Raw genomic sequence first — 72089 nt, forward strand, 5'->3', positions numbered from 1 at the left:
TAGGCTCTGTTGCTTTGTTTTTTAGATGTTTCAGGAAACACCATACACTTCTCCAGTGTGGTTGTTGGCAATTTACATCTCGCCCATCAGCATAACAAGGCTCCCAGTTCTCCATGGCCTGTCCTGCCTTTCTGGATTTTACACTTTTTTCAGATGGCCCTTTTGACCGGGGGGCAGTGAGACTTCATTGTAGTGCAGATTTCCTTTGCAAGCTTGCTTGGTTGGCCAAAAAGGGCGTATGCGTTTTTTCCTGAATATATTCAGGAAAAAACGCATACGCCCTTTTTGGCCAAGTGTATCATTGTGGACGTTCTGCCTCTTTTCCTATGCTTTACATGCAATTCCAGTCTACCTCCTGAAATCGGTTTCCTGCAATTCTGCTCCTCTTTCAAGTCCTCTTGGCAGCCTTACTTCAATATATTTTTGGACGATAGCTGTCATTTATAACTCTGCATGTTTGTGAATTACAGTGCCCCTGAGCTCCTTTCTTCAACTCAATTTCTTGTGAGCTGGCCGCAACACTGCAGGATGGCTTCAGGCCCCAGTGCGGTTCTGGCATGGCAAGCTGAGCCTTTGGCTAATTCCTCTTCCTGGTGGGAAATGAGAGTTAAATTTGCCCGTCCAGACACCTCCAGCTAGTCTCTCATTGGTTCTCCTTATTCCTGTTCATTTTCCGCAGAAATTGCAAACTGGGCCAAAGAGGAATTTAAAGGCACTGACTCTCCAAGTGGGGAGAGTGTTAGTAAAGCGTCTGCAATGTTGCACCCGAGTACCAGGGGACGAAAACTGAGACACATTTGAACACGTTTCCCGATCACACGGTGGATCATACTCTGGGTTCCACATGCATGCTTTAGCTGAAGGAAGAATCCCTTAAACCTGCAGAGTTCAGACCCATGGAATGGGTACCATGCAATATGACTTCAAAGGGTCTGCATTTGCTCACTGAACCTCACCAAACCTATCACTGCTGTGTTTATGCCGCTGTACACACGCTTGATTCTCTTTCGGAGACATATAAATCCATAGGTTTTAAGATTCTTACTAGTCAGTTATATTCTTAGGTGTTTAATATGAGGTGTTGAGTCCACTTCGTTGACCAAGGAGTAGCTCTTGTCTATTATATATTTGGCTTATGGAACGATATCTGTGCTAATTTCAATCTCTGGTTTTATGGAGCACCCCAACTCACCTTTCCCCTTAAGCAAGCATAGGTTGGTTCCCTACATTTGAGACACTGTTCTGTTTTGTAATTCAGTTCCTGTGTAGCCAAGTTTACATTCTGTGTATTAGTGATATCTTATGATGTTTCTTTTTCTGTGTGACTTATTTCACTTAGAATCATCGTACCTGAATCCACTCATTATGCTGCTATGGGCCTGATGACATAGATTTCATTGCTGAGTGATATTGCATTGTACGTAAGTACCACAACTTCTTTATCCATTTTTCGCTTTCTGTGATATTGAACTTGTACCGTAAACGAGGTTCTTGTAAACAGAGCCGTCCCAAACTTTGGGGTGGCTGTGTCTTTGTGATTTTAATTTCCCTAAGCTATAGGACCATAAGTGGAAGTGCCGTAGGCTCTGTTGCTTTGTTTTGTAGATGTCTCAGGAAACACCATACACTTCTCCAGAGTGGCTGTTGGCAATTTTCATCCGGCCCTTCAGCATGACAAGGCTCCCAGTTCTCCATGGCCTGTCCTGCCTTTCTGGATTTTACACATTTTTCAAATGGCCCTTTTGACCGGGGGGCAGTGAGACTTCATTGTGGTGCAGATTTCCTTTGCAAGCTTGCTTGCTTGGCCAAAAAGTGCGTATGCGATTTTTCCTGAATATATTGTGGACGTTCTGCCTCTTTTCCTATGCTTTACATGCAATTCCAGTCTACCTCCTGAAATCGGTTTCCTGCAATTCTGCCCCGCTTTCAAGTCCTCTTGGCAGCCTTACTTCAATATATTTTTGGACGATAGCTGTCATTTATAACTCTGCAGGTTTGTGAATGACAGTGCCCCTGAGCTCCTTTCTTCAACTCGCTTTCTTGTGAGCTGGCCGCAACATCGCAGGTTTGCTTCAGGCCCTAGTGTGGTTACGGCATGGCACACTGAGCCTTTGGTTAATTCCTCTACCTGGTGGGAAATGAGAGTTAAATTTGCCCGTCCAGACACCTCCAGCTAGTCTCTCATGGGTTCTCCCTATTCCTGTTCATTTTCCGCAGAAATTGCAAACTGGGCCAAACAGGAGGTTAAAGGCACTGACTCTCCAAGTGGGGAGAGTGTTAGTAAAGCGTCTGGAATGTTGCACCCGAGTACCAGGGGACAAAAACTGAGACACATTTGAACACGTTTCTCGATCACACGGTGGATCATACTCTGGGTTCCACATGCATGTTTTATCTGAAGGTAGAATCCCTTAAACCTGGAGAGTTGAGACCCATGGAATGGGTACCATGCAATATGACTTCAAAGGGTCTGCATTTGCTCACCGAACCTCACCAATCCTATCACTGCTGCGTTTATGCCGCTGTACACACGCTTGGTTCTCTTTCGGAGACATATAAATCCATAGGTTTTAAGATTCTTACTAGTCAGGTATATTCTTAGGCGTTTAATATGGGGTGTTGAGTCCACTTCGTTGAGCAAGGAGTAGCTCTTGTCTATTACATATTTGGCTTATGGAACTGTATCTGTGCTAATTTCAATCTCTGGTTTTATGCAGCACCCCAACTCACCTTTCCCCTTAAGCAAGCATAAGTTGGTTTTCTACATTTGAGACCCTGTTCTGTTTTTTAATTCAGTTCCTGTGTAGCCAAGCTTACATTCCGTGTAGTAGTGATATCTTATGATGTTTCTTTTTCTGTGTGACTTATTTCACTTAGAATCATCGTACCTGAATCCACTCACTATGCTGCGACGGGCCTGATGACATAGATTTCATTGCTGAGTGATATTGCATTGTACGTAAGTACCTCAACTTCTTTATCCATTTTACGCTTTCTGTGATATTGAACTTGTACCGTAAACGAGGTTCTTGTAAACAGAGCCGTCCCAAACTTTGGGGTGGCTGTGTCGTTTTGATTTTAATTTCCCTAAGCTATAGGACCATAAGTGGAAGTGCCCTAGGCTCTGTTGCTTTGTTTTTTAGATGTTTCAGGAAACACCATACACTTCTCCAGAGTGGCTGTTGGCAATGTACATCCCGCCCATCAGCATAACAAGGCTCCCAGATCTCCATGGCCTGTCCTGCCTTTCTGGATTTTACACTTTTTTCAGATGGCCCTTTTGACCGGGGGGCAGTGAGACTTCATTGTAGTGCAGATTTCCTTTGTAAGCTTGCTTGGTTGGCCAAAAAGGGCGTATGCGTTATTTCCTGAATATATTCAGGAAAAAACGCATACGCCCTTTTTGGCCAAGTGCATCATTGTGGACGTTCTGCCTCTTTTCCTATGCTTTACATGCAATTCCTGTCTACCTCCTGAAATCGGTTTCCTGCAATTCTGCCACGCATTCAAGTCCTCTTGGCAGCCTTACTTCAATATATTTTTGGACGATAGGTGTCATTTATAACTCTGCAAGTTTGTGAATTACAGTGCCCCTGAGCTCCTTTCTTCAACTCGCTTTCTTGTGAGCTGGCCCCGACACCGCAGGATTGCTTCAGACCCTAGTGTGGTTCTGGAACGGCACACTGAGCCTTTGGTTAATTCCTCTTCCTGGTGGGAAATGAGTGTTAAATTTGCCCGTCCAGACACCTCCAGCTAGTCCCTCATGTGTTCTCCCTATTCCTGTTCATTTTCCGCAGAAATTGCAAACTGGGCCAAACAGGACATTAAAGGTACTGACTCTCCAAGTGGGGAGAGTGTTAGTAAAGCATCTGAAATGTTGCACCCGAGTACCAGGGGACGAAAACTGAGACACATTTGAACACGTTTCCCGATCACATGGTGGATCATACTCTGGGTTCCACATGCATGTTTTAGCTGAAGGAAGAATCCCTTAAACCTGGAGAGTTGAGACCCATGGAATAGGCACCATGCAATATGACTTCAAAGGGTCTGCATTTGCTCACCGAACCTCACCAATCCTATCACTGCTGCGTTTATGTCGCTGTACACACGCTTGATTCTCTTTCAGAGACATATAAATCCATAGGTTTTAAGATTCTTACTAGTCAGGTGTATTCTTAGGCGTTTAATATGGGGTGTTGAGTCCACTTCGTTGAGCAAGGAGTAGCTCTTGTCTATTACATATTTCGCTTATGGAACGGTATCTGTGCTAATTTAAATCTCTGGTTTTATGCAGCACCCAAATTCACCTTTCCCCTTAAGCAAGCATAAGTTGGTTTTCTACATTTGAGACCTTGTTCTGTTTTGTAATTCAGTTCCTGTGTAGCCAAGTTTACATTCCGTGTATTAGTGATATCTTATGATGTTTCTTTTTCTGTGTGACTTATTTCACTTAGAATCATCGAACCTGAATCCACTCATTATGCTGCTTCGGGCCTGATGACATACATTTCATTGCTGAGTGATATTGCATTGTACGTAAGTACCACAACTTCTTTATCCATTTTTCGCTTTCTGTGATATTGAACTTGTACCATAAACGAGGTTCTTGTAAACAGAGCCCTCCCAAACTTTGGGGTGGCTGTGTCTTTTTGATTTTAATTTCCCTAAGCTATAGGACCATAAGTGGAAGTGCCCTAGGCTCTGTTGCTTTGTTTTGTAGATGTTTCGGGAAACACCGTACACTTCTCCAGAGTGGCTGTTGGCAATTTTCATCCTGTGTTCAGCATGACAAGGCTCCCAGTTCTCCACGGCCTGTCCTGCCTTTCTGGATTTTACACTTTTTTCAGATGGCCCTTTTGACCGGGGGGCAGTGAGACTTCATTGTAGTGCAGATTTCCTTTGCAAGCTTGCTTGGTTGGCCAAAAAGTGCGTATGCGTTTTTTTCTGAATATATTCAGGAAAAAATGCATACGCTCTTTTTGGCCAAGGGCATCATTGTGGACGTTCTGCCTCTTTTCCTATGCTTTACATGCAATTCCAGTCTACCTCCTGAAATCAGTTTCCTGAAATTCTGCCCCACCTTCAAGTCCTCTTGGCAGCCTTACTTCAATATATTTTTGGACGATAACTGTCATTTATAACTCTGCAGGTTTGTGAATTACAGTGCCCCTGAGCTCCTTTCTTCAACTCGCTTTCTTGTGAGCTGGCCGCAACACCGCAGGATTGCTTCAGGCCCTAGTGTGTTTCCGGCACGGCATGCTGAGCCTTTGGTTAAATCCTCTTCCTTGTGGGAAATGAGAGTTAAATTTGCCCGTCCAGACACCTCCAGCTATTCTCTCATTGGTTCTCTCTATTCCTGTTCATTTTCCGCAGAAATTGCAAACTGGGCCAAACAGCAGTTTAAAGGCACTGACTCTGCAAGTGTGGAGAGTGTTAGTAAAGCTTCTGAAAGGTTGCACCCGAGTACCAGGGGTCGAACACTAAGACACATTTGAACACGTTTCCCGATCACACGGTGGATCATACTCTGGGTTCCACATGCATGTTTTAGCTGAAGGAAGAATCACTTAAACCTGCAGAGTTCAGACCCATGGAATGGGTACCATGCAATATGACTTCAAAGGGTCTGCATTTGCTCACCGAACCTCACCAATCCTATCACTGCTGCGTTTATGCTGCTGTACACACACTTGATTCTCTTTCGGAGACATACAAATCCATAGGTTTTAAGATTTTTACTAGTCAGGTGTATTCTTAGGCATTTAATATGGGGTGTTGAGTCCACTTCGTTGAGCAAGGAGTAGCTCTTCTCTATTACACATTTGGCTTATGGAACGGTATCTGTGCTAATTTCAATCTCTGGTTTTATGCAGCACCCCAACTCACCTTTCCCATTAAGCAAGCATAAGTTGGTTTTCTACATTTGAGACACATTTATGTTTTGTAATTCAGTTCCTGTGTAGCCAAGTTTACATTCCGTGTGGTAGTGATATCTTATGATGTTTCTTTTTCTGTGTGACTTATTTCACTTAGAATCATCGTACCTGAATCCACTCATTATGCTGCTATGTGCCTGATGACATAGATTTCAATGCTGAGTGATATTGCATGGTACGCAAGTACCACAACTTCTTTATCCATTTTTCGCATTCTGTGATATTGAACTTGTACCGTAAACGAGGTTCTTGTAAACAGAGCCATCCCAAACTTTGGGGTGGCTGTGTCTTTTTTATTTTAATTTCCCTAAGCTATAGGACCATAAGTGGAAGTGCCCTAGGCTCTGTTGCTTTGTTTTGTAGATGTTTCAGGAAACACCATACACTTCTCCAGAGTGGCTGTTGGCAATTTACATCCCGCCCATCAGCAGAAAAAGGCTCTCAGTTCTCCATGGCCTGTCCTACCTTTCTGGATTTTACACTTTTTTCAGATGGCCCTTTCGACTGGGGAGCAGTGAGACTTAATTGTAGTGCAGATTTCCTTTGGAAGCTTGCTTGGTTGGAAAAAAGGGCGTATGCGTTTTTTCCTGAATATATTCAGGAAAAAACGCATACGCCCTTTTAGGCCAAGTGCATCATTGTGGACGTTCTGCCTCTTTTCCTATGCTTTACATGCAATTCCAGTCTACCTCCTGAAATCGGTTTCCTGCAATTCTGCCCCGCTTTCAAGTCCTCTAGGCAGCCTTACTTCAATATATTTTTGGATGATAGCTGTCATTTATAACTCTGCAGGTTTGTGAATGACAGTGCCCCTGAGCTCATTTCTTCAACTCGCGCTCTTGTGAGCTGGCCGCAACACTGCAGGATTGCTTCAGGCCCTAGCGTGGTTCCGCCACGGAACGCTGAGCCTTTGGTTAATTCCTCTTCCTGGTGGGAAATGAGAGTTAAATTTGCCCGTCCAGACACCTCCAGCTAGTCTCTCATGGGTTCTCCCTATTCCTGTTCATTTTCCGCAGAAATTGCAAACTGGGCCAAACAGGAGTTTAAAGGCACTGACTCTCCAAGTGGGGAGAGTGTTAGTAAAGCATCTGGAATTTTGCACCCGAGTACCAGGGGACAAAAACTGAGACACATTTGAACACGTTTCCTGATCACACGGTGGATCATACTCTGGGATCCACATGCATGTTTTAGCTGAAGGAAGAATCCCTTAAACCTGGAGAGTTGAGACCCATGGAATGGGTACCATGCAATATGACTTCAAAGGGTCTGCATTTGCTCACCGAACCTTACCAATCCTATCACTGCAGTGTTTATGCCACTGTACACACGCTTGATTCTCTTTCAGAGACATATAAATCCATAGGTTTTAAGATTCCTACTAGTCAGGTATATTCTTAGGCGTTTAATATGGGGTGTTGAGTCCACTTCGTTGAGCAAGGAGTAGTTCTTGTCTATTACATATTTGGCTTATGGAACAGTATCTGTGCTAATTTCAATCTCTGGTTTTATGCAGCACACCAACTCACATTTCCCCTTAAGCAAGCGTAAGTTGGTTTTCTACATTTGAGACCCTGTTCTGTTTTGTAATTCAGTTCCTGTGTAGCCAAGTTTACATTCCGTGTAGTAGTGATATATTATGATGTTTATTTTTCTGTGTGACTTATTTCACTTAGAATCATCGTACCTGAATCCACTCATTATGCTGCTACAGGCCTGATGACATAGATTTCATTGCTGAGTGATATTGCATTGTACGTAAGTACCACAACTTCTTTATCCATTTTTCGCTGTGTGCGATATTGAACTTGTACCGTAAATGAGGTTCTTGTAAACAGAGCCGTCCCAAATTTTGGGGTGGCTGTGTCTTTTTGATTTTAAATTCCCTAAGCTATAGGACCATAAGTGGAAGTGCCCTAGGCTCTGTTGCTTTGTTTTTTGGATGTTTCAGGAAACACCATACACTTCTCCAGAGTGGCTGTTGGCAATTTACATCCCGCCCATCAGCATAACAAGGCTCCCAGTTCTCTATGGCCTGTCCTGCCTTTGTGGATTTTACACTTTTTTCAGATGGCCCTTTTGACCGGGGGGCAGTGAGACTTCATTGTAGTGCAGATTTCCTTTGCAAGCTTGCTTGGTTGGCCAAAAAGGGCGTATGCGTTTTTTCCTGAATATATTCAGGAAAAAACGCATACGCCCTTTTTGGCCAAGTGCATCATTGTGGACGTTCTGCCTCTTTTCCTATGCTTTACATGCAATTCCAGTCTACCTCCTGAAATCGGTTTCCTGCAATTCTGCCCCACTTTCAATTCCTCTTGGCAGCCTTACTTCAATATATTTTTGGACGATAGCTGTCATTTATAACTCTGCAGGTTTGTGAATTACAGGGCCCCTGAGCTCCTTTCTTGAACTCGCTTTCTTGTGAGCTGGCCGCAACACCGCAGGATTGCTTCAGGCCCTAGTGTGGTTCTGGCATGGCATGCTGAGCCTTTGGTTAATTCCTCTTCCTGGTGGGAAATGAGAGTTAAATTTGCCCGTCCAGACACCTCCAGCTAGTCTCTCATGGGTTCTCCCTATTCCTGTTCATTTTCCGCAGAAATTGCAAACTGGGCCAAACAGGAGGTTAAAGGCACTGACTCTCCAAGGGGGAGAGATTTAGTAAAGCGTCTGGAATGTTGCATCCAAGTACCAGGGGCCGAAAACTGAGACACATTTGAACACATTTCCCGATCACACGGTGGATCATACTCTGGGTTCCACATGCATGTTTTAGCTGAAGGAAGAATCCCTTAAACCTGGAGAGTTGAGACCCATGGAATGGGTACCATGCAATATGACTTCAAAGGGTCTGCATTTGCTCACCGAACCTCTCCAATCCTATCACTGCTGCGTTTATGCCACTGTACACACGCTTGATTCTCTTTCAGAGACATATAAATCCATAGGTTTTAAGATTCTTACTAGTCAGGTATATTCTTAGGCGTTTAATATGGGGTGTTCAGTCCACTTCATTGAGCAAGGAGTAGTTCTTGTCTATTACATATTTGGCTTATGGAACGGTATCTGTGCTAATTTCAATCTCTCATTTTATGCAGCACACAAACTCACCTTTCCCCTTAAGCAAGCATAAGTTGGTTTTCTACATTTGACACACTGTTCTGTTTTGTAATTCAGTTCCTCTGTAGCCAAGTTTACATTCCGTGTTGTAGTGATATCTTATGATGTTTCTTTTTCTGTGTGACTTATTTCACTTAGAATCATCGTACCTGAATCCACTCATTATGCTGCGACGGGCCTGATGACATAGATTTCATTGCTGAGTGATATTGCATTGTACGTAAGTACCACAACTTCTTTATCCATTTTTCTCTTTCTGCGATATTGAACTTGTACCGTAAACGAGGTTCTTGTAAACAGAGCCGTCCCAAACTTTGGGGTGGCTGTGTCTTTTTGATTTTAAATTCCCTAAGCTATAGGACCATAAGTGGACGTGCCCTAGGCTCTGTTGCTTTGTTTTTTGGATGTTTCAGAAAACACCATACACTTCTCCAGAGTGGCTGTTGGCAATTTACATCCCGCCCATCAGCATAACAAGGCTCTCAGTTCTCTATTGCCTGTCCTACCTTTCTGGATTTTACACTTTTTTCAGATGGCCCTTTTGACCGGGGTGCAGTGAGACTTCATTGTAGTGCAGATTTCCTTTGCAAGCTTGCTTGGTTGGCCAAAAAGTGCGTATGCGTTTTTTCCTGAATATATTCAGGAAAAAACGCATACGCCCTTTTTGGCCAAGTGCATCATTGTGGACGTTCTGCCTCTTTTCCTATGCTTTACATGCAATTCCAGTCTACCTCCTGAAATCGGTTTCCTGCAATTCTGGCCCGCTTTCAAGTCCTCTTGGCAGCCTTACTTCAATATATTTTTGGACGATAGCTGTCATTTATAACTCTGCAGGTTTTTGAATTACAGTGCCCCTGAGCTCCTTTCTTCAACTCGCTTTCTTGTGAGCTGGCCGCAACACCGCAGGATTGCTTCAGGCCCTAGTGTGGTTCCGGCATGGCAAGCTGAGCCTTTGGTTAATTCCTCTTCCTGGTGGGAAATGAGAGTTAAATTTGCCCGTCCAGACACCTCCACCTAGTCTCTCATTGGTTCTCCCTATTTCTGTTCATTTTCCACAGAAATTGCAAACTGGGCCAAACAGGAGGTTAAAGGCACTGACTCTCCAAGTGGGGAGAGTGTTAGTAAAGCGTCTGGAATGTTGCTCCCCAGTACCCAGGGACGAAAACTGAGACACATTTGAACACGTTTCCCGAACACATGGTGGATCATACTCTGGGTTCCACATGCATGTTTTAGCTGAAATAAGAATCCCTTAAACTTGGAGAGTTGAAACCCATGGAATGGGTACCATGCAATATGACTTCAAAGGGTCTGCATTTGCTCACCGAACCTCACCAATCCTATCACTGCTGCGTTTATGCTGCTGTACACACGATTGATTCTCTTTCAGAGACATATAAATACATAGGTTTTAAGATTCTTACTAGTCAGGTATATTCTTAGGCGTTTAATATGGGGTGTTGAGTCCACTTCGTTGAGCAAGGAGTAGCTCTTGTCTATTCCATATTTGGCTTATGGAACGGTATCTGTGCTACTTTCAATCTCTGGTTTTATGCAGCACCCCAACTCACCTTTCCCCTTAAGCAAGCATAAGTTGGTTTTCTGCATTTGAGACCCCGTTCTGTTTTGTAATTCAGTTCCTGTGTAGCCAAGTTTACATTCCGTGTATTAGTGATATCTTATGATGTTTCTTTTTCTGTGTGACTTATTTCACTTAGGATCATCGTACCTGAATCCACTCATTATGCTGCTACAGGCCTGATGACATAGATTTCATTGCTGAGTGATATTGCATTGTACGTAAGGACCACAACTTCTTTATCCATTTTTCGCTTTCTGTTATATTGAACTTGTACCGTAAACGAGGTTCTTGTAAACAAAGCCGTCCCAAACTTTGGGGTGGCTGTGTCTTTTTGATTTTAAATTCCCTAAACTATAGGACCATAAGTGGAAGTGCCCTAGGCTCTGTTGCTTTGTATTTTAGATGTTTCAGGAAACACCATACACTTCTCCAGAGTGGCTGTTGGCAATTTACATCCCGCCCATCAGCAGAAAAAGGCTCTCAGTTCTCCATGGCCTGTCCTACCTTTCTGGATTTTACACTTTTTTCAGATGGCCCTTTTGACCGGGGGGCAGTGAGACTTCATTGTAGTGCAGATTTCCTTTGCAAGCTTGCTTGGTTGGCCAAAAAGTGCGTATGCGTTTTTTCCTGAATATATTCAGGAAAAAATGCATACGCCCTTTTTGGCCAAGTGCATCATTGTGGACGTTCTGCCTCTTTTCCTATGCTTTACATGCAATTCCAGTCTACCTCCTGAAATTGGTTTCCTGCAATTCTGCCCCGCATTCAAGTCCTCTTGGCAGCCTTACTTCAATATATTTTTGGACGATAGCTGTCATTTATAACTCTGCAGGTTTGTGAATAACAGTGACCCTGAGCTCCTTTCTTCAACTCGCGTTCTTGTGAGCTGGCCGCAACACTGCAGGATTGCTTCAGGCCCTAGCGTGGTTCCGACACGACATGCCGAGCCTTTGGTTAATACCTCTACCTGGTGGGAAATGAGAGTTAAATTTGCCCGTCCAGACACCTCCAGCTAGTCTCTCATTGGTTCTCCCTATTCCTGTTCATTTTCCGCAGAAATTGCAAACTGGGCCAAACCGGAGTTTAAAGGCACTGACTCTCCAAGTGGGGAGAGTGTTAGTAAAGCATCTAGAATTTTGCACCCGAGTACCAGGGGAGAAAAACTGAGACACATTTGAACACGTTTCCTGATCACACGGTGGATCATACTCTGGGATCCACATGCATGTTTTAGCTGAAGGAAGAATCCCTTAAACCTGGAGATTTGAGACCCATGGAATGGTTAATATGCAATATGATTTCAAAGGGTCTGCATTTGCTCACCGAACCTCACCAATCCTATCACTGCTGCGTTTATGCCACTGTACACACGCTTGATTCTCTTTCGGAGACATATAAATCCATAGGTTTTAAGATTCCTACTAGTCAGGTATATTTTTAGGCGTTTAATATGGGGTGTTGAGTCCACTTCGTTGAGTAAGGAGTAGTTCTTGTCTATTACATATTTGGCTTATGGAACAGTATCTGTGCTAATTTCAATCTCTGGTTTTATGCAGCACACCAACTCACCTTTCCCCTTAAGCAAGCGTAAGTTGGTTTTCTACATTTGAGACCCTGTTCTGTTTTGTAATTCAGTTCCTGTTTAGCCAAGTTTACATTCCGTGTAGTAGTGATATATTATGAAGTTTATTTTTCTGTGTGACTTATTTCACTTAGAATCATCGTACCTGAATCCACTCATTATGCTGCTACAGGCCTGATGACGTAGATTTCATTGCTGAGTGATATTGCATTGTACGTAAGTACCACAACTTCTTTATCCATTTTTCGCTTTGTGCGATATTGAACTTGTACCGTAAACGAGGTTCTTGTAAACAGAGCCGTCCCAAACTTTGGGGTGGCTGTGTCTTTTTGATTTTAAATTCCCTAAGCTATAGGACCATAAGTGGAAGTGCCCTAGGCTCTGTTGCTTTGTTTTTTGGATGTTTCAGGAAACACCATACACTTCTCCAGAGTGGCTGTTGGCAATTTACATCCCGCCCATCAGCATAACAAGGCTCCCAGTTCTCTATGGCCTGTCCTGCCTTTGTGGATTTTACACTTTTTTCAGATGGCCCTTTTGACCGGGGGGCAGTGAGACTTCATTGTAGTGCAGATTTCCTTTGCAAGCTTGCTTGGTTGGCCAAAAAGGGCGTATGCGTTTTTTCCTGAATATATTCAGGAAAAAACACATACGCCCTTTTTGGCCAAGTGCATCATTGTGGACGTTCTCCCTCTTTTCCTATGCTTTACATGCAATTCCAGTCTACCTCCTGAAATCGGTTTCCTGCAATTCTGCCCCGCTTTCAAGTCCTCTTGGCAGCCTTACTTCAATATATTTTTGGACGATAGCTGTCATTTATAACTCTGCAGGTTTGTGAATTACAGGGCCCCTGAGCTCCTTTCTTGAACTCGCTTTCTTGTGAGCTGGCCGCAACACCGCAGGATTGCTTCAGGCCCTAGTGTGGTTCTGGCATGGCATGCTGAGCCTTTGGTTAATTCCTCTTCCTGGTGGGAAATGAGAGTTAAATTTGCCCGTCCAGACACCTCCAGCTAGTCTCTCATTGGTTCTCCCTATTCCTGTTCATTTTCCGCAGAAATTGCAAACTGGGCCAAACAGGAGGTTAAAGGCACTGACTCTCCAAGGGTGAGAGAGTTAGTAAAGCGTCTGGAATGTTGCATCCAAGTACCAGGGGCCGAAAACTGAGACACATTTGAACACATTTCCCGATCACACGGTGGATCATACTCTGGGTTCCACATGCATGTTTTAGCTGAAGGAAGAATCCCTTAAACCTGGAGAGTTGAGACCCATGGAATGGGTACCATGCAATATGACTTCAAAGGGTCTGCATTTGCTCACCGAACCTCACCAATCCTATCACTGCTGCGTTTATGCCGCTGTACACACGATTGATTCTCTTTCAGAGACATATAAATACATAGGTTTTAAGATTCTTACTAGTCAGGTATATTCTTAGGCGTTTAATATGGGGTGTTGAGTCCACTTCGTTGAGCAAGGAGTAGCTCTTGTCTATTCCATATTTGGCTTATGGAACGGTATCTGTGCTACTTTCAATCTCTGGTTTTATGCAGCACCCCAACTCCCCTTTCCCCTTAAGCAAGCATAAGTTGGTTTTCTGCATTTGAGACCCCGTTCTGTTTTGTAATTCAGTTCCTGTGTAGCCAAGTTTACATTCCGTGTATTAGTGATATCTTATGATGTTTCTTTTTCTGTGTGACTTATTTCACTTAGGATCATCGTACCTGAATCCACTCATTATGCTGCTACAGGCCTGATGACATAGATTTCATTGCTGAGTGATATTGCATTGTACGTAAGGACCACAACTTCTTTATCCATTTTTCGCTTTCTGTGATATTGAACTTGTACCGTAAACGAGGTTCTTGTAAACAGAGCCGTCCCAAACTCTGGGGTGGCTGTGTCTTTTTGATTTTAATTTCCCTAAGCTATAGGACCATAAGTGGAAGTGCCCTAGGCTCTGTTGCTTTGTTTTTTGGATGTTTCAGGAAACACCATACACTTCTCCAGAGTGGCTGTTGGCAATTTACATCCCGCCCATCAGCATAACAAGGCTCCCAGTTCTCTATGGCCTGTCCTGCCTTTGTGGATTTTACACTTTTTTCAGATGGCCCTTTTGACCAGGGGGCAGTGAGACTTCATTGTAGTGCAGATTTCCTTTGCAAGCTTGCTTGGTTGGCCAAAAAGGGCGTATGCGTTTTTTCCTGAATATATTCAGGAAAAAACGCATACGCCCTTTTTGGCCAAGTGCATCATTGTGGACGTTCTGCCTCTTTTCCTATGCTTTACATGCAATTCCAGTCTACCTCCTGAAATCGGTTTCCTGCAATTCTGCCCCGCTTTCAAGTCCTCTTGGCAGCCTTACTTCAATATATTTTTGGACGATAGCTGTCATTTATAACTCTGCAGGTTTGTGAATTACAGGGCCCCTGAGCTCCTTTCTTCAACTCGCTTCCTTGTGAGCTGGCCGCAACACCGCAGGATTGCTTCAGGCCCTAGTGTGGTTCTGGCATGGCATGCTGAGTCTTTGGTTAATTCCTCTTCCTGGTGGGAAATGAGAGTTAAATTTGCCCGTCCAGACACCTCCAGCTAGTCTCTCATTGGTTCTCCCTATTCCTGTTCATTTTCCGCAGAAATTGCAAACTGGGCCAAACAGGAGGTTAAAGGCACTGACTCTCCAAGGGTGAGAGAGTTAGTAAAGCGTCTGGAATGTTGCATCCAAGTACCAGGGGCCGAAAACTGAGATACATTTGAACACATTTCCCGATCACACGGTGGATCATACTCTGGGTTCCACATGCATGTTTTAGCTGAAGGAAGAATCCCTTAAACCTGGAAAGTTGAGACCCATGGAATGGGTACCATGCAATATGACTTCAAAGGGTCTGCATTTGCTCACCGAACCTCACCAATCCTATCACTGCTGAGTTTATGCCGCGGTACACACGCTTGATTCTCTTTCGGAGACATATAAATCCATAGGTTTTAAGATTCTTACTAGTCAGGTATATTCTTAGGCGTTTAATATGGGGTGTTGAGTCCACTTCGTTGAGCAAGGAGTAGCTCTTGTCTATTACATATTTGGCTTATGGAACGGTATCTCTGCTAATTTCAATCTCTGGTTTTATGCAGCACCCCAACTCACCTTTCCCCTTAAAGAAGCATAAGTTGGTTTTCTACATTTGAGACCCTGTTCTGTTTTGTAATTCAGTTCCTCTGTAGCCAAGTTTACATTCCGTGTAGTAGTGATGTCTTATGATCTTTCTTTTTCTGTATGACTTATTTCACTTAGAATCATCGTACCTGAATCCACTCATTATGCTGCTACGGGCCTGATGACATAGAGTTCATTGCTGAGGGATATTGCATTGTACGTACGTACCACAACTTCTTTATCCATTTTTCACTTTCTCTGATATTGAACTTGTACCATAAACGAGGTTCATGTAAACAGCGCCATCCCAAAATTTGGGGTGCCTGTGTCTTTTTGATTTTAATTTCCCTAAGCTATAGGACCATAAGTGGAAGTGCCCTAGGCTCTGTTGCTTTGGTTTTTAGATGTTTCAGGAAACACCATACACTTCTCCAGAGTGGCTGTTGGCAATTTACATCCCCCCAATCAGCATAACAAGGCTCCCAGTTCTCCATGGCCTGTCCTGCCTTTCTGGATTTTACCCTTTTTTCAGATTACCCTTTGACTGGGGGGCAGTGAGACTTCATTTTAGTGCAGATTTCCTTTGCAAGCTTGCTTGGTTGGCCAAAAAGGGCGTATGCGTTTTTTCCTGAATATATTCAGTATAAAATGCATACGCCCTTTTTGGCCAAGTGCATCATTGTGGACGTTCTGCCTCTTTTCCTATGCTTTACATGCAATTCCAGTCTACCTCATGAAATCGGTTTCCTGCAATCTGCCCCACATTCAGGTCCTCTTGGCTGCCTTACTTCAATATATTTTTGGATGATTGCTGTCATTTATAACTCTGCAGGTTTTTGAATTACAGTGCCCCTGAGCTCCTTTCTTCAACTCGCTTTCTTGTGAGCTGGCCGCAACACCGCAGGATTGCTTCAGGCCCTAGTGTGGTCCGGCACGGCATGCTGAGCTTTTGGTTAATTCCTCTTTCTGGTGGGAAATGAGAGTTAAATTTGCTCGTCCAGACAGCTCCAGCTAGTCTCTCATTGGTTGTCCCTATTCCTGTTCATTTTCCGCAGAAATTGCAAACTGGGCCAAACAGTAGTTTAAAGGCACTGACTCTCCAAGTGGGGAGAGTTTTAGTAAAGCGTCTGGAATGTTATACCCGAATACCAGGGGACGAAAACTGAGACACATTTGAACACGTTTCCCAATCACACGGTGGATCATACTCTGGGTTCCACATGCATGTTTTAGCTGAAGGAAGAATCCCTTAAACCTGGAGAGTTGAGACCCATGGAATGGGTACCATGCAATATGACTTCAAAGGGTCTGCATTTGCTCACTGAACCTCACCAATCCTATCACTGCTGCATTTATGCCGCTGTACACATGCTTGATTCTCTTTCGGAGACATATAAATCCATAGGTTTTAAGATTCTTTCTAGTCAGGTATATTCTTAGGCCTTTAATATGGGGTGTTGAGTCCACTTCGTTGAGCGAGGAGTAGCTCTTGTCTATTACATATGTGGCTTATGGAACGGTATCTGTGCTACTTTCAATCTCTGGTTTTATGCAGCACCCCAACTCACCTTTCCCCTTAAACAAGCATAAGGTGGTTTTCTACATTTGAGACCATGTTCTGTTCTGTAATTCAGTTCCTGTTTAGCCAAGTTTACATTCCGTGTAGTAGTGATATCTTATGATGTTTCTTTTTCTGTGTGACTTATTTCACTTAGAATCATCGTACCTGAATCTACTCATTATGCTGCTACGGGCCTGATGACATAGATTTCATTGCTGAGTGATATTGCATTGTACGTAAGTACCACATCTTCTTTATCCATTTTTCGCTTTCTGTGATATTGAACTTGTACCGTAAACGAGGTTCTTGTAAACAGAGCCGTCCCAAACTTTGGGGTGGCTGTGTCTTTTTGATTTTAATTTCCCTAAGCTATAGGACCATAAGTGGAAGTGCCCTAGGCTCTGTTGCTATGTTTTTTAGATGTTTCAGTAAACACCATACACTTCTCCAGAGTGGCTGTTGTCAATTTACATCCCGCCCATCAGCATAACAAGGCTCCCAGTCCTCCATGGCCTGTCCTGCCTTTCTGGATTTTACACTTTTTTCAGATGGCCCTTTTGACCAGGGGGCAGTGAGACTTCATAGTAGTGCAGATTTCCTTTGCAAGCTTGCTTGGTTGGCCAAAAAGGGCGTATGCGTTTTTTCCTGAATATATTCAGGAAAAAACGCATATGCACTTTTTGGCCAAGTGCATCATTGTGGACGTTCTGCCTCTTTTCCTATGCTTTACATGCAATTCCAGTCTACCTCCTGAAATCGGTTTCTTGTAATTCTGCCCCGCTTTCAAGTCCTCTTGGCAGCCTTACTTCAATATATTTTTGGACGATAGCTGTCATTTATAACTCTGCGTGTTTGTGAATTACAGGGCCCCTGAGCTCTTTTCTTGAACTCGCTTGCTTGTGAGCTGGCCGAAACACCGCAGGATTGCTTCAGGCCATAGTGTGGTTACGGCACGGCACGCTGAGCCTTGGGTTAATTCCACTTCCTGGTGGGAAATTAGAGTTAAATTTGCCCGTCCAGACACCTCCAGCTAGTCTCTCATTGGTTTTCCCTATTCCTGTTCATCTTCCGCAGAAATTGCAAACTGGGCCAAACAGGAGTTTAAAGGCACTGACTCTCCAAGTGGGGAGAGTGTTACTAAAGCGTCTGGAATGTTGCACCCGAGTACCAGGGGATGAAAACTGAGACACATTTGAACACGTTTCCCGATCACACGGTGGATCATACTCAGGGTTCCACATGCATGTTTTAGCTGAAGGAAGAATCCCTTAAACCTGGAGAGTTGAGACCCATGGAATGGGTACCATGCAATATGACTTCAAAGGGTCTGCATTTGCTCACCGAACCTCACCAATCCTATCACTGCTGCGTTTATGCTGCTGTACACACGCTTGATTCTCTTTTGGAGACATATAAATCCATAGGTTTTAAGATTGTTACTAGTCAGGTATATTCTTAGGCGTTTAATATGGGTGTTGAGTCCACTTCGTTGAGCAAGGAGTAGCTCTTGTCTGTTACATATTTGGCTTATGGAACGGTATCAGTGCTACTTTCAATCTCTGGTTTTATGCAGCACCCCAACTCACCTTTCCCCTTAAGCAAGCATAAGTTGGTTTTCTACATTTGAGACCCTGTTCTGTTTTGTAATTCAGTTCCTGTGTAGCCAAGTTTATATTCCGTGTAGTAGTGATATATTATGATGATTCTTTTTCTGTGTGACTTATTTCACTTAGAATCATCGTACCTGAATCCACTCATTATGCTGCTACGGGCCTGATGACATAGATTTCATTGCTTAGTGATATTGCATTGTACGTAAGTACCACAACTTCTTTATCCATTTTTCGCTTTCTGTGATATTGAACTTGTACCGTAAACGAGGTTCTTGTAAACAGAGCCGTCCCAAACTTTGGGGTGGCTGTGTCTTTTTTATTTTAATTTCCCTAAGCTATAGGACCATAAGTGGAAGTGCCCTAGGCTCTGTTGCTTTGTTTTTTAGATGTTTCAGGAAACACCATACACTTCTCCAGAGTGGCTGTTGGCAATTTACATCCCGCCCATCAGCATAACAAGGCTCCCAGTTCTCCATGGCCTGTCCTACTTTTCTGGATTTTACACTTTTTTCAGATCGCCCTTTGACCGGGGGGCATTGAGACTTCATTGTAGTGCAGATTTCCTTTGCAAGCTTGCTTGGTTGGCCAAAAAGGGCGTATGCGTTTTTTCCTGAATATATTCAGGAAAAAACGCATACGCCCTTTTTGGCCAAGTGCATCATTGTGGACGTTCTGCCTCTTTTCCTATGCTTTACATGCAATTCCAGGCTACCTCCTGAAATCGGTTTCCTGCAATTCTGCCCCGCTTTCAAGTCCTCTTGGCAGCCTTACTTCAATATATTTTTGGACGGTAGCTGTCATTTATAACTCTGCAGGTTTGTGAATTACAGGGCCCCTGAGCTCCTTTCTTGAACTCGCTTGCTTGTGAGCTGGCCGCAACACCGCAGGATTGCTTCAGGCCCTAGTGTGGTTACGGCACAGCACGCTGAGCCTTTGGTTAATTCCACTTCCTGGTGGGAAATTAGAGTTAAATTTGCCCATCCAGACACCTGCAGCTAGTCTCTCATGGGTTCTCCCTATTCCTGTTCATCTTCCGCAGAAATTGCAAACTGGGCCAAACAGGAGGTTAAAGGCACTGACCCTCCAAGTGGGGAGAGTGTTAGTAAAGCGTCTGGAATGTTGCACCCGAGTACCAGGGGACGAAAACTGAGACACATTTGAACACGTTTCCCGATCACATGGTGGATCATACTCTGGGTTTCACATGCATGTTTTAGCTGAAGGAAGAATCCCTTAAACCTGCAGAGTTGAGACCCATGGAATGGGTGCCATGCAATATGACTTCAAAGGGTCTGCATTTGCTCACTGAACCTCACCCATCCTATCAGTGCTGCGTTTATGCCGCTGTACACACGCTTGATTCTCTTTCGTAGACATATAAATCCATAGGTTTTAAGATTCTTACTAGTCAGGTATATTCTTAGGCGTTTAATATGGGGTGTTGAGTCCACTTCGCTGAGCAAGGAGTAGCTCTTGTCTATTACATATTTGGCTTATAGAATGGTATCTCTGCTAATTTCAATCTCTGGTTTTATGGAGCACCCCAACTCTCCTTTCCCCTTAAGGAAGCATAAGTTGGTTTTCTACATTTGAGACCCTGTTCTGTTTTGTAATTCAGTTCCTGTGTAGCCAAGTTTACATTCCGTGTAGTAGTGATATCTTATGATGTTTCTTTTTCTGTGTGACTTATTTCACTTAGAATCATCGTACCTGAATCCACTCATTATGCTGCTACGGGCCTGATGACATAGATTTCATTGCTGAGTGATATTGCATTGTACGTAAGTACCACAACTTCTTTATCCATTTTTCGCTTTCTGTGATATTGAACTTGTACCGTAAATGAGCTTGTTGTAAACAGAGCCATCCCAAACTTTGGGGTGGCTGTGTCTTTTTGATTTTAATTTCCCTAAGCTATAGGACCATAAGTGGAAGTGCCCTAGGCTCTGTTGCTTTGTTTTTTGGATGTTTCAGGAAACACCATACACTTCTCAAGAGTGGCTGTTGGCAATATTAATACCACCCTTCAGCATGACAAGGCTCCCAGTTCTCCATGGCCTGTCCTGCCTTTCTGGATTTTACACTTTTTTCAGATGGCCCTTTTGACCTGGGGGCAGTGAGACTTCATTGTAGTGCAGATTTCCTTTGCAAGCTTGCTTGGTTGGCCAAAAAGGGCGTATGCGTTTTTTCCTGAATATATTCAGGAAAAAACGCATACGCCCTTTTTGGCCAAGTGCATCATTGTGGACGTTCTGCCTCTTTTCCTATGCTTTACATGCAATTCCAGTCTACCTCCTGAAATCGGTTTCCTGCAATTCTGCCCCGCTTTCAAGTCCTCTTGGCAGCCTTACTTCAATATATTTTTGGACGATAGCTGTCATTTATAACTCTGCAGGTTTTTGAATTACAGGGCCCCTGAGCTACTTTCTTGAACTCGCTTTCCTGTGAGCTGGCCGCAAAACCGCAGGATTGCTTCAGGCCCTAGTGTGGTTCCGGCACAGCACACTGAGCTTTTGGTTAAATCCTCTTCCTGGAGGGAAATGAGAGTTAAATTTGCCCGTCCAGACAGCTCCAGCTAGTCTCTCATTGGTTCTCCCTATTCCTGTTCATTTTCCGCAGAAAATGCAAACTGGGCCAAACAGGAGTTTAAAGGCACTGACTCTCCAAGTGGGGAGAGTGTTAGTAAAGCGTCTGGAATATTGCACCCGAGTACCAGGGGACGAAAACTGAGACACATTTGAACACGTTTCCCGATCACCCGGTGGATCATACTCTGGGTTCCACATGCATGTTTTAGCTGAAGGAAGAATCCCTTAAACCTGGAGAGTTGAGACCCATGGAATGGGTACCATGCAATATGACTTCAAAGGGTGTGCATTTGCTCACGTAACCTCACCAATCCTATCACTGCTGCATTTATACTGCTGTACACACGCTTGATTCTCTTTCGGAGACATATAAATCCATAGGTTTTAAGATTCTTACTAGTCAGGTATATTCTTAGGCGTTTAATATGGGGTGTGGAGTCCACTTCGTTGAGCAAGGAGTAGCTCTTGTCTATTACATATTTGGCTTATGGAACGGTATCTGTGCTACTTTCAATCTCTGGTTTTATGCAGCATCCCAACTCACCTTCCCCCTTAAGCAAGCATAAGTTGGTTTTGCACATTTGAGACCCTGTTCTGTTTTGTAATTCAGTTCCTTTGTAGCCAAGTTCACATTCCGTGTATTAGTGATATCTTATGATGTTTCTTTTTCTGTGTGACTTATTTCACTTAGAATCATCGTACGTGAATCCACTCATTATGCTGCTACGGGCCTGATGACATAGATTTCATTGCTGAGTGATATTGCATTGTACGTAAGTACCACAACTTCTTTATCCATTTTTCGCTTTCTGTGATATTGAACTTCTACCGTAAACGAGGTTCTTGTAAACAGAGCCGTCCCAAACTTTGGGGTGGCTGTGTCTTTTTGATTTTAATTTCCCTAAGCTATAGGACCATAAGTGGAAGTGCCCTAGTCTCTGTTGTTTTGTTTTGTAGATGTTTCAGGAAACACCATACACTTCTCCAGAGTGGCTGTTGGCAATTTACATCCCGCCCATCAGCATAACAAGGCTCCCAGTTCTCCATGGCGTCTCCTGATTTCTGGATTTTACACTTTTTTCAGATGGCCCTTTTGACCGGGGGGCAGTGAGACTTCATTGTAGTGCAGATTTCCTTTGCAAGCTTGCTTGGTTGGCCAAAAAGGGCGTATGCGTTTTTTCCTGAATATATTCAGGAAAAAACGCATACGCACTTTTTGGCCAAGTGCATCATTGTGGACGTTCTGCCTCTTTTCCTATGCTTTACATGCAATTCCAGTCTACCTCCTGAAATCGGTTTCCTGCTATTCTGCCCCACATTCAAGTCCTCTTGGCTGCCTTACTTCAATATATTTTTGGACGATAGCTGTCATTTATAACTCTGCAGGTTTGTGAATTAGAGTGCCCCTGAGCTCCTTTCTTGAACTCGCTTTCTTGTGAGCTGGCCGCAACACCGCAGGATTGCTTCAGGCCCTAGTGTGGTTCTGGCACGGCACGCTGAGCCTTAGGTTAAACCCTCTTCCTGGTGAGAATTGAGAGTTAAATTTGCCCGACCAGATAGCTCCAGCTAGTCTCTCATTGGTTCTACCTATTCCTGTTCATTTTCCGCAGACATTGCATACTGCGCCTAACAGGAGGTTAAAGGCACTGACTCTCCAAGTGCGGAGAGTGTTATTAAAGCGTCTGGAATGTTGCACCCGAGTACCAGGGGACGAAAACTGTGACAGATTTGAACACGTTTCCCAATAACACGGTGGATCATACTCTGGGTTCCACATGCATGTTTTAGCTGAAGGAAGAATCCCTTAAACCTGGAGAGTTGAGACCCATGGAATGGGTACCATGCAATATGACTTCAAAGGGTCTGCATTTGCTCACCGAACCTCACCAATCCAATCACTGCTGAGTTTATGCCACTGTACACACGCTTGATTCTCTTTCGGAGACATATCAGTCCATAGGTTTTAAGATTCTTACTAGTCAGGTATATTCTTAGGTGTTTAATATGGGGTGTTGAGTCCACTTCGTTGAGCAAGGAGTAGCTCTTGTCTATTACATATTTGTCTTATGGAACGGTATCTGTGCTAATTTCAATCTCTGGTTTTATGGAGCACCCCAACTCACCTTTCCCCTTAAGCAAGCATAAGTTGGTGTTCTACATTTGAGACCCTGTTCTGTTTTTTAATTCAGTTCCTGTGTAGCCAAGTTTACATTCCGTGTAGTAGTGATATCTTATGATGTTTCTTTTTCTGTGTGACTTATTTCACTTAGAATCATCATACCTGAATCCACTCATTATGCTGCTACAGGCCTGATGACATAGATTTCATTGCTCACTGATATTGCATTGTGCGTAAGTACCACAACTTCTTTATCCATTTTTTGCTTTCTGTGATATTGAACTTTTACCGTAAATGAGGTTGTTGTAATCAGAGCCATCCCAAACTCTGGGGTGGCTGTGTCTTTTTTATTTTAATTTCCCTAAGCTATAGGAACATAAGTGGAAGTGCCCTAGGCTCTGTTGCTTTGTTTTTTGGATGTTTCAGGGAACACCATACACTTCTCCAGAGTGGCTGTTGGCAATTTACATCCCGCCCATCAGCATAACAAGGCTCCCAGTTCTCCATGGCCTGTCCTGCCTTTCTGGATTTTACACTTTTTTCAGATGGCCCTTTTGACCAGGGGGCAGTGAGACTTCATTGTAGTGCAGATTTCCTTTGCAAGCTTCCTTGGTTGGCCAAAAAGGGCGTATGCGTTTTTTCCTGAATATATTCAGGAAAAAACGCATACGCGCTTTTTGGCCAAGTGCATCATTGTGGACGTTCTGCGTCTTTTCCTATGCTTTACATGCAATTCCAGTCTACCTCCTGAAATCGGTTTCTTGCAATTCTGCCCCGCATTCAAGTCCTCTTGGCAGCCTTACTTCAATATATTTTTGGACGATAGCTGTCATTTATAACTCTGCAGGTTTGTGAATTACAGTGCCCCTGAGCTCCTTTCTTCAACTCACTATCTTGTGAGCTGGCTGCAACACCGCAGGATTGCTTCAGTCCCTAATCTGGTTCCGGCATGGCCCGCTGAGCCTTTGGTTAATTCCTCTTCCTGGTGGGAAATGAGAGTTAAATTTGCCCGTCCAGACACCTCCAGCTAGTCTCTCATTGGTTCTCCCTATTCCTGTTCATTTTCCACAGAAATTGCAAACTGGGCCAAACAGGAGGTTAAAGGCACTGACTCTCCAAGTGGGGAGAGTTAGTAAAGCATCTGGAATGTTGCACCCGAGTACCAGGGGACGAAAACTGAGACACATTTGAACACGTTTCCCGATCACACGGTGGATCATACTCTGGGTTCCACATGCATGTTTTAGCTGAAGGAAGAATCCCTTAAATCTGGAGAGTTGAGACCCATGGAATGGGTGCCATGCAATATGAATTCAAAGGGTCTGCATTTGCTCACCGAACCTCACCAATCCTATCACTGCTGCGTTTATGCCGCTGTACACACGCTTGATTCTCTTTCGGAGACATATAAATCCATAGGTTTTAAGATTCTTACTAGTCAGGTATATTCTTAGGCGTTTAATATGGGGTGTTGAGTCCACTTCGTTGAGCAAGGAGTAGCTCTTGTCTATTACATATTTGGCTTATGGAATGGTATCTGTGCTAATTTCAATCTCTGGTTTTATGCAGCACCCCAAATCACCTTTCCCCTTAAGCAAGCATAAGTTGGTTTTCTACATTTGAGACCCTGTTCTGTTTTGTAATTCAGTTCCTGTGTAGCCAAGTTTACATTCCGTGTATTAGTGATATCTTATGATGTTTCTTTTTCTGTGTGACTTATTTCACTTAGAATCATCGTACCTGAATCCACTCATTATGCTGCTACGGGCCTGATGATATAGATTTCATTGTTGAGTGATATTGCATTGTACGTAAGAACCACAACTTCTTTATCCATTTTTCACCTTCTGCGATATGGAACTTGTACCATAAACGAGGTTCTTGTTAACAGAGCCGTCCCAAACTTTCGGGTGGCTGTGTTTTTTTTTATTTTAATTTCCGTAAGCTATAGGACCATAAGTGGAAGTGCCCTAGGCTCTGTTGCATTGTTTTTTAGATGTTTCAGGAAACACCATACACTTCTCCACTGTGGCTGTTGGCAATTTACATCCCACCCATCAGCATAACAAGGCTCCCAGTTCTCCATGGTCTGTCCGGCCTTTCTGGATTTTACACTTTTTTCAGATGGCCCTTTTGACCAGGGGGCAGTGACACTTCATTGTAGTGCAGATTTCCTTTGCAAGCTTGCTTGGTTGGCCAAAAAGTGCGTATGTGTTTTTTCCTGAATATATTCAGGAACAAACTCATACGCCCTTTTTTGCCAAGTGCATCATTGTCGATGTTCTGCCTCTTTTCCTATGCTTTAAATGCAAATCCAGTCTACCTCCTGAAATCGGTTTCCTGAAATTCTGCCCCTCTTTCAAGTCCTCTTCGCAGCCTTACTTCAATATATTTTTGGACGATAGCTCTCATTTATAACTCTGCTTGTTTGTGAATTACAGGGCCCCTGAGCCCCTTTCTTCAACTTGCTTTCTTGTGAGCTGGCTGCAAACCCGCAAGACTGCTTCAGGCCCTAATCTGCTTCTGGCAGGGCATGCTGAGCCTTTGGTTAATTCCTCTTCCTCGTGGGAAATGAGTGTTAAATATGCCCATCCACACACCTGCCTCACTCTCAACCCCTTGGTGATGTTGGTCCTGTGGTTTGTGGCCACCTTTGCTGGGTTCCTCACCTTTCGATGATGTGGCCCCACTAGTGTGAGGACACTCCTGCCTGGTTCTCATCCACGTGGTTATGTTGACCACCTTGTGAGAGTCTGTTCCTGGCTGTGTTCCTCACCCACCTGTGAGGGAGACCCTCTGCTGATAGGTCACTCCTGCATGGCTGGAACACATTGCCTTGGTGAAGTCAGCCATTTGGTGGCAGTTGGAGTGTGCTGGAATCTGCTCCCCCCGGTGATGAGGGCCCTCTTGGGTCAGGCCCTAACTGCTGGGCTCACCAACTTTTCTTAGTGAGCCCAGTGATGCTTTGGCACTCCTCTTAGGATCCCATCTCCATGGGGATGTGGGCCTTCTGCTCTGAGGTCCCAACGGCTGGGTTGTTCACATTTTCATGATGTGGGCTCTCTGGTGTTAGTTCACAGAGGCCTGGATCCCATAGCGTCTGTGCTCTTGGCCACCTGCTGGGAGGTTCCAATTGCTGGATTCCTCACTTTTTTAATTTTTTGGACCCTCTGTTGTGAGGATCCTCCTGCCTGCCTCACTCCCAGCCCCTTCGTGATGTGTGTCATCTGGTTTGAGGCCACATGTGCTGGGTTCCTCACCTTTCGATGATGTGGGACCAATGGTCTTAGGAGACTCCTGCCTGGTTCACATCCCCTTGGTGATGTGGGCCCTCTGTTGAGAGTCTGATCCTGGCTGGGTTCCTCACCCATCTGTGAGGTGGGCCGTCTGCTGTGAGGTCACTCCTGCCTGGCTTGCTCATCTCGCCTTGTGGACATGAGCCTTCTGGTGGCACTTGGAGCCTGCTGGGAGCCTCCTCCCCTCGGTGATGAGGGCCCTCTGGCGTCAGGCCCTAACTGCTGGGCTCCCCACATTTTCTGATGTGCGCCAAGTGAGTGAGGACACTCTTGCCAGGTTCCCATCCCCATGGGGATATGGGCCTTCTGCTCTGAGGTCAAAACGGCTGGCTTGCTCACAGTACCATGATGTGGGCCCTCTGCTGTGAGTTCACTCCAGCAAGGATCCCTTATCATCGGTGCTCTGAGCCGCCTGCTGGGAGGTTCCAACTGCTGGATTCCTCAACTTTTTATTCTATGTGCCCTCTGTTGTGAGGCTCCTCCTGCCTGCCTCACTGCCAGCCCCTTGGTGATGACTGTCCTATGGCTTGAGGCCACATGTGCTGCGTTCCTCACCTTTCGATGATGTGGCCCCACTCGTGTGAGGACACTCCTGCCTGGTTCCCATCCCCTTGGTGAGGTGGGCCCTCTGGCGAGAGTCTAATCCTGGCTGGGTTCCTCAACGTTCTGTGAGGTAGGCCCTCTGCTGTGAGGTCACTCCTGCCTGGCTGGCACACGTCACCTTGGAGACGTGAGCCCTCTGGTGGCAGTTGGAGCGTGCAGGGTGCCTCCTCCTCTCGGTGATGACGGCCCTCTGGCGTCAGGCTCTAAATGGTGGGCTCCCCACATTATCTGATGTGCGCCCAGTGGTGCGAGGACACTCCAGCCAGGTTCCCATTCCCATGGGGATGTGGGCCTTCTGTGCTGTGGTCCCAATGCCAGGGTTGCTCACAGTTTTATGATGTGGGCCCTCTGCTGTGAGTTCACTGTGGCCTGGATCCCATAGCCTCGGTGTTCTGGGCCGCATGCTGGAAGGTCTAAATGCTGGAATCCTCACGTTTTTTATATTATGTGCCCTGTGTTGTGAGGCTACTCCTGCCTGCCTCACTCCAAGGCCCTTGGTGATGTGGGTCCTCTGGTTTGAGGACACATGTGCTGGGTTCCTCACCTTAAGATGATGAGGCCCCACTGGTGTGAGGATAATCCTGACTGGTTCCCATCCCCTTTGTGATGTGGGCCCTCTGGTGAGAGTCTGATCCTGGCTGGGTTCCTCACCCATCTGTGAGGTGGGCCCTCTACTATCAGGTAACTCTTGCCTGGCTTGCTCACCTCGCCTTGTTGACATGAGCCCTCTGGTGGCACTTGGACCCTGCTGGGAGCCTCCTCACCTCTGTGATGAGGGCCCTCTGACGTCAGGCCCTAACTGCTGGGCTCCCCAACTTTTCTTAGTGAGCCCAGTGATGCTCGGGCACTCCTCTTAGGTTCCCATCTCCATGGGGATGTGGGCCTTCTGCTCTGAGGTTCCAACGGCTGGGTTGATCACAATTTCATGATGTGGGCTCTCTGGTGTTAGTTCACTGTGGCCTGGATCCCATAGCCTCTGTGCTCTTGGCCGCCTGCTGGGAGGTTCCAACTTCTCGATTCCTCAGCTTTTGTATTCTATGGGTCCTGTGTTGTGATGCTCCTCCTGCCTGCCTCACTCGCAACCCCTTCGTGATGTGGGTCTTCTGGTTTGAGGCCACATGTGCTGGGTTCCGCAACTTTCAATGATGTGGCCCCACTGGTGTGAGGACACTCCTGCCTGGTTCCCATCCCCTTGGTGATGTGGGCCTTCTGGTGACAGTCTTATCCTGGCTGGGTTCCTCACTCTTCTGTGAGGTAGGCCCTCTGCTGTGAGGTCAATCCTGCCTGACTTGCACACATCACCTTGGCGACGTGGGTGCTCTGTTGGCACATGGAACCTGCTGGGAGCCTCCTGCCCTCGGTGATGATGGCCCTCTAGTATCAGACCCTAACTGCTGGGTTCCCCACGTTTTCTGATGTGAGCCCAGTGATGCCAGGACACTCCTGTCAGGTTCCCATCCCCATGGGGATGTGGGCTTTCTGCTCTGAGGTCCCAACGCCTGGGTTGCTCACAGTTTCATGATGTGGGCTCTCTGGTGTTAGTTCACTCCTGCCTGCATCCCATAGCTTCTGTGCTCTCGGCCACCTGCTGGGAGGTTCCAACTGCTGGATTCCTCACCTTTTTTATTCTTTGGGCCCTCTGTTTTTAGGCTACTTCCTACCTGCCTCACTCCCATCCCCTTTGTGATGTATGTCCTCTGATATGAGGCCACATGTGCTGGGTTCCTCACCTTTCGATGATGTGGCCTCACTGGTGGGAGGACAGTCCTGACTGGTTCCCATCCCCTTGGTGTTGTGGGCCCTCTGGTGAGAGTCTCATCCTGCCTCGGTTCCTCACCCTTCTGTGAGATAGGCCCTCTGCTGTGAGGTCACTACTGCCTGGCTGGCACATGCCACCTTGTAGACGTGGGCACTCTGTTGACAGCTGGAACCTGCTGGGAGTCTCCTCTCCTCAGTTATGAGGGTCCGCTGGCGTCAGGTCCTAACTGCTGGGCTCCTAACATTTTCTGATATGTGCTAAGTGGTGCAAAGCCACTCCTGCCAGGTTCCCATCCCAATGGGGATGTGGGCCTTCTGTTCTGAGGTCCCAACGGCTGGGCTGCTCACAGGTTCATGATGTGGGCCCTCTGCTGTGAGGTCATTCGTGCCTGGTTGGCACACATCGCCTTGGCGACGTCAGCCTTCTAGTGGCAGTTGGAGCCTGCTGGGAGCCTCCTTCCCTTGGTGATGAGGGTCCTCTGGCGTCAGGCCCTAACTGCTGGTCGCCCAGAATTTTCTGATACGTTCTCAGTGGTGCGAGGACACTCCTACCAGATTTCCATCCCCATGGGGATGTGGGTCTCCTGCTCTGAGGTCCCAATGGCTGGGTTGCTCAGTTTCATGACATGGGCCCTCTTCTGTGAGTTCACTGTGGCCTGGATCCCATAGCCTCGGTGCTCTGGGCCACCTGCTGGGAGGTTCCAACTGCTGGATTCCTCACTTTTTTATTCTATGTGCCCAGTGTTGTGAGGCTACTCCTGCCTGCCTCACTCCGAGGCCCTTGGTGATGTGGGTCCTCTGGTTTGAGGACACATGTGCTGAGTACCTCACCTTTCAATGATGTGGCCCCACTGGTGTGAAGACACTCCTGACTGGTTCCCATCCCCTTGGTGATGTGGGCCCTCTGGTGAGAGTCTGATGTTGGCTGGGTTTCTCACCCTTCTGTGAGGTGGGACCTCTGCTGTGAGGTAACTCCTGCCTGGCTTGCTCACGTTGCCTTGGCAATGTGAGCCCACAGGTGGCAGTTGCAGCCTGCTGGGAATCTCCTCCCCTCAGTTATGAGAGCTCTGGATAAAACACATATGCCCTTTTTTGCCAAGTGCATTATTTTTCAAGTTCTGTCTCTTTTCCTATGCTTTAAGAGCAACTCCCGTGTACTTTCTGAAATCGGTTTCCAGCAATTCTGCCCCGCATTCAAGTCCTCTTCGCAGCCTTACTTCAGTATAATTTTGATGATAGCTGTCATTTATAACTCTGCAGGTTTGTGAATTACACTGCCCCTCAGCTCATTTCTTCAACTCACTTTCTTGTGAGCTGGCCGCAAAATTGCAGGATCTCTTCAGGCCCTAATCTAGTTCCAGCACGGCACGCGGAACCTTTGGTTCATTCATCTTCCTGGTGGGAAATGAGAGTTAAATTTGCCCGTCCAGACACCTACAGATAGTCTCCCATTGCTTCTCCTTATTCCTGTTCATCTTCCGAAGAAATTGCAAACTGGGCCAACAGGAGGTTAAAGGCACTGACTCTGCAAGTGGGGAGAGTGTTAGTAAAGCGTCTGGAATGTTGCACCCGAGTACCAGGGGATGATAACTGAGACACATTTGAACACGTTTCCCGATCACACGGTGGATCATACTCTGGGTTCCACATGCATGTTTTAGCTGAAGGAAGAATCCCTTAAACCAGGAAGTTGAGACCCATGGAATGGGTACCATGCAATATGACTTCAAAGGGTCTGCATTTCCTCACCGATCCTCACCAATCGTATCAATGCTGTGTATATGCCGCTGTACACATGCTTGATTCTCTTTCAGAGACATATAAATCCATAGGTTTTAAGATTCTTACTAGTCAGGTATATTCTTAGGTGTTTAATATGGGGTGTTAAGTCCACTTTGTTGAGCAAGGAGTAGCTCTTGTCTATTACATATTTGGCTTATGGAACGGTAGCTGTGCTAATTTCAATCTCTGGTTTTATGCAGCACCCCAACTCACCTTTCCCCTTAAGCAAGCATACGTTGGTTTTCTACATTTGAGACCCTGTTCTGTTTTGTAATTCAGTTCCTGTGTAGCCAAGTTGGCATTCCGTGTATTAGTGATATCTTATGATGTTTCATTTTCTGTGTGACTTATTTCACTTAGAATCATCGTACCTGAATCCACTCATTATGCTGTTACGAGCCTGATGACATAGATTTCATTGCTGAGTGATATTGAATTGTACGTAAGTCCCACAACTCCTTTATCCATTTTTCGCTTTCTGTGATATTGAACTTGTACCGTAAACGAGGTTCTTGTAAACAGAGCCGTCCCAAACTTTGGGGTGGCTGTGTCTTTTTGATTTTAATTTCCCTAAGCTATAGCACCATAAGTGGAAGTGCCCTAGGCTCTGTTGCTTTGTTTTTTGGATGTTTCAGGAAACACCATACACTTCTCCAGAGTGGCTGTTGGCAATTTACATCCTGCCCATCAGCATAACAAGGCTCCCAGTTCTCCATGGCCTGTCCGGCCTTTCTGGATTTTACACTTTTTTCAGATGGCCCTTTTGACCGGGGTGCAGTGAGACTTCATTGTAGTGCAGATTTCCTTTGCAAGCTTGCTTGGTTGGCCAAAAAGGGCGTATGCGTTTTTTCCTGAATATATTCAGGAAAAAACGCATACGCCCTTTTTGGCCAAGTGCATCATTGTGGACTTTCTGCCTCTTTTCTTATGCTTTACATGCAATTCCAGTCTACCTCCTGAAATCGGGTTCCTGCAATTCTGCCCCACTTTCAAGTTCTCTTGGCAGCCTTACTTCAACATATTTTTGGACGATAGCTGTCATTTATAAGTCTGCAGGTTTGTGAATGACAGTGCCCCTGAGCTCCTTTCTTCAACTCGCTTTCTTGTGAGCTGGCCGCAACACCGCAGGATTGCTTCAGGCCCTAGTGTGTTTCCGGCATGGCACGCTGAGCCTTTGGTTAATTCCTCTTCCTGGTGGGAAATGAGAGTTAAATTTGCCCGTCCAGACACCTCCGGCTAGTCTCCCATGGGTTCTCCCTATTCCTGTTCATTTTCCGCAGAAATTGCAAACTGGGCCAAACAGGAGGTTAAAGGCACTGACTCTCCAAGTGGGGAGAGTGTTAGTAAAGCGTCTGGAATGTTGCACCCGAGTACCAGGGGATGAAAACTGAGACACATTTGAACACGTTTCCCGATCACACGGTGGATCATACTCTGGGTTCCACATGCATGTTTTAGCTGAAGGAAGAATCCCTTAAACCTGGAGAGTTGAGACCCATGGAATGGGTACCATGCAATATGACTTCAAAGGGTCTGCATTTGCTCACCGAACCTCACCAATCCTATCACTGCTGCGTTTATGCCACTGTACACACGTTTGAATCTCTTTCGGAGACATATAAATCCATAGGTTTTAAGATTATTACTAGTCAGGTATATTCTTAGGCGTTTAATATGGGGTGTTCAGTCCACTTCGTTGAGCAAGGAGTAGCTCTTGTCTATTACATATTTGGCTTATGGAACGGTATCTGTGCTAATTTCAATCTCTCGTTTTATGCAGCACCCGAACTCACCTTTCCCCTTAAGCAAGCATAAGTTGGTTTTCTACATTTGAGACCCTGTTCTGTTTTGTAATTCAGTTCCTGTGTAGCCAAGTTTGCATTCCGTGTATTAGTGATATCTTATGATGTTTCTTTTTCTGTGTGACTTATTTCACTTAGAATCATCGTACCTGAATCCACTTTTCATGCTGCTATGGGCCTGATGACATAGATTTCATTGCTGAGTGATATTGCATTGTACGTAAGTACCACAACTTCTTTATCCATTTTTCTCTTTCTGCGATATTGAACTTGTACCGTAAACGAGGTTCTTGTAAACAGAGCCATCCCAAACTTTGGGGTGGCTGTGTCTTTTTCATTTTAATTTCCCTAATCTATAGGACCATAAGTGGAAGTGCCCTAGGCTCTGTTGCTTTGTTTTTTAGATGTTTCAGGAAACACCATACACTTCTCTAGAGTGGCTCTTGGTAATTTACATCCCGCCCATCAGCATAACAAGGCTCCCAGTTCTCCATGGCCTGTCCTGACTTTCTGGATTTTACACTTTTTTCAGATGGCCCTTTTGACCACTGGGATGTGAGACTTCATTGTAGTGCAGATTTCCTTTGCAAGCTTGCTTGGTTGGCCAAAAAGGGCGTATGCTTTTTTTCCTGAATATATTCAGGACAAACTCATACGCCCTTTTTGGCCAAGTGCATCATTGTGGACGTTCTGCCTCTTTTCCTATGCTTTACATGCAATTCCCTTCTACCTCCTGAAATCGGTTTCCTGCAATTCTGCCCAGCTTTCAAGTCCTCTTGGCAGCCTTATTTCAATATATTTTTGGACGATAGCTGTCATTTATAACTCTGCAGGTTTGTGAATGACAGTGCCCCTGAGCTCCTTTCTTCAACTCGCTTTCTTGTGAGCTGGCCGCAACACCGCAGGATTGCTTCAGGCCCTAGTGTGGTTCCGGCATGGAACGCTGAGCCTTTGGTTAATTCCTCTTCCTGGTGGGAAATGAGAGTTAAATTTGCCTGTCCAGACACCTCCAGCTAGTCTCTCATTGGTTCTCCCTATTCCTGTTCATTTTCCGCAGAAATTGCAAACTGGGCCAAACAGGAGGTTAAAGGCACTGACTCTCCAAGTGGGGAGAGTGTTAGTAAAGCGTCTGGAATGTTGCACCCGAGTACCAGGGGACGAAAACTGAGACACATTTGAACACGTTTCCCGATCACACGGTGGATCATACTCTGGGTTCCACATGCATGTTTTAGCTGAAGGAAGAATCCCTTAAACCTGGAGAGTTGAGACCCATGGAATGGGTACCATGCAATATGACTTCAAAGGGTCTGCATTTAATCACCGAACCTCACCAATCCTATCACTGCTGCGTTTATGCCGCTGTACACACGCTTCATTCTCTTTCGGAGACATATCAATCCATAGGTTTTTAAGATTCTTACTAGTCAGGTATATTCTTAGGCGTTTAATATGGGGTGTTGAGTCCACTTCGTTGAGCAAGAAGTAGCTCTTGTCTATTACATATTTGGCTTATGGAACGGTATCTGTGCTAAATTCAATGTCTGGTTTTATGCAGCACCTCAACTCACCTTTCCCCTTAAGCAAGCATAAGTTGGTGTTCTACATTTGAGACCCTGTTCTGTTTTGTAATTCAGTTCCTGTGTAGCCAAGTTTACATTCCATGTAGTAGTGATATCTTATGATGTTTCATTTTCTGTGTGACTTATTTCACTTAGAATCATCGTACCTGAATCCACTCATTATGCTGCTACGGGCCTGATGACATAGATTTCATTGCTGAGTGATATTGCATTGTACGTAAGTACCACAACTTCTTTGTCCATTTTTCGCTTTCTGTGATATTGAACTTGTACCGTAAACGAGGTTCTTGTAAACAGAGCCGTCCCAAACATTGGGGTGGCTGTGTCTTTTTGATTTTAATTTCCCTAAGCTATAGGACCATAAGTGGAAGTGCCCTAGGCTCTGTTGCTTTGTTTTTTGGATGTTTCAGGAAACACCATACACTTCTCCAGAGTGGCTGTTGGCAATTTACATCCCGCCCATCAGCATAACAAGGCTCCCAGTTCTCCATGGCCTGTCCTGCCTTTCTGGATTTTACACTTTTTTCAGATGGCCCTTTTGACCGGGGGGCACTGAGACATCATTGTAGTGCAGATTTTCTTTGCAAGCTTGCTTGGTTGGCCAAAAAGGGCGTATGCGTTTTTTCTGAATATATTCAGGAAAAAACGCATACGCCCTTTTTGGCCAAGTGCATCATTGTTTACGTTCTGCCTCTTTTCCTATGCTTTACATGCAATTCCAGTCTACCTCCTGAAATTGGTTTCCTGCAATTCTGGCCCGCTTTCAAGTCCTCTTGGCAGCCTTACTTCAATATATTTTTGGACGATAGCTGTCATTTATAACTCTGCAGGTTTGTGAATGACAGTGCCCCTGAGCTCCTTTCTTCAACTCGCTTTCTTGTGAGCTGGCCGCAACACCGCAGGATTGCTTCAGGCCCTAGTGTGGTTCCGGCATGGCACGCTGAGCCTTTGGTTAATTCCTCTTCCTGGTGGAAAATGAGAGATAAATTTGCCCGTCCAGACACCTCCACCTTGTCTCTCATGTGTTCTCCCTATTTCTGTTCATTTTCCGCAGAAGTGCAAACTGGACCAAACAGGAGGTTAAAGGCGCTGACTCTCCAAGTGGGGAGAGTGTTAGTAAAGTGTCTGGAATGTTGCTCCTGAGGACCAGGGGACGAAAACTGAGACACATTTGAACACGTTTGCCGATCACACGGTGGATCATACTCTGGGATCCACATGCATGTTTTAGCTGAAGGAAGAATCCCTTAAACCTGGAGAGTTGAGACCCATGGAATGGGTACCATGCAATATGACTTCAAAGGGTCTGCATTTGCTCACCGAACCTCAACAATCCTATCACTGCTGCGTTTATGCCGCTGTACACACGCTTGATTCTCTTTCGGAGACATATAAATCCATAGGTTTTAAGATTCTTACTAGTCAGCTATATTCTTAGGCGTTTAATATGGGGTGTTGAGTCCACTTCGTTGAGCAAGGAGTAGCTCTTGTCTATTACATATTTGGCTTATGGAACGGTATCTGTGCTAATTTCAATCTCTGGTTTTATGCAGCACCACAATTCACCTTTCCCCTTAAGCAAGCATAAGTTGGTTTTCTACATTTGAGACCCTGTTCTGTTTTGTAATTCAGTTCTTGTGTAGCCAAGTTTACATTTCGTGTACTAGTGATATCTTATGATGTTTCTTTTTCTGTGTGACTTATTTCACTTAGAATCATCGTACCTGAATCCACTCATTATGCTGCTACGGGCCTGATGACATAGATTTCATTGCTGAGTGATATTGCATTGTACGTATGTACCACAACTTCTTTGTCCATTTTTCGCTTTCTGTGATATTGAACTTGTACCGTAAACGAGGTTCTTGTAAACAGAGCCGTCCCAAACTTTGGGGTAGCTGTGTCTTTTTGATTTTAATTTCCCTAAGCTATAGGACCATAAGTGGAAGTGCCCTAGGCTCTGTTGCTTTGTTTTTTGGATGTTTCAGGAAACACCATACACTTCTCCAGAGTGGCTGTTGGCAATTTACATCCCACCCATCAGCATAACAAGGCTCCCAGTTCTCCATGGCCTGTCCTGCCTTTCTGGATTTTACACTTTTTTCAGATGGCCCTTTTGACCGGGGGGCAGTGAGACATCATTGTAGTGCAGATTTCCTTTGCAAGCTTGCTTGGTTGGCCAAAAAGGGCGTATGCAGTTTTTCTGAATATATTCAGGAGAAAACACATACGCCCTTTTTGGCCAAGTGCATCATTGTTTACGTTCTGCCTCTTTTCCTATGCTTTACATGCAATTCCAGTCTACCTCCTGAAATCGGTTTCCTGCAATTCTGCCCCGCTTTCAAGTCCTCTTGGCAGCCTTACTTCAATATATTTTTGGACGATAGCCGTCATTTATAACTCTGCAGGTTTGTGAATGACAGTGCCCCTGAGTTCCTTTCTTCAACTCGCTTTCTTGTGAGCTGGCCACAACACCGCAGGATTGCTTCAGGCCCTAGTGTGGTTCCGGCATGGCACGCTGAGCCTTTGGTTAATTCCTCTTCCTGGTGGGAAATGAGAGATAAATTTGCCCGTCCAGACACCTCCACCTTGTCTCTCATGTGTTCTCCCTATTTCTGTTCATTTTCCGCAGAAGTGCAAACTTGGCCAAACAGGAGGTTAAAGGCACTGACTCTCCAAGTGGGGAGAGTGTTAGTAAAGCGTCTGGAATTTTGCACCCGAGTACCAGGGGACAAAAACTGAGACACATTTCAACACGTTTCCCGATCACACGGTGGATCATACTCTGGGTTCCACATGCATGTTTTAGCTGAAGGAAGAATCCCTTAAAACAGGAGAGTTGAGACCCATGGAATGGGTACCATGCCATATGACTTCAAAGGGTCTGCATTTGCTCACCGAACCTCACCAATCCTATCACTGCTGCGTTTATGCCGCTGTACACATGCTTGATTGTCTTTCAGAGACATATCAGTCCATAGGTTTTAAGATTGTTACTAGTCAGGTATATTCTTAGGCGTTTAATATGGGGTGTTGAGTCCACTTCGTTGAGCAAGGAGTAGCTCTTGTCTATTACATATTTGGCTTATGGAACGGTATCTGTGCTAATTTCAATCTCTGGTTTTATGCAGCACCCCAACTCACCTTTCCCCTTCAGCAAGCATAAGTTGGTTTTCTACATTTGAGACCCTGTTCTGTTTTGTAATTCAGTTACTGTGTAGCCAAGTTTACATTCCGTGTAGTAGTTATATCTTATGATGTTTCTTTTTCTGTGTGACTTATTTCACTTAGAATCATCGTACCTGAATCCACTCATTATGCTGCTACGGGCCTGATGACATAGATTTCATTGCTGAGTGATATTGCATTGTACGTAAGTACCACAACTTCTTTATCCATTTTTTGCTTTCTGTGATATTGAACTTGTACCATAAATGAGGTTCTTGTAAAAAGAGCCGTCCCAAACTTTGGGGTGGCTGTTTCTTTTTTATTTTAATTTCCATAAGCTATAGGACCATAAGTGGAAGTGCCCTAGGCTCTGTTGCTTTGTTTTTTAGATGTTTCAGGAAACACCATACACTTCCTCAGAGTGGCTGTTGGCAATTTACATCCCGCTCATCAGCATAACAAGGCTCACAGTTCTCCATGGCCTGTCCTGCCTTTCTGGATTTTACACTTTTTTCAGATGGCCCCTTTGACCAGGGGGCAGTGAGACTTCATTGTAGTGCAGATTTCCTTTGCAAGCTTGCTTGGTTGGCCAAAAAGTGCGTATGAATTTTTTCGTGAATATATTCAGGAAAAAACACATACGCCCTTTTTGGCCAAGTGCATCATTGTGGACGTTCTGCCTCTTTTCCAATGCTCTACATGCAATTCCAGTCCACCTCCCGAAATCGGTTTCCTGCAATTCTGCCCCGCTTTCAAGTCCTCTTGGCAGCCTTACTTCTATATATTTTTGGGAGATAGCTGTCAATTATAACTCTGCAGGTTTGTGAATGACAGTGCCCCTGAGCGCCTTTCTTCAACTCGCTTTCTTGTGAGCTGGCCGCAGCACCACAGGATTGCTTCAGGCCCTATTGTGGTTCCAGCATGGCACGCCGCGCCTTTGGTTAATTCCTCTACCTGGTGGGAAATGAGAGTTAAATTTGCCCGTCCAGACACCTCCAGCTAGTCTCTCATTGGCTCTCCCTATTCCTGTTGATTTTCCGCAGAAATTGCAAACTGGGCCAAACAGGAGTTTAAAGGCACTGACTCTCCAAGTGGGGAGAGTGTTAGTAAAGTGTCTGGAATTTTTCACCCGAGGACCAGTGGACAAAAACTGAGACACATTTGAACACGTTTCCCGATCACACGGTGGATCATACTCTGGGTTCCACATGCATGTTTTAGCTGAAGGAAGAATCCCTTAAACCTGGAGAGTTGAGACCCATGCAATGGGTACCATGCAATATGACTTCAAAGGGTCTGCATTTGCTCTCCGAACCTCACCAATCCTATCAGTGCTGCTTTTATGCCGCTGTACACACACTTGATTCTCTTTCGGAGACATATCAATCCATAGGTTTTTAAGATTCTTACTAGTCAGGTATATTCTTAGGCGTTTAATATGGGGTGTTGAGTCCACTTCGTTGAGCAAGAAGTAGCTCTTGTCTATTACATATTTGGCTTATGGAACGGTATCTGTGCTAAATTCAATGTCTGGTTTTATGCAGCACCTCAACTCACCTTTCCCCTTAAGCAAGCATAAGTTGGTGTTCTACATTTGAGACCCTGTTCTGTTTTGTAATTCAGTTCCTGTGTAGCCAAGTTTACATTCCATGTAGTAGTGATATCTTATGATGTTTCATTTTCTGTGTGACTTATTTCACTTAGAATCATCGTACCTGAATCCACTCATTATGCTGCTACGGGCCTGATGACATAGATTTCATTGCTGAGTGATATTGCATTGTACGTAAGTACCACAACTTCTTTGTCCATTTTTCGCTTTCTGTGATATTGAACTTGTACCGTAAACGAGGTTCTTGTAAACAGAGCCGTCCCAAACATTGGGGTGGCTGTGTCTTTTTGATTTTAATTTCCCTAAGCTATAGGACCATAAGTGGAAGTGCCCTAGGCTCTGTTGCTTTGTTTTTTGGATGTTTCAGGAAACACCATACACTTCTCCAGAGTGGCTGTTGGCAATTTACATCCCGCCCATCAGCATAACAAGGCTCCCAGTTCTCCATGGCCTGTCCTGCCTTTCTGGATTTTACACTTTTTTCAGATGGCCCTTTTGACCGGGGGGCACTGAGACATCATTGTAGTGCAGATTTTCTTTGCAAGCTTGCTTGGTTGGCCAAAAAGGGCGTATGCGTTTTTTCTGAATATATTCAGGAAAAAACGCATACGCCCTTTTTGGCCAAGTGCATCATTGTTTACGTTCTGCCTCTTTTCCTATGCTTTACATGCAATTCCAGTCTACCTCCTGAAATTGGTTTCCTGCAATTCTGCCCCGCTTTCAAGTCCTCTTGGCAGCCTTACTTCAATATATTTTTGGACGATAGCTGTCATTTATAACTCTGCAGGTTTGTGAATGACAGTGCCCCTGAGCTCCTTTCTTCAACTCGCTTTCTTGTGAGCTGGCCGCAACACCGCAGGATTGCTTCAGGCCCTAGTGTGGTTCCGGCATGGCACGCTGAGCCTTTGGTTAATTCCTCTTCCTGGTGGAAAATGAGAGATAAATTTGCCCGTCCAGACACCTCCACCTTGTCTCTCATGTGTTCTCCCTATTTCTGTTCATTTTCCGCAGAAGTGCAAACTGGACCAAACAGGAGGTTAAAGGCGCTGACTCTCCAAGTGGGGAGAGTGTTAGTAAAGTGTCTGGAATGTTGCTCCTGAGGACCAGGGGACGAAAACTGAGACACATTTGAACACGTTTGCCGATCACACGGTGGATCATACTCTGGGATCCACATGCATGTTTTAGCTGAAGGAAGAATCCCTTAAACCTGGAGAGTTGAGACCCATGGAATGGGTACCATGCAATATGACTTCAAAGGGTCTGCATTTGCTCACCGAACCTCAACAATCCTATCACTGCTGCGTTTATGCCGCTGTACACATGCTTGATTGTCTTTCAGAGACATATCAGTCCATAGGTTTTAAGATTGTTACTAGTCAGGTATATTCTTAGGCGTTTAATATGGGGTGTTGAGTCCACTTCGTTGAGCAAGGAGTAGCTCTTGTCTATTACATATTTGGCTTATGGAACGGTATCTGTGCTAATTTCAATCTCTGGTTTTATGCAGCACCCCAACTCACCTTTCCCCTTCAGCAAGCATAAGTTGGTTTTCTACATTTGAGACCCTGTTCTGTTTTGTAATTCAGTTACTGTGTAGCCAAGTTTACATTCCGTGTAGTAGTTATATCTTATGATGTTTCTTTTTCTGTGTGACTTATTTCACTTAGAATCATCGTACCTGAATCCACTCATTATGCTGCTACGGGCCTGATGACATAGATTTCATTGCTGAGTGATATTGCATTGTACGTAAGTACCACAACTTCTTTATCCATTTTTTGCTTTCTGTGATATTGAACTTGTACCATAAATGAGGTTCTTGTAAAAAGAGCCGTCCCAAACTTTGGGGTGGCTGTTTCTTTTTTATTTTAATTTCCATAAGCTATAGGACCATAAGTGGAAGTGCCCTAGGCTCTGTTGCTTTGTTTTTTAGATGTTTCAGGAAACACCATACACTTCCTCAGAGTGGCTGTTGGCAATTTACATCCTGCTCATCAGCATAACAAGGCTCACAGTTCTCCATGGCCTGTCCTGCCTTTCTGGATTTTACACTTTTTTCAGATGGCCCCTTTGCCCAGGGGGCAGTGAGACTTCATTGTAGTGCAGATTTCCTTTGCAAGCTTGCTTGGTTGGCCAAAAAGTGCGTATGAGTTTTTTCGTGAATATATTCAGGAAAAAACACATACGCCCTTTTTGGCCAAGTGCATCATTGTGGACGTTCTGCCTCTTTTCCAATGCTCTACATGCAATTCCAGTCCACCTCCCGAAATCGGTTTCCTGCAATTCTGCCCCGCTTTCAAGTCCTCTTGGCAGCCTTACTTCTATATATTTTTGGGAGATAGCTGTCAATTATAACTCTGCAGGTTTGTGAATGACAGTGCCCCTGAGCGCCTTTCTTCAACTCGCTTTCTTGTGAGCTGGCCGCAGCACCACAGGATTGCTTCAGGCCCTATTGTGGTTCCAGCATGGCACGCCGCGCCTTTGGTTAATTCCTCTACCTGGTGGGAAATGAGAGTTAAATTTGCCCGTCCAGACACCTCCAGCTAGTCTCTCATTGGCTCTCCCTATTCCTGTTGATTTTCCGCAGAAATTGCAAACTGGGCCAAACAGGAGTTTAAAGGCACTGACTCTCCAAGTGGGGAGAGTGTTAGTAAAGTGTCTGGAATTTTTCACCCGAGGACCAGTGGACAAAAACTGAGACACATTTGAACACGTTTCCCGATCACACGGTGGATCATACTCTGGGTTCCACATGCATGTTTTAGCTGAAGGAAGAATCCCTTAAACCTGGAGAGTTGAGACCCATGCAATGGGTACCATGCAATATGACTTCAAAGGGTCTGCATTTGCTCTCCGAACCTCACCAATCCTATCAGTGCTGCTTTTATGCCGCTGTACACACACTTGATTCTCTTTCGGAGACATATCAATCCATAGGTTTTTAAGATTCTTACTAGTCAGGTATATTCTTAGGCGTTTAATATGGGGTGTTGAGTCCACTTCGTTGAGCAAGAAGTAGCTCTTGTCTATTACATATTTGGCTTATGGAACGGTATCTGTGCTAAATTCAATGTCTGGTTTTATGCAGCACCTCAACTCACCTTTCCCCTTAAGCAAGCATAAGTTGGTGTTCTACATTTGAGACCCTGTTCTGTTTTGTAATTCAGTTCCTGTGTAGCCAAGTTTACATTCCATGTAGTAGTGATATCTTATGATGTTTCATTTTCTGTGTGACTTATTTCACTTAGAATCATCGTACCTGAATCCACTCATTATGCTGCTACGGGCCTGATGACATAGATTTCATTGCTGAGTGATATTGCATTGTACGTAAGTACCACAACTTCTTTGTCCATTTTTCGCTTTCTGTGATATTGAACTTGTACCGTAAACGAGGTTCTTGTAAACAGAGCCGTCCCAAACATTGGGGTGGCTGTGTCTTTTTGATTTTAATTTCCCTAAGCTATAGGACCATAAGTGGAAGTGCCCTAGGCTCTGTTGCTTTGTTTTTTGGATGTTTCAGGAAACACCATACACTTCTCCAGAGTGGCTGTTGGCAATTTACATCCCGCCCATCAGCATAACAAGGCTCCCAGTTCTCCATGGCCTGTCCTGCCTTTCTGGATTTTACACTTTTTTCAGATGGCCCTTTTGACCGGGGGGCACTGAGACATCATTGTAGTGCAGATTTTCTTTGCAAGCTTGCTTGGTTGGCCAAAAAGGGCGTATGCGTTTTTTCTGAATATATTCAGGAAAAAACGCATACGCCCTTTTTGGCCAAGTGCATCATTGTTTACGTTCTGCCTCTTTTCCTATGCTTTACATGCAATTCCAGTCTACCTCCTGAAATTGGTTTCCTGCAATTCTGCCCCGCTTTCAAGTCCTCTTGGCAGCCTTACTTCAATATATTTTTGGACGATAGCTGTCATTTATAACTCTGCAGGTTTGTGAATGACAGTGCCCCTGAGCTCCTTTCTTCAACTCGCTTTCTTGTGAGCTGGCCGCAACACCGCAGGATTGCTTCAGGCCCTAGTGTGGTTCCGGCATGGCACGCTGAGCCTTTGGTTAATTCCTCTTCCTGGTGGAAAATGAGAGATAAATTTGCCCGTCCAGACACCTCCACCTTGTCTCTCATGTGTTCTCCCTATTTCTGTTCATTTTCCGCAGAAGTGCAAACTGGACCAAACAGGAGGTTAAAGGCGCTGACTCTCCAAGTGGGGAGAGTGTTAGTAAAGTGTCTGGAATGTTGCTCCTGAGGACCAGGGGACGAAAACTGAGACACATTTGAACACGTTTGCCGATCACACGGTGGATCATACTCTGGGATCCACATGCATGTTTTAGCTGAAGGAAGAATCCCTTAAACCTGGAGAGTTGAGACCCATGGAATGGGTACCATGCAATATGACTTCAAAGGGTCTGCATTTGCTCACCGAACCTCAACAATCCTATCACTGCTGCGTTTATGCCGCTGTACACACGCTTGATTCTCTTTCGGAGACATATAAATCCATAGGTTTTAAGATTCTTACTAGTCAGCTATATTCTTAGGCGTTTAATATGGGGTGTTGAGTCCACTTCGTTGAGCAAGGAGTAGCTCTTGTCTATTACATATTTGGCTTATGGAACGGTATCTGTGCTAATTTCAATCTCTGGTTTTATGCAGCACCACAATTCACCTTTCCCCTTAAGCAAGCATAAGTTGGTTTTCTACATTTGAGACCCTGTTCTGTTTTGTAATTCAGTTCTTGTGTAGCCAAGTTTACATTTCGTGTACTAGTGATATCTTATGATGTTTCTTTTTCTGTGTGACTTATTTCACTTAGAATCATCGTACCTGAATCCACTCATTATGCTGCTACGGGCCTGATGACATAGATTTCATTGCTGAGTGATATTGCATTGTACGTATGTACCACAACTTCTTTGTCCATTTTTCGCTTTCTGTGATATTGAACTTGTACCGTAAACGAGGTTCTTGTAAACAGAGCCGTCCCAAACTTTGGGGTAGCTGTGTCTTTTTGATTTTAATTTCCCTAAGCTATAGGACCATAAGTGGAAGTGCCCTAGGCTCTGTTGCTTTGTTTTTTGGATGTTTCAGGAAACACCATACACTTCTCCAGAGTGGCTGTTGGCAATTTACATCCCACCCATCAGCATAACAAGGCTCCCAGTTCTCCATGGCCTGTCCTGCCTTTCTGGATTTTACACTTTTTTCAGATGGCCCTTTTGACCGGGGGGCAGTGAGACATCATTGTAGTGCAGATTTCCTTTGCAAGCTTGCTTGGTTGGCCAAAAAGGGCGTATGCAGTTTTTCTGAATATATTCAGGAGAAAACACATACGCCCTTTTTGGCCAAGTGCATCATTGTTTACGTTCTGCCTCTTTTCCTATGCTTTACATGCAATTCCAGTCTACCTCCTGAAATCGGTTTCCTGCAATTCTGCCCCGCTTTCAAGTCCTCTTGGCAGCCTTACTTCAATATATTTTTGGACGATAGCCGTCATTTATAACTCTGCAGGTTTGTGAATGACAGTGCCCCTGAGCTCCTTTCTTCAACTCGCTTTCTTGTGAGCTGGCCGCAACACCGCAGGATTGCTTCAGGCCCTAGTGTGGTTCCGGCATGGCACGCTGAGCCTTTGGTTAATTCCTCTTCCTGGTGGGAAATGAGAGATAAATTTGCCCGTCCAGACACCTCCACCTTGTCTCTCATGTGTTCTCCCTATTTCTGTTCATTTTCCGCAGAAGTGCAAACTTGGCCAAACAGGAGGTTAAAGGCACTGACTCTCCAAGTGGGGAGAGTGTTAGTAAAGCGTCTGGAATTTTGCACCCGAGTACCAGGGGACAAAAACTGAGACACATTTCAACACGTTTCCCGATCACACGGTGGATCATACTCTGGGTTCCACATGCATGTTTTAGCTGAAGGAAGAATCCCTTAAAACAGGAGAGTTGAGACCCATGGAATGGGTACCATGCCATATGACTTCAAAGGGTCTGCATTTGCTCACCGAACCTCACCAATCCTATCACTGCTGCGTTTATGCCGCTGTACACATGCTTGATTCTCTTTCAGAGACATATCAGTCCATAGGTTTTAAGATTGTTACTAGTCAGGTATATTCTTAGGCGTTTAATATGGGGTGTTGAGTCCACTTCGTTGAGCAAGGAGTAGCTCTTGTCTATTACATATTTGGCTTATGGAACGGTATCTGTGCTAATTTCAATCTCTGGTTTTATGCAGCACCCCAACTCACCTTTCCCCTTCAGCAAGCATAAGTTGGTTTTCTACATTTGAGACCCTGTTCTGTTTTGTAATTCAGTTACTGTGTAGCCAAGTTTACATTCCGTGTAGTAGTTATATCTTATGATGTTTCTTTTTCTGTGTGACTTATTTCACTTAGAATCATCGTACCTGAATCCACTCATTATGCTGCTACGGGCCTGATGACATAGATTTCATTGCTGAGTGATATTGCATTGTACGTAAGTACCACAACTTCTTTATCCATTTTTTGCTTTCTGTGATATTGAACTTGTACCATAAATGAGGTTCTTGTAAAAAGAGCCATCCCAAACTTTGGGGTGGCTGTTTCTTTTTTATTTTAATTTCCATAAGCTATAGGACCATAAGTGGAAGTGCCCTAGGCTCTGTTGCTTTGTTTTTTAGATGTTTCAGGAAACACCATACACTTCCTCAGAGTGGCTGTTGGCAATTTACATCCCGCTCATCAGCATAACAAGGCTCACAGTTCTCCATGGCCTGTCCTGCCTTTCTGGATTTTACACTTTTTTCAGATGGCCCCTTTGACCAGGGGGCAGTGAGACTTCATTGTAGTGCAGATTTCCTTTGCAAGCTTGCTTGGTTGGCCAAAAAGTGCGTATGAGTTTTTTCGTGAATATATTCAGGAAAAAACACATACGCCCTTTTTGGCCAAGTGCATCATTGTGGACGTTCTGCCTCTTTTCCAATGCTCTACATGCAATTCCAGTCCACCTCCCGAAATCGGTTTCCTGCAATTCTGCCCCGCTTTCAAGTCCTCTTGGCAGCCTTACTTCTATATATTTTTGGGAGATAGCTGTCAATTATAACTCTGCAGGTTTGTGAATGACAGTGCCCCTGAGCGCCTTTCTTCAACTCGCTTTCTTGTGAGCTGGCCGCAGCACCACAGGATTGCTTCAGGCCCTATTGTGGTTCCAGCATGGCACGCCGCGCCTTTGGTTAATTCCTCTACCTGGTGGGAAATGAGAGTTAAATTTGCCCGTCCAGACACCTCCAGCTAGTCTCTCATTGGCTCTCCCTATTCCTGTTGATTTTCCGCAGAAATTGCAAACTGGGCCAAACAGGAGTTTAAAGGCACTGACTCTCCAAGTGGGGAGAGTGTTAGTAAAGTGTCTGGAATTTTTCACCCGAGGACCAGTGGACAAAAACTGAGACACATTTGAACACGTTTCCCGATCACACGGTGGATCATACTCTGGGTTCCACATGCATGTTTTAGCTGAAGGAAGAATCCCTTAAACCTGGAGAGTTGAGACCCATGCAATGGGTACCATGCAATATGACTTCAAAGGGTCTGCATTTGCTCTCCGAACCTCACCAATCCTATCAGTGCTGCTTTTATGCCGCTGTACACACACTTGATTCTCTTTCGGAGACATATAAATCCATAGGTTTTAAGATTCTTACTAGTCAGGTATATTCTTAGGCGTTTAATATGGGGTGTTGAGTCCACTTCGTTGAGCAAGGAGTAGCTCTTGTCTATTACATATTTGGCTTATGGAACGGTATCTGTGCTAATTTCAATCTCTGGTTTTATGCAGCACCCCAACTCACCTTTCCCCTTAAGCAAGCATAAGTTGGTTTTCTACATTTGAGACCCTGTTCTGTTTTGTAATTCAGTTCCTGTGTAGCCAAGTTTACATTCCGTGTATTAGTGATATCTTATGATGTTTCTTTTTCTGTGTGACTTATTCACTTAGAATCATCGTACCTGAATCCACTCCTTATGCTGCTACGGGCCTGATGGCATAGATTTCATTGCTGAGTGATATTGCATTGTACGTAAGTACCACAACTTCTTTATCCATTTTTCGCTTTCTGCGATATTGAACTAGTACTGTAAATGAGGTTCTTGTAAACAGAGCCGTCCCAAACTTTGGGGTGGCTGTGTCTTTTTGATTTTAATTTCCCTAAGCTATAGGACCATAAGTGGAAGTGCCCTAGGCTCTGTTGCTTTGTTTTTTGGATATTACAGGAAACACCATACACTTCTCCAGAGTGGCTGTTGGCAATTAACATCCCGCCCATCAGCATAACAAGGCTCCCAGTTCACCATGGCCTGTCCTGCCTTTCTGGATTTTACACTTTTTTCAGATGGCCCTTTGACCGGGGGGCAGTGAGACTTCACTGTTGTGCAGATTTCCTTTGCAAGCTTGCTTGGTTGGCCAAAAAGGGCGTATGCGTTTTTTCCTGAATATATTCAGGAAAAAACGCATACGCCCTTTTTGGCCAAGTGCATCATGTGGACGTTCTGCCTCTTTTCCTATGCTCTACATGCAATTCCAGTCTACCTCCTGAAATCGGTTTCCTGCAATTCTGCCCTGATTTCAAGTCCTCTTGGCAGCCTTACTTCAATATATTTTTGGACGATAGCTGTCATTTATAACTCTGCAGGTTTGTGAATGACACTGCCCCTGAGCGCCTTTCTTCAACTCGCTTTCTTGTGAGCTGGCCGAAACACCACAGTATTGCTTCAGGCCCTAGTGTGGTTCCGGCATGGCACGCTGAGCCTTTGGTTAATTCCTCTACCTGGTGGGAAATGAGAGTTAAATTTGCCCGTCCAGACACCTCCACCTAGTCTCTCATGGGTTCTCCCTATTCCTGTTCATTTTCCGCAGAAATTGCAAACTGGGCTAAACAGGACGTTAAAGGCACTGACTCTCCAAGTGGGGAGAGTGTTAGTAAAGCGTCTGGAATTTTGCACCCGAGGACCAGGGGACAAAAACTGAGACATATTTGAACACGTTTCCCGATCACACGGTGCATCATACTCTGGGTTCCACATGCATGTTTTAGCTGAAGGAAGAATCCCTTAAACTTGGAGAGTTGAGACACATGGAATGGGTACCATGCAATATGACTTCAAAGGGTCTGCATTTGCTCATCGAGCCTCACCGATCCTATCACTTCTGCGTTTATGCCGCTGTACACACACTTGATTCTCTTTCGGAGACATATAAATCCATAGGTTTTAAGATTCTTACTAGTCAGGTATATTCTTAGGCGTTTAATATGGGGTGTTGAGTCCACTTCGTTGAGCAAGGAGTAGCTCTTGTCTATTACATATTTGGCATATGGAACGGTATCTGTGCTAATTTCAATCTCTGGTTTTATGCAGCACCCCAACTCACCTTTCCCCTTAAGAAAGCATAAGTTGGTTTTCTACATTTGAGACCCTGTTCTGTTTTGTAATTCAGTTCCTGTGTAACCAAGTTCACATTCCGTGTAGTAGTGATATCTTGTGGTGTTTCTTTTTCTGTGTGACTTATTTCACTTAGAATCATCGTACCTGTATCCACTCATTATGCTGCGACGGGCCTGATGACATAGATTTCATTCCTGAGTGATATTGCATTGTACGTATGTACCACAACCTCTTTATCCATTTTTCGCTTTCTGTGATACTGAACTTGTACCATAAACGAGGTTCTTGTAAACAGAGCCATCACAAAATTTGGGGTGGCAGTGTCTTTTTGATTTTAATTTCCCTAAGCTATAGGACCATAAGTGGAAGTGCCCTAGGCTCTGTTGCTTTGTTTCTTAGATGTTTCAGGAAACACCATACACATTTCCAGGGTGGCTGTTGGCAATTTACATCCCACCCATGAGCGTAACCAGGCTCCCAGTTCTCCATGGCCTGTCCAGCCTTTCTGGATTTTACACTTTTTTCTGATGACCCTTTTCACCGAGGGGCAGTGAGACTTCATTGTAGTGCAGATTTCCTTTGCAAGCTTGCTTGGTTGGCCAAAAAGGGCGTATGCGTTTTTTCCTGAATATATTCAGGAAAAAACCATATGCACTTTTTTGCCAAGTGCATCATTGTGGACGTTCAGCCTGTTTTCCTATGCTTTACATGCAATTACAGTCTACCTCCTGAAATCGATTTCCTGCAATTCTGCCCCACTTTCAAGTCCTCTTGGCAGCCTTACTTCAATATATTTTTGGACGATAGCTGTCATTTATAACTCTGCAGGTTTTTGAATGATAGTGACCCTGAGCTCCTTTCCTCAACTCGCTTTCTTGTGAGCTGGCCGCAACACCGCAGGATTGCTTCAGGCCCTAGTGTGGTTCTGGCATCACACACTGAGCCTTTGGTTAATTCCTCTCCCTGGTGGGAAATGAGAGTTAAATTTGCCCGTCCAGACACCTCCAGCTAGTCTCTCATTGGTTCTCCCTATTCCTGTTCATTTTCCGCAGAAATTGCAAACTGGGCCAAACAGGAGTTTAAAGGCACTGACTCTCCAAGTGGGGAGAGTGTTAGTAAAGTGTCTGGAATTTTGCACCCGATGACCAGTGGACAAAAACTGAGACACATTTGAACACGTTTCCCGATCACACGGTGGATCATACTCTGGGTTCCACATGCATGTTTTAGCTGAAGGAAGAATCCCTTAAACCTGCAGAGTTGAGACCCATGGAATGGGTACCATGCAATATGACTTCAAAGGGTCTGCATTTGCTCACCGAACCTCACCAATCCTATCACTGCTGCGATTATGCCACTGTACACACGCTTGATTCTCTTTCGGAAACATATAAATCCATAGGTTTTAAGATTCTTACTAGTCAGGTATATTCTTAGGCGTTTAATATGTGGTGTTGAGTCCACTTCGTTGAGCAAGGAGTAGCTCTTGTCTATTACATATTTGGCTTATGGAACGGTATCTGTGCTAATTTCAATCTCTGGTTTTATGCAGCACCCGAACTCACCTTTCCCCTTAAGCAAGCATAAGTTGGTTTTCTACATTTGAGACCCTGTTCTGTTTTGTAATTCAGTTCCTGTGTAGCCAAGTTTCCATTCCGTGTATTAGTGATATCTTATGATGTTTCTTTTTCTGTGTGACTTATTTCACTTAGAATCATCGTACCTGAATCCACTCATTATGCTGCTACGGGCCTGATGACATAGATTTCGTTGCTGAGTGATATTGCATTGTACGTAAGTACCACAACTTCTTTATCCATTTTTCGCTTTCTGCCATATTGAACTTCTACCGTGAACGAGGTTCTCGTAAACAGAGCTGTTCCAAACTTTGGGGTGGCTGTGTCTTTTTGATTTTAATTTCCCTAAGCTATAGTACCATAAGTGGAAGTGCCCTAGGCTCTGTTGCTTTGTTTTTTGGATGTTTCAGGAAACACCATACACTTCTCCAGAGTGGCTGTTGGCAATTTACATCCCGCCCATCAGCATAACAAGGCTCCCATTTCTCCATGGCGTGTCCTGACATTCTGGATTTTACACTTTTTTCAGATGGCCCTTTTGACCAGGGGAAGTGAGACTTCATTGTAGTGCAGATAACCTTTGCAAGCTTGCTTGGTTGGCCAAAAAGGGTGTATGCGTTTTTTCCTGAATATATTCAGGAAAAAACGCATACACCCTTTTTGGCCAAGTGCATCATTGTGGACGTTCTGCCTCTTTTCCTATGCTTTACATGCAATTGCAGTCTACCTCCTGAAATCGGTTTCCTGCAATTCTGTCCCGCTTTCAAATCCTCTTGGAAGCCTTACTTCAATATATTTTTGGATGATAGCTGTCATTTATAACTCTGCAGCTTTGTGAATTACAGTGCCCCTGAGCTCCTTTCTTCAACTCGCTTTCTTGTGAGCTGGCCGCAACACCACAGGATTGCTACAGGCCCTAGTGTGGTTCCGGCATGGCACGCTGAGCCTTTGGTTAATTCCTCTTCCTGGTAGGAAATGAGAGTTAAATTTGCGCGTCCAGACACCTCCAGATAGTCTCTCATTGGTTCTCCCTATTCCTGTTCATTTTCCGCAGAAATTGCAAACTTGGCCAAACAGGAGGTTAAAGCACTGACTCTCCAAGTGGGGAGAGTGTTAGTAAAGCGTCTGGAATGTTGCACCCGAGTATCAGGGGACGAAAACTGAGACACATTTGAACACGTTTCCCGATCACACGGTGGATCATACTCTGGGTTCCACATGCATGTTTTAGCTGAAGGAAGAATCCCTTAAACCTGGAGAGTTGAGACCCATGGAATGGGTACCATGCAATATGACTTCAAAGGGTCTGCATTTGCTCACCGAACCTCACCAATCCTATAACTGCTGCGTTTATGCTGCTGTACACACGCTTGATTCTCTTTCGGAGACATATCAATCCATAGGTTTTAAGATTCTTACTAGTCAGGTATATTCTTAGGCGTTTAATATGGGGTGTTGAGTCGACTTTGTTGAGCAAGGAGTAGCTCTTGTCTATTACATATTTGGCTTATGGAACGGTATCTGTGCTAATTTCAATCTCTGGTTTTATGCAGCACCCCAACTCACCTTTCCCCTTAAGCAAGCATAAGTTGGTTTTCTACATTTCAGACCCTGTTCTGTTTTGTAATTCAATTCCTGTGTAGCCAAGTTTACATTCCGTGTATTAGTGATATCTTATGATGTTTCTTTTTCTGTGTGACTTATTTCACTTAGAGTCATCGTACCTGAATCCACTCGTTATGCTGCTACGGGCCTGATGACATAGATTTCTTTGCTGAGTGATATTGCATTGTACTAAGTACCACAACTTCTTTATCCATTTTTTGCTTTCTGCAATATTGAACTTGTACCGTAAACGAGGTCCTTGCAAACAGAGCCATCCCAAACTTTGGGGTGGCTGTGTATTTTTGATTTTAATTTCCCTAAGCTATAGGACCATAAGTGGAAGTGCCCTAGGCTCTGTTGCTTTGTTTTTTAGATGTTTCAGGAAACACCATACACTTCTCCAGAGTGGCTGTTGGCAATTTACATCCCGCCCATCAGCATAACAAGGCTCCCAGTTCTCCATGGCCTGTCCTGCCTTTCTGGATTTTACACTTTTTTGAGATGACCCTTTTGACCTGGGGGCAGTGAGACTTCATTGTAGTGCAGATTTCCTTTGCAAGCTTGCTTGGTTGCCCAAAAAGGACGTATGCATTTTTTCCTGAATATATTCAGGAAAAAACGCATACGCCCTTTTTGGCCAAGTGCATCATTGTGGACGTTCTGCCTATTTTCCTATGCTTTACATGCAATTCCAGTCTACCTCCTGAAATCGGTTTCCTGCAATTCTGCCCCACTTTCAAGTCCTCTTGGCAGCCTTACTTCAATATATTTTTGGACGATAGCTGTCATTTATAACTCTGCATGTTTGTGAATTACAGTGCCCCTGAGCTCCTTTCTTCAACTTGCTTTCATGTGAGCTGGCCGCAACACCGCAGGATTTCTTCAGGCCCTAGTGTGCTTCCGGCACAGCACGCTGAGCCTCTGATTAATTCCTCTTCCTGGTGGGAAATGAGAATTAAATTTGCCCGTCCAGATACCTCCAGCTAGTCTCTCATTGGTTCTCCCTATTCCTGTTCATTTTCCGCAGAAATTGCAAACTGGGCCAAACAGGAGGTTAAAGGCACAGACTCTCCAAGTGGAGAGAGTGTTAGTAAAGCGTCTGGAATGTTGCACCCGAGTACCAGGGGACGAAAACTGAGACACATTTGAACACGTTTCCCGATCACAAAGTGGATCATACTCTGGGTTCCACATGCATGTTTTAGCTGAAGGAAGAATCCCTTAAATCTGAAGAGTTGAGACCCATGGAATGGGTACCATGCAATATGACTTCAAAGAGTCTGCATTTGCTCACCGAACCTCACCAATCCTATCACTGCTGCGTTTATGCCGCTGTACACACGCTTGATTCTCTTTCGGAGACATATCAATCCATAGGTTTTAAGATTCTTACTAGTCAGGTATATTCTTAGGTGTTTAATATGGGGTGTTGAGTCCACTTTGTTGAGCAAGGTGTAGCTCTTGTGTATTACATATTTGGCTTATGGAACGGTATCTGTGATACTTTCAATCTCTCGTTTTATGCAGCACCCCAACTCACCTTTCCCCTTAAGCAAGCATAAGTTGGTTTTCTACATTTGAGACCCTGTTGTGTTTTGTAATTCAGTTCCTTTTTAGCCAAGTTTACATTCCGTGTATTAGTGATATCTTATGATGTTTGTTTTTCTGGGTAACTTATTTCACTTAGAATCATCGTACCTGAATCCACTCATTATGCTGCTACGGGCCTGATGACATAGATTTCATTGTTGAGTGATATTGCATTGTACGTAAGTACCACAAATTCTTTATCCATTTTTCGCTTTCTGTGATATTGAACTTGTACCGTAAACGAGGTTCTTGTAAACAGAGCCGTCCCAAACTTTGGGGTGGCTGTGTCCTTTTGATTTTAATTTCCCTAATCTATAGGACCATAAGTGGAAGTGCCCTAGGCTCTGTTGCTTTGTTTTTTAGATGTTTCAGGAAACACCATACACTTCTCCAGAGTGGCTGTTGGCAATTTACATCCCGCCCATCAGCATAACAAGGCGCCCAGTTCTCCATGGCCTGTCCTGCCTTTCCGGATTTTACACTTTTTTCAGATGGCCCTTTTGACCGGGGGACAGTGAGACTTCATTGTAGTGCAGATTTCCTTTGCAAGCTTGCTTGGTTGGCCAAAAAGGGCGTATGCGTTTTTTCCTGAATATATTCAGGAAAAAACGCATACGCCCTTTTTGGCCAAGTGCATCATTGTGGACGTTCTGCCTCTTTCCCTATGCTTTACATGCAATTCCAGTCTACCTCCTGAAATCGGTTTCGTGCAATTCTGCCCCGCTTTCAATTCCTCTTGGCAGCCTTACTTCAATATATTTTTGGACGATAGCAGTCATTTATAACTCTGCAGGTTTGTGAATGACAGTGCCCCTGAGCTCCTTTCTTCAACTCGCTTTCTTGTGAGCTGGCCGCAACACCGCAGGATTGCTTCAGGCCCTAGTGTGGTTCCGGCATGGCACGCTGAGCCTTTGGTTAATTCCTCTTCCTGGTGGGAAATGAGAGATAAATTTGCCCATCCAGACACCTCCACCTTGTCTCTCATGTGTTCTCCCTATTTCTGTTCATTTTCCGCAGAAGTGCAAACTTGGCCAAACAGGAGGTTAAAGGCACTGACTCTCCAAGTGGGGAGAGTGTTAGTAAAGCGTCTGGAATTTTGCACCCGAGTACCAGGGGACAAAAACTGAGACACATTTCAACACGTTTCCCGATCACACGGTGGATCATACTCTGGGTTCCACATGCATGTTTTAGCTGAAGGAAGAATCCCTTAAAACAGGAGAGTTCAGACCCATGGAATGGGTACCATGCAATATGACTTCAAAGGGTCTGCATTTGCTCACCGAACCTCACCAATCCTATCACTGCTGCGTTTATGCCGCTGTACACACGCTTGATTCTCTTTCGGAGACATATAAATCCATAGGTTTTAAGATTCTTACTAGTCAGGTATATTCTTAGGTGTTTAATATGGGGTGTTGAGTCCACTTTGTTGACCAAGGTGTAGCTCTTGTTTATTACATATTTGGCTTATGGAACGGTATCTGTGATACTTTCAATCTCTGGTTTTATGCAGCACCTCAACTCACCTTTCCCCTTAAGCAAGCATAAGTTGGTTTTCTACATTTGAGACCCTGTTGTGTTTTGTAATTCAGTTCCTTTTTAGCCAAGTTTACATTCCGTGTATTAGTGATATCTTATGATGTTTGTTTTTCTGTGTAACTTATTTAACTTAGAATCATCGTACCTGAATCCACTCATTATGCTGCTACGGTCCTGATGACATAGATTTCATTGCTGAGTGATATTGCATTGTACATAAGTACCACAACTTCTTTATCCATTTTTCGCTTTCTGTGATATTGAACTTGTACCGTAAATGAGGTTCTTGTAAACAGAGCCGTCCCAAACATTGGGATGGCTGTGTCTTTTTGATTTTAATTTCCCTAAGCTATAGGACCATAAGTGGAAGTGCCCTAGGCTCTGTTGCTTTGTTTTTTAGATGTTTCAGGAATCACCATACACTTCTCCAGAGTGGCTGTTGGCAATTTACATCCCGCCCATCAGCATAACAAGGCTCCCTGTTCTCCATGGCCTGTCCTGCCTTTCTGGATTTTACACTTTTTCACATGGCCCTTTTGACCGGGGGGCAGTGAGACTTCATTGTAGTGCAGATTTCCTTTGCAAGCTTGCTTGGTTGGCCAAAAAGTGCGTATGCGTTTTTTCCTGAACATATTCAGGAAAAAACGCATACGCACTTTTTGGCCAAGTGCATCATTGTGGACGTTCTGCCTCTTTTCCTATGCTTTACATGCCATTCCAGTCTACCTCCTGAAATCGGATTCCTGCAATTCTGCCCCGCTTTCAAGTCCTCTTGGCAGCCTTACTTCAATATATTTTTGGACGATAGCTGTCATTTATAACTCTGCAGGTTTGTGAATCACAGTGCCCCTGAGCTCCTTTCTTCAACTTGCTTTTCTGTGAGCTGACCGCAACACCGCAGGATTGTTTAAGGCCCTAGTGTGGTTCCGGCATGGCACGCTGAGCCTTTGGTTAATTCCTCTTCCTGGTGGGAAATGAGAGTTAAATTTGCCCGTCCAGGCACCTCCAGCTAGTCTCTCATGAGTTCTCCCTATTCCTGTTCATTTTCCGCAGAAATTGCAAACTGGGCCAACAGGAGGTTAAAGGCACTGAGTCTCCAAGTGGGGAGAGTGTTAGTAAAGCGACTGGAATGTTGCACCCGAGTACCAGGGGACGAAAACTGAGACACATTTAAACACGTTTCCCGATCACACGGTGGATCATACTCTGGGATCCACATGCGTGTTTTAGCTGAAGGCAGAATTCCTTAAAGCTGGAGAGTTGAGACCCATGGAATGGGTACCATGCAATATGACTTCAAAGGGTCTGCCTTTGCTTACCGAACCTCACCAATCCTATCACTGCTGCGTTTATGCCACTGTACACACGCTTGATTCTCTTTCGGAGATATATAAATCCATAGGTTTTAAGATTCTTACTAGTCAGGTATATTCTTAGGCTTTTAATATGGGGTGTTGAGTCCACTTCGTTGAGCAAGGAGTAGCTCTTGTCTATTACATATTTGGCTTATGGAACGGTATCTGTGCTCATTTCAATCTCTGGTTTTATGCAGCACCCCAACTCATCTTTACCCTTAAGCAAGCATAAGTTGGTTTTCTACATTTGAGACCCTGTTCTGTTTTGTAATTCAGTTCCTGTGCAGCCAAGTTTACATTCCGTGTATTAGTGATAACTTATGATGTTTCTTTTTCTGTGTGACTTATTTCACTTAAAATCATCGTACCTGAATCAAGTCATTATGCTGCTACGGGCCTGATGACATAGATTTCATTGCTGAGTGATATTGCATTGTACGTAAGTACCACAACGTCTTTATCCATTTTTCCCTTTCTGCGATATTGAACTTGTACCGTAAATGAAGTTCTTGTAAACAGAGCCGGCCCAAACTTTGGGGTGGCTGTGTCTTTTCGATTTTAATTTCCCTAATCTATAGGACCATAAGTGGAGTGCCCTAGGCTCTGTTGCCTTGTTTTTTGGATGTTTCATTAAACACCACACACCTCTGCTGAGTGGCTGTTGGCAATTTACATCCCGCCCATCAGCATAACAAGGCTCCAAGTTCTCCATGGCCTATCCTGCCTTTCTGGATTTTATACTTTTTTCAGATGGCCCTTTTGACCGGGGGGCAGTGAGACTTCATTGTAGTGCAGATTTCCTTTGCAAGCTTGCTTGGTTGGCCAAAAAGGGCGTATGCGTTTTTTCCTGAATATATTCAGGGAAAAACGCATACGCCCTTTTTGGCCAAGTTCATCATTGTGGACGTTCTGCCTCTTTTCCTATGCTTTACATGAAATTCCTTTCTACCTCCTGAAATCGGTTTCCTGCAATTCTGCCCCGCTTTCAAGTCCTCTTGGCAGCCTTACTTCAGTATATTTTTAGACGATAGCTGTCATTTATAACTCTGCATGTTTGTGAATTACAGTGTCCCTGAGCTCCTTTTTTCAACTCGCTTTCTTGTGAGCTGGCCACAACACCGCAGGATTGCTTCAGGCCCTAGTGTGGTTCCGGCACGGCACGCTGAGCCTTTGGTTAATTCCTCTTCCTGGTGGGAAATGAGAGTTAAATTTGCCCGTCCAGACACCTCCAGCTAGTCTCTCATGGGTTCTCCCTATTCCTATTCATTTTCCGAAGAAATTGCAAACTGGGCCAAACAGGACGTTAAAGGCACTGACTCTCCAAGTTGAGAGAGTGTTAGTAAAGCGTCTGGAATGTTGCACCTGAGTACCAGGGGACGAAAGCTGAAACACATTTGAACACGTTTCCCAATCACACAGTGGTTCATACTCTGGGTTCCACATGCATGTTTTAGCTGAAGGAAGAATCCCTTAAACCTGGAGAGTTGAGACCCTTGGAATGAGTACCATGCAATATGACTTCAAAGGGTCTGTATTTGCTCACCGAACCTCACCAACCCTATCACTGTTGCGTTTATGCTGCTGTACACATGATTGATTCTCTTTCGGAGACATATAAATCCATAGGTATTAAGATTCTTACCAGTCAGGTATATTCTTAGGCGTTTAATATGGGGTGTTGAGTCCACTTCGTTGAGCAAGGAGTAGCTCTTGTCTATTACATATTTGGCTTATGGAACGGTATCTGTGCTAATTTCAATCTCTGGTTTTATGCAGCACCCCAACTCACCTTTCCCCTTAAGCAAGCATAAGTTGATTTTCTACATTTCAGACCCTGTTCTGTTTTGTAATTCAGTTCCTGTGTAGCCAAGTTTACATTCCGTGTAGTAGTGATATCTTATGATGTTTCTTTTTCTGTGTGACTTATTTCACTTAGAATCATCGTACCTGAATCCACTGATTATGCTGGTATGGGCCTGATTACGTAGATTTCATTGCTGAGTTATATTGCATTGTACGTAAGTACCACAACGTCTTTATCCATTTTTCGCTTTCTGCGATATTGAACTTCTACCATAAACGAGGTTCCAGTAAACAGAGCCGTCCCAAACTTTGGGGTGGCTGTGTCTTTTTGATTTTAATTTCCCTAAGCTATAGGACCATAAGTGGAAGTGCCCTAGGCTCTGTTGCTTTGTTTTTTAGATGTTTCAGGAAACACCATACACTTCTCCAGAGTGGCTGTTGGCAATTTACATCCCGCCCATCAGTATAACAAGCTCCCAGTTCTCCATGGCCTGTCCTGCCTTTCTAGATTTTACACTTTTTTCAGATGGCCCTTTTGACTGGGGTGCAGTGAGACTTCATTGTAGTGCAGATTTCCTTTGCAAGCTTGCTTGGTTGGCCAAAAAGTGCGTATGCGTTTCTTCCTGAATATATTCAGGAAGAAACGCATACGCCCTTTTTGGCCAAGTGCATGATTGTCGATGTTCTGAGTCTTTTCATATGTTTTCCATGCAATTCCAATCTACCTCCTGAAATCGGTTTCCTGCAATTCTGCCTTGCTGTCAGTGCCTCTTCATAGCCTTACCTCAATATACTTTTGGAAAATAGTTGGCCTTTATAACTCTGCAGGTTTTTGAATTGCAGTTGCCCTTAGTTCCATTTTTCAGCTCTTATTTTTGTGATCTTGCCTCATATCCACATGATTTCTTCAGGCCCTGTTCTTCTTCTGGGGCACCTTGTTGTGCCTTTGGTTAATTCTTCTTCCTATGTGAAGTTAGAGTGAGATGTGGCCATTGAAACCGCTACAGCTATTTTCTCACTGGTTCCCCCTATTCCCATTCATCCTCCGCACTAACTGCAGACTGTGCGATACCGGAACTTAAAGGCGTTGACTCTCCATGTGGGGATGTTGTTAGTAAAGTGGCTGGAATGTTGATCCGGAGCCCCAGGACAGGAAAATGAGGTGCGTTTTAGAAACCTTTCCCGATCATATGGTATACCATCTGCTGGTTTTCCCATGCATGGTTTAGCTGTAGGAAGATTCCCTTCAACCTGGAGTGTTGGGACCCTTGGAATGAGTAGCATGAAGTATTGCATTAAACTTTCGGCAGTTCCTCACCAAAGCTCACCAATCCTCTCAGCCCCAAGTGTCCAGCCTTATGTCTTATCCAGCTGTGGGTTTATATGTGGTCATTCCAGGTTGCATCACAGCCCCTGAGCGAATTTTGTAAGAATTTTTCTCTCTTTCATTGTTTCTGCGTTTTGGTTTTAAAATTTATTTCTATAATGGGGTTTAGCTCATTTTCACTGCTGTGTTTGTGCCGCTCTGCACACACTTGATTCCCTTATGGAGATATATCAATACATGGGTTTTAAGATTCTTATTACTCAGATATATTTCTCTGCGGTGTATAGGGTGTGTTGAGGCCAGTTCATTGAGCAAGGTGTAGATCTTGTCTAATACCTATTTGGTTTATTGAACGGTATCTGTGCTAATTTCAAACTCTGGTTTTATGCATCACCCCACCTCTCCTTTCCCCTTAAGCTGACATAAGTGTGTTTTCTAAATGTGAGACACTGTTCTGTTTTGTAATTCATTTTTTGTGCAGCCATATTTATCCTCCCTCTATAAGTGATATCTTATGATATGTTTCTTTTTCTGTTTGACTTATTTCAAGTAGTATTATCGGACCTAAATCCACTCTTTATCCTTCTACTAGCCTTATTACATTGATTTCATGGTGAAGAGATATTCCATTGTACATAAGTACCACATTTTCTTTATCCATTGTTCTCTTTCCTGGGATATTTAAGGTGTACTGAAGTTGAGGTTCTTGTAAACAGAGTAGCCCTAAAGTGTGGTGTGCTTGTGTCTTGTTGATTTTTAGACTTCCCTAGATATACTCCCGTGATTGGAAGTGCCCTATGCTCTGTAGCTCTGTTTTTTAGATGATTTAGGAACCACCATACACTTCTCCGGAGTGGCTCTCGGCAGTTCACACACTGTCCATCAGCGTCTAAAGGCTCCCTGTTCTCCATGGCCTGTCCTGCATTTCTGGTTTTTACAATTTTTTCGGATGGCCCTTTTGACCAGTGGGAAATGAGACTTCTTTGTTGTGCACATTTGCATTGGTTGCCCATAAAGTGCGTATGCGTTTTTTCCTGGATATATTCAGGAAAAAACGCATACTCCCTTTTGGGCCAACTGCATCATTGTCGAAATTCTGCCGCTTTTCATGTGCTTTAAAGACGAGTCCAAGCTATCTCTTGAAATCTGTTTCTTGCAATTCTGTCTTGCATTCAGATCCTCTTCTTTGCCTTACCTCAACATATTTTTGGACGTTAGTTTTCATTTATAACTCTGCAGGTTTGTGAATTGCAGTGACCCTGAGCTCCATTTTTTAAGTTGCTCTTTTGTGAGCTGGCCTCAAAGCCGCAGGATTGCTTCAGGCCCTATTTTGGCTCCGGCGAGGCGGGCTGAGCCTTTTTTTAATTCTTATTCTTAATGGGAAATTAGAGTGACATGTGCCCGTCCAAACCCCTACAACTATCCTCTCATTGGTTCCCCCTCTTCCCGTTCATCCTCCTCACAATTTGCAAAATGTGTGAAACAGAAGTTTAAATGTGCTGATTCTCTAAGTGGGGAGATTCTAAGTAACGTGGCTGGAATGATGAACAGGAGCACCAGGAGAGGATAAATGAGGTGCATTTTAGACACATCTCCCGATCACATGGTGTACAGTCCTCTGGGTTTTCCATGCATGTTTTAGCTGTAGGAAGATTCCTTGAACCTGCAGATTTGGGACCCATTGAATGGGTACCAGGTAGTATTACTTTAAAGGGTGTGCATTTCCTCACCCAACCTCACATTTCTCTTAGCGCGAACAGTTTCCAGCCTTATGTCTCATCCTGCTGTGGGTCTAGATGTGTTCAATCCATGTTGCATCACCGTCCCTGAGGAAAAGTTGTAAGAGGTTTTCTCTGTCTCTCTGTCGTTTATTTTTTTCAATTTATTACTATATTGGTTACAGCTGATTTTCAAAGCTCTGTTTCTTGCTGCTGTACATCCACTTGATTCACGTACAGAGAGACATCAATAAATTCTTTTTCAGATTCTTACCAGTCATAGATATTCTTTTCTGGTGACTTGAGTGTGCTGAGTGCAGTTCTTTTAGCTACCGTGTAGGCCTTGTTGATTATCAGTTTGGTATTTGGAATGGTATCTTTGCTAATTTCAACCTCCTGGATGATGCCTCACCCCTCCCCACCTTTCCCGTTTAGCAGCCTTATGCGTGTTTTCTACATATTTGACTATGTTTTTGCTTTGTAATTTATTTCATGTGTAGCCATTTTGGATTCCACCTTTAAGTGATATCTTATGATACGTGTCTTTTTCTTTTTGAATTATGTCACTTAGAATGATCATACGTAACTCCTCCGGAGTTGTTACAACTGGCCATATTTCATTGATTTCCAGGCTGAGTAATATTCCACTCTACATAAGTACCACATCTCTATCCATTTTTTCCCTCCAGAGACATTTAAGTTATATCCTAGTCGAGGATCTTTTAAACAGAGAGGCAGTAAACATTGGGGTGCCTGTGTCCTCTCGATTTTTGTTTTTCCCAAGATATACGCCCATGAGTGCAAGTGCCCTATGCTCTGTAGCTCATTTTTTAGATGCTTTAGTAAACACAATACACTTCTCCAGAATGGCCGTTGGCAATATACATTTCCACTATAAGCCTCACAGGGCTCCCTCTTCTCCTTGCCCTGTCCTGCATTTCTGGTGTTTACACTTTATGAGGATGGCTCTTCTGACTGATGCAAAGTGATATCTTTTGTAGTATTGATTTCCAGTGCCCACCTGTTTGGTTGGCTAAAAAAGTGTATGCCCTTTTCTTGAATATATACAGAAAAAAACGCATACAGCCTTTTTGGCCAACTGCAATGTTGGCAATGTTCAGCCCCTTTTCTTGTGCTTAATGGTGAGTCCTTTCTACCTCCTCAAATCCCTTTCCTGCCATTCTCCCTTGCTTACCAATCCTTTTCTCTGACTTCCCTCAAGACATTTTTCAGTGATAGATATTTTCAACTCTGCAGTTTCGTGAATTTTACTGCCCCTGAGTTCCATTGTTCAACTTGTGTTTATGGGAACTGGCCACAAAGCAGTGGGATTTCCTCAAGCCCTATACTGTTTCCATGGGCAACCCTAGCCTTTGGTCAATTCATCTTCCTGATTGGAAATTAGAGTGACATGTGCCTGTCTGAACACCTAGGACTTGTCTCTCATTGTTCCTCATCCTTCCGCTTCATCCTCTGGACAAATTCCAAACTGTACGCAACAGGATGTTGACAGTGCTGACATCTCCAAGTGGGGAGACTGTTAATAAAGACGCTGGAGGGGTGAACCCGAGCACCAGGAGATGAGGAGATGAGATGCCTTTTCCAAACTCTTCCCGATCAGACGGTATACCATCCTCTGGGTGTGACAGACATGTTTTAGCAGTAGGAAGAGTCCCATTCATGTAAGGAGAACACCAGGGCTTTTTCAAAATCAGTGTCTCCCCGAAACCCAAACTGGGGAATTTTTTAAGCTACGGCTACACATATGTTCATTAAGGGCCTTGGGAAGTAGGCAGAGTCCAAACTTTAGATGATTGAAGTCTTCAGGGTCAGAAGCACTCACCACCGGCTTCCCTTAGGTTACACTTTAACTGTCATTGATAGATGATGTCAATAAAAATATCTATTCTTTTTCCGATTATTTCCCCTTATAGGTTATTGCAAAATATTGAGTGTAGTTCCCTGTGCTATACAGTAGTTCCTTGTTGATGATCTATTTTATACATAGCAGTGTGTATGTGTTAATTCCAAACTGTTAATTTATCCCTCCTCCTACCTTTCCCCTTTGGTAATAATAAATTATAAGATTTTATACTTCTCAGAAATGGGGGAGCTGAAAGAGAGGTATCATTTTCAATGGAAAAGCATTTAAAACAAGATTGAAGCTTTAACCAAGATTATTAGATGTACATCCTTGGAAAGAAATCACTTCATTTCTCTAATATTGACCTGACAAATAAGACAAACCTTTTCACTGAACTTGCTTATAATAAAGTGATGGAAATATCAAATGGAAGTGTTAGAAACATCTTATTTTACCCGAGCCTTATAAACTGTTCTATGTTAACTACAGTTTGGCTCACACATCTGTTCATTGAAGTTACAATAGTCTCAATTTCTGTAACTGATCCTCCAGAGTGGACCCCAACAAGTGTCCCCCTGCCCAGTGTCATTGGGGCCAACAGATCGAGACTGAGTTTGGTTCACAGGCAAAGGAAACTTTATATTTTGATCAGAGAATGGAGAGGTGAGAGCATGCACTACCCCGTGGGCTGTGGGCTGTGGGCTGGGCTGCTGTGTAGAGATCTTGTGAGAGTCAGTGGGAGGGAGGGGGCAGAGCTCTCGAGGGCCGGGTTGGCTGCAGCTCAGGCTCTATATCTCGGAGTCTGCACTGGGCCCCAGGAGCTGAGGTGTCGACCCAGCCATTCTGCACTAGGAAATCTGGTCTGAAGTGCCGGGTGTGGAACCTCTGCATGCGGGACCCTAGGAGCACGTGAAATTAGACAAAGCACAAAGGATAAAAAAGGTCAGAATTGACTTTATTGCCCAGATTCTATTTTTATCTCCCAGGGATTTTTAATGGGCTTTGCTGGGGACAAACCCCTCCTCTGCCTTTTGTCCCGTTCCTCATTCTTGGAGTGCTGAGGGTGCAGACCCTTCTTCTGTAACTGCTGAGTGCTGAGTTGGGAGCCCTCATACCAGGGGACGAGGGTCAGAACTTCTCCCCAGCAGCCTCCAGGTGACGTTGATTGGCCCCAGGACCCCTGCCTCCCTGCTCGTCCGCCTGAGCACCAGCATTGGAAGTGTTATAGATTCTAATGACCTTTAAGGGTCCAGGAAAGAGATGTGCAGAGACGCTGTGGGGGCCGATTTCACCCCGCCCCACATTTGTTTGGCCACCTTAGGCTGACCGTTTCTGCCAGCCTAGATGCTCTGACCAGTAGTCTGCTCTTTCTTCAATTAGGCCCCTGAATTAACGTAAAAACAGCACCAGGTGTCAGAGCCCTGCCCGCTCAACTCCCAGACAGTCCAGGGTCAGTGGTGATCAAGGACCATGAAGACCACTGAGTCAACAGCCTTTTGAAGTAAACAGGAGTCCAGCCAGTCTTATTGGTCACCATCATCACGGTGTCTGTAGGCTTTTCTATGGTGACAGTGTGATATACGGTTCCCCCGCCAAGATTATTAGCTCCCCTCCGGGTGCAGTAAGTCCTGCAAGCAGTAGTCTACTCCTTCGGGACACACTATTGTTGTTTTATGAGAGAAACTCCAGGTCAAGTGATGTTCACATGAGTCGTCATGGTGCCCTGTTGCCCCCGGTTATCTCTCTGGATGTTGGAGTTGGAGGGCCTCCTCACTCGAGGTCGGTGTGCCCACGGAGCGAACCCTGCAACTTCAGGGCACGGTTGGTGATTAGGATCACCACGTGGGGTCCTTTTCCCTTAGGAGGGAGGTGGCCTTTTGGGCTGCTGATTTCCAGGTTTTTAGATACCGCCAGTATCTTGGCCAGATGTGGCAGTGGGCCAAGCCCCTTGGTGACTGTAGTTTATCCTACCTGGATGGCATTCTTGCGTTGTTCCATTTCAAGTGGTCCCAGTTTTTGCACTAATTCTCCAATGGCGATTCACCTTTCACCGGGAATGGAAAGGTCAAAGGGTTTAGCTCAATTAGGGAGGTCCAGGGCAAGGGTCTGAATTGACTGCTCTTTCCATTCTTGAAAGGCCACTTCTGGATTCTGTTCAAAAGGATCATCATCTTTTCCTTTCAGTGTTTCATATAGAGGCCCAGCTAGTAGACTGTAGTTAGGGATCCAGAAGCAGCAAACCCTGGCCTCCCCAGGAACCCCTAAGCTGTCTTCTAGTTTTAGACAGGGGTAAGGCTGCAAATGGTTTCTTCCCTTTCCTGGGATGGGCTTCTCTGACCTTGTGTGAGAATGAAGCCCAGGCAGGTCACCGCAGTCTGTGATATTTGAGCTTTTTCTTGGACAACTTCTATCCTTTATTGGCTTGGTAGTTCAGAGGCCTCCTTAGTAGGGCTGGCGATCAGAATGTCATCTGCATATTAAAGGAGGGTTTCCTTTTCCAGAGGTAGAACTTTTCAGTCTTTAGCTAAGCTTTCCCCAAAGATGGTGTGGGAATTTTTGAACCCTTGGGGCAAGATGGCCCGGAAGTATTGTTTTAGTTGTATGTTGAGTCCTGCCACTCACAAGCCAAAATTTCTTGTGACTCTGGGACTAATGGAATACAAAAGAAGGCATCATTGAAGACTAATACAGAATACCATGTCCTGGTGGTTGGTAGAATGACCAGCAGGGTGTAGGAATCAGGAGCAACTGGAGGTATATCCTCGGTGGCTTCACTGACTGTCCTGACATCCTTTACCATGTCTGCAGCAGCCCATGGGGCTCTCGTGGTCAGGCCAATCCCAGGATATGGAGCTCTCCTGGGCAGGTACCCCACCCCCAACCCAGCCCACGGGGCTCTCATGGTCAGGCCCCTCCCAGGATACAGAGCTACCCTTGCAGGTACCGTGGCAGGGCTGGGCACACAGGAACCGTGCACATAGCCCTCATTGAAGAGCACCCCCAGCTCACCTGTCTCTCAGAGCTGACACAGAGCACCTCAGAGCAGGACTTGAACTAACAAACAGCAGCTCCGACAGGTCTGTGACCCTGGGCATCACTCTGTGTGGCCTCCCTCCACCTGGTCTTCCAGAGACTTCCACTGCACCCAGGGCACCAGGCCTCTGTCTCCAACCACCACCCACCCCTCCTCTCCCTGACTCCTGGGTTCCTCTCATTAGGAGAGGGTTTTCTTGAAGTTGTCTCCCACTCATGGGCCAGATAAAATGATTAGAAAACAAGCCAAAGCTGCAGCCCCTTGTCTATCCTGACTCTCAGGAGCCAACACTTGTTCCTTGGACCTGGCCGGTTCAGCAAGTTCCATTTTCTGCAACTGTGAGCCCCTGAGGGGTGATGATTGGCTGACCTGGGCAGCCTTACCATGCCGGCCAGCCCTCCCCAGTTGTGCCTGGGTTGAGATCAATATAAATACCACTCCAGGCAGCAAGAGCCCCTGCAGCTGTGCCTGACGCCATTTTCTCTGCCCTGTCAGCAGTCTCAGGGCTGGGCTGGTGGGAGGGAGTGAGAGGCCACGGCTTTGTGGGTGGCCCAGTGTGAGTGGGGCTCTGCTGGACTTTCTGCAGCAGTTGCCAGGCTGCCACCTGCTAAAGAAGAGGATGTGTCACCCATACCTGCTGTTGGAATTTCTCCCTGGGCAGAGGTGAGGAAGGAAAAAAGCAGTGGGGGCAGGGACAGGACGGGTATCTCAGGCAGGGAAATGGAAATCTTCCAGAAGAGCACCCAGGGCCAGGACCATCCTGGCTGGCCTGCAGGCACCAAGTCAGCTGGCATGCTGTCACTCGTGTGGCTCCATGGCCCTTCCTCTAGGCTTTCAAGTCCTTGTATATATTCAGGTGTTTTACCTGGGAAGGGTGGGAACAGTTCAGCAGCAACTGGCCTGGGGCTCAGCTCACGTTTACTCACAGATGCCTCGGCACGGTGCCCCAGCTTTGCAATGAGGACGCTTGTTGTGTGGGGGCTGCTGGCTGAATGGGAGACGATTCCCCACCACTGACCAACTTCAGAATTGTTTACAACTGGAGCAAGTGCCCTGATATGGTTTTCCTCTGTGTAACTGGTGGGTTCTGTTTTTTTTTTCTCTTTTTCGTTTTTGGTTCAAGGTAGATTTTATTCCTCTTTTTTGTATTTACAGATATAAGCATGGAAATAATTTATTCATATAAATACATGTATGTGAAGGGAATAATTGTTTTTTCTGTTTTATTTTTTAAATTTTATTTCTTTTTAATTTTGAATTTTATTTTATATTTTTATACAGCAGGTTCTTATTGGTTATCTATTTTATACATATAAATGTTTACATGCCAATCCCAATCTCTCAACTCCTCCCACCACCACCCCCCCAAGAGCTTTCCCCCCTTGTTGTCCATACGATTGTTGTCTGCATCTGTTGCTCTATTTATGCCTTGCAAAACGGTTAATCTGTACAGTTTTTCTAGGTTCCACATATATGCATGAATATACAAGATTTGTTTTTCTCTTTTTGACTTACTTCACTCTGTATGACAGTCCCTAGATCCATCGACGTCTCTACAAATGACCCAATTTCATTCCTTTCATGGCTTAGTAATATTCCATTTTATATATGTACCACATCTTTATGCATTCGTCTGTCTGTGGGCATTTAGGTTGCTTCCATTACCTCGATATTGTAAATAGTGATGTAATGAACATTGCGGTGAATGTCTCTTTTTGATTTATGGTTTTGTCTGGGTATATGTCCAGTACTGGGATTGCTGTATCATATGGTAATTCTATTATTAGTTTCTTAAGAAACTCCATATTGTTCTCCATAGTGACTGTATCAATTTATATTCCCAACAATAGTGGAAGAGGCTTCCTTTTCTCCACACCCTTTCCAGCATTTGTTGTTTGTAGATTTTCAGATGATGCCCATTCTAACAGGTGTGAGGTGATACGTCATTGTTGAGTCCATTTCGTTGAGCAAGGGGTAGGTCTTGTCTATTACATATTTGGCTTATGGAACGGTATCTGTGCTAATTTCAAACTCTGGTTTTATGCAGCACCCCAACTCACCTTTCCCCTTAAGCAAGCATAAGTTGGTTTTCTAAACTTGAGACCCTGTTCTGTTTTGTAATTCAGTTCATGTGTAGCCAAGTTTACATTCCGTGCATTAGTGATACCTTATGATGTTTCTTTTTCTGTGTGACTTATTTCACTTAGAATCATCGTGCCTCAATCCACTCATTATGCTGGTACAGGCCTGGTGACACAGATTTCATTGCTGAGTGGTATTCTGTTGTCCGTAAGTACCGCAACTTCTTTATCAATTATTTGTTCTCTGGGATATTTAACTTGTACTGTAGAAGAGGTTCCTGTAAACAGAGCCGTCCCAAATTTTGGGGTGGCTGTGTCTTTTTGATTTTAATTTCCCTAAGCTATAGGACCATAAGTGGAAATGCCCTAGACTCTGTTGCTTTGTTTTTCAGATGTATCAGGAAACACCATACACTTCTCCAGAGTGGCTGTTGGCAATTTACATCCCGCCCAACAGCATAACAAGGCTCCTTTTTCCCCATGGCCTGTCTTGCCTTTCTGGATTTTACACTTTTCTCAGATGGCCCTTTAGACCGGGGGGAAGTGACACTTCATAGTAGTTCGGATTTCCATTGCAAGCTTGCTTGGTTTGCCAAAAAGGGCGTATGTGTTTTTTCCTGAATATATTCAGGAACAAACTCATACGCCCTTTTTTGCCAAGTGCATCATTGTCGATGTTCTGCCTCTTTTCCTATGCTTTAAATGCAAATCCAGTCTACCTCCTGAAATCGGTTTCCTGAAATTCTGCCCCGCTTTCAAGTCCTCTTCGCAGCCTTACTTCAATATATTTTTGGACGTTATCTGTCATTTATAACCCTGCAGGTTTGTGAATTACAGGGCCCCTGAGCTCCTTTCTTCAACTCGCTTTCTTGTGAGCTGGCCGCAAACCCGCAAGACTGCTTCAGGCCCTAATCTGCTTCTGGCAGGGCACGCTGAGCCTTTGGTTAATTCCTCTTCCTGGTGGGAAATGAGTGTTAAATATGCCCGTCAAGACACCTACCTCACTCTCAACCCCTTGGTGATGTGAGTCCTCTGGTTTGTGGCCACATTTGCTGGGTTCCTCACCTTTCGATGACGTGGCCCCACTAGTGTGAGGACACTCCTGCCTGGTTCTCATCCACGTGGTTATGTGGACCCCCTGGTGACAGTCTGTTCCTGGCTGTGTTCCTCACCCACCTGTGAGGGAGACCCTCTGCTGATAGGTCACTCCTGCATGGCTGGCACACATTGCCTTGGTGAAGTCAGCCGTGTGGTGGCAGTTGGAGCGTGCTGGGAATCTCCTCCCCCCGGTGATGAGGGCCCTCTTGCGTCAGGCCCTAACTGCTGGGCTCACCAACTTTTCTTAGTGAGCCCAGTGATGCTTTGGCACTCCTCTTAGGATCCCATCTCCATGGGGATGTGGGCCTTCTGCTCTGAGGTCCCAACGGCTGGGTTGTTCACATTTTCATGATGTGGGCTCTCTGGTGTTAGTTCACAGAGGCCTGGATCCCATAGCCTCTGTGCTCTTGGCCGCCTGCTGGGAGGTTCCAACTGCTGGATTCCTCACTTTTTTAATTTTTTGGGCCCTCTGTTGTGAGGATCCTCCTGCCTGCCTCACTCCCAGCCCCTTCGTGATGTGTGTCGTCTGGTTTGAGGCCACATGTGCTCGGTTCCTCACCTTTCGATGATGTGGGACCAATGGTCTTAGGAGACTCCTGCCTGGTTCCCATCCCCTTGGTGATGTGGGCCCTCTGTTGAGAGTCTGATCCTGGCTGGGTTCCTCACCCATCTGTGAGGTGGGCCGTCTGCTGTGAGGTCACTCCTGCCTGGCTTGCTCACCTCGCCTTGTGGACATGAGCCCTCTGGTGGCACTTGGAGCCTGCTGGGAGCCTCCTCCCCTCGGTGATGAGGGCCCTCTGGCGTCAGGCCCTAACTGCTGGGCTCCCCACATTTTGTGATGTGCGCCCAGTGGTGCAAGGACACTCCAGCCAGGTTCACATCCCCATTGGGATGTGGGCCTTCTGCTCTGAGGTCCCAACGCCTGGGTTGCTCACAGTTTCATGATGTGGGCTCTCTGCTGTTAGTTCACTCCTGTCTGCATCCCATAGCTTCTGTGCTCTCGGCCGCCTGCTGGGAGATTCCAACTGCTGGATTCCTCACCTTTCTTATTCTTTGGGCCCTCTGTTTTTAGGCTACTCCTGCCTGCCTCACTCCCATTCCCTTTGTGATATGTGTCCTCTGATTTGAGGCCACATGTGCTGGGTTCCGCACCTTTCGATGATGTGGCCCCACTGGAGGGAAGACAGTCCTGACTGGTTCCCATCCCCTTGCTGATGTGGGCCCTCAGGTGAGCGTCTGATCCTGGCTGGGTTCCTCACCCTTCTGTGAGGTGGGCCCTCTGCTGTGAGGTCAATCATGCCTGTCTGGCACACGTCACCTTGGCGACGTGGGCCCTCTGGTGGCAGTTGGAGTGTGCTGGGATCCTCCTCCCCTCGGTGATGAGGGCCCTCTTGCCTTAGGCCATAACTGCTGGGCTCCCCACATTTTCTGATGTGCGCCAAGTAAGTGAGGACACTCTTGCCAGGTTCCCATCCCCATGGGGATATGGGCCTTCTGCTCTGAGGTCAAAACGGCTGGCTTGTTCACAGTACCATGATGTGGGCCCTCTGCTGTGAGTTCACTCTGGCAAGGATCCCTTATCATCGGTGCTCTGAGCTGCCTGCTGGGAGGTTCCAACTGCTGGATTCCTCAAATTTGTATTCTATGTGCCCTCTGTTGTGAGGCTCCTCCTGCCTGCCTCACTGCCAGCCCCTTGGTGATGACTGTCCTATGGCTTGAGGCCACATGTGCTGCATTCCTCACCTTTCGATGATGTGGCCCCACTCGTGTGAGGACACTCCTGCCTGGTTCCCATCCCCTTGGTGAGGTGGGTCCTCTGGCGAGAGTCTAATCCTGGCTGGGTTCCTCAACGTTCTGTGAGGTAGGGCCTCTGCTGTGAGGTCACTCCTGCCTGGCTGGCACACGTCACCTTGGAGACGTGAGCCCTCTGGTGGCAGTTGGAGCGTGCAGGGTGCCACCTCCTCTCGGTGATGACAGCCCTCTGGCGTCAGGCCCTAAATGGTGGGCTCCCCACATTTTCTGATGTGTGCCCAGTGGTGTGAGGACACTCCAGCCAGGTTCCCATTCCCATGGGGATGTGGGCCTTCTGCGCTGAGGTCCCAACGCCTGGGTTGCTCACAGTTTTATGATGTGGGCCCTCTGCTGTGAGTTCACTGTGGCCTGGATCCCATAGCCTCGGTGTTCTGGGCCACCTGCTGGAAGGTCTAAATGCTGGAATCCTCACGTTTTTTATATTATGTGCCCTGTGTTGTGAGGCTACTCCTGCCTGCCTCACTCCAAGGCCCTTGGTGATGTGGGTCCTCTGGTTTGAGGACACATGTGCTGGGTTCCTCATCTTAAGATGATGAGGCCCCACTGGTGTGAGGATAATCCTGACTGGTTCCCATCCCCTTTGTGATGTGGGCCCTCTGGTGAGAGTCTGATCCTGTCTGGGTTCCTCACCCATCTGTGAGGTGGGCCCTCTACTATCAGGTAATTCTTGCCTGGCTTGCTCACCTCGCCTTGTTGACATGAGCCCTCTGGTGACACTTGGACCCTGCTGGGAGCCTCCTCACCTCTGTGATGAGGGCCCTCTGACGTCAGGCCCTAACTGCTGGGCTCCCCAACTTTTCTTAGTGAGCCCAGTGATGCTCGGGCACTCCTCTTAGGTTCCCATCTCCATGGGGATGTGGGCCTTCTGCTCTGAGGTTCCAACGGCTGTGTTGATCACAATTTCATGATGTGGGCTCTCTGGTGTTAGTTCACTGTGGCCTGGATCCCATAGCCTCTGTGCTCTTGGCCGCCTGCTGGAAGGTTCCAACTGCTCGATTCCTCAACTTTTGTATTCTATGGGTCCTCTGTTGTGATGCTCCTCCTGCCTGCCTCACTCGCAACCCCTTCGTGATGTGGGTCTTCTGGTTTGAGGCCACATGTGCTGGGTTCCGCAACTTTCAATGATGTGGCCCCACTGGTGTGAGGACACTCCTGCCTGGTTCCCATCCCCTTGGTGATGTGGGCCTTCTGGTGACAGTCTTATCCTGGCTGGGTTCCTCACTCTTCTGTGAGGTAGGCCCTCTGCTGTGAGGTCAATCCTGCCTGACTTGCACACATCACCTTGGCGACGTGGGCCCTCTGTTGGCACATGGAACCTGCTGGGAGCCTCCTGCCCTCGGTGATGACGGCCCTCTAACATCAGGCCCTAAGTGCTGGGTTCCCCACGTTTTGT

The sequence above is a fragment of the Orcinus orca genome, chromosome 4 (genome assembly GCF_937001465.1).
Source record: "Orcinus orca chromosome 4, mOrcOrc1.1, whole genome shotgun sequence".
In the NCBI taxonomy this organism is placed as follows: Eukaryota; Metazoa; Chordata; class Mammalia; order Artiodactyla; family Delphinidae; genus Orcinus; species Orcinus orca.